This window comes from Staurois parvus, unplaced genomic scaffold, assembly GCF_062004578.1.
Source record: "Staurois parvus isolate SC_StPar_1 unplaced genomic scaffold, SC_StPar_1.0 ptg002092l, whole genome shotgun sequence".
Classification (NCBI taxonomy): domain Eukaryota; kingdom Metazoa; phylum Chordata; class Amphibia; order Anura; family Ranidae; genus Staurois; species Staurois parvus.
Window position 1 is genome coordinate 1 of NW_028319888.1, and position 67,500 is coordinate 67,500.

General features: G+C 49.0%; 1 protein-coding gene across 1 annotated transcript; it reads left to right on the forward strand.

The window, feature by feature from the left end:
• The first annotated feature begins 3,109 nt into the window (after window positions 1–3,109).
• Window positions 3,110–50,601, forward strand: RHPN1 (rhophilin Rho GTPase binding protein 1). The gene is made up of 10 exons (XM_089664897.1): window positions 3,110–3,263; window positions 6,579–6,745; window positions 11,333–11,520; window positions 12,629–12,785; window positions 22,738–22,857; window positions 35,983–36,177; window positions 39,017–39,093; window positions 43,913–44,059; window positions 45,838–45,996; window positions 50,038–50,601. The coding sequence occupies exons 1-10, from the start codon at window positions 3,142–3,144 to the stop codon at window positions 50,242–50,244; spliced, it is 1,539 nt and encodes a 512-aa protein (XP_089521023.1). The 5' UTR covers window positions 3,110–3,141; the 3' UTR covers window positions 50,245–50,601.
• Window positions 50,602–67,500: the final 16,899 nt, after the last annotated feature.

The window sequence follows — 67,500 nt, forward strand, 5'->3', positions numbered from 1 at the left end:
GAGATCCTGGGAGACCAGTTGGCGCTCCCACGGTTGGCCAGATAGCTGAACGTAATCCGGGATGGGCTTCGATCGGCTCTTGTATTGGAAACCAGAAGTGATACCCTTGCATCACTTTTGGTTTACTCTGATACCTTCGCCGCCATTTTTAAAAATTGGGAAAGCATTCAAATCCACTGATCTCGGTGTTTTTTATTGCTTTCAAGTGCAGAAGAGGGATTTAGGGTTTCATAAACCCCCCAGATCCCTCCATAAGCCTCACGCACACGGGGTGTTTTTATAGCGGCTGTTTTTGGCTGTTGATGTGTTTTTTTGTTTTTTTTTTCTACAGCCAGTAAACCCCCCAGCATGTTATTCTATGTGTCATGCACACATAGACTGGAATCAACGTTTTTGGCAGGGACATTTTTTGGCTGGGAAAAAAACCCGGGACTAGTGGGCTTCTAGAGGAGCTTTTTAGCTGTAAAAATGCACTAACGCTATAAAAGACAAAGTGCGTCAAATTGGCGTTTTCGAACTTTTTCTTTACTTAAAAAAATGCAAAGCGCAAAATCCGCTAAACACTAATACAAAACTGCTGAAAAACTCACTGACTTTACACAACTAACGTTACTGGTGTTATTGAAATGCCCTCTGTGGTGTGGAGTCTAATACTGGTCATGAGTCTATTGCTGTCACAGGGATGTTTACATTCCTTGTGACTGCATTAAATGTGGTTAAAAAACAAAAAACAAAAATTACAGTGCAAAAATAAAAAAATAATAATTAATAAAAAAAAATAAAAAATGAACTTACCTAAAACACCTCGACAACAACTGACACTGATACTAATTTAAAAAAAAAAATCCTACCCCAAAAAAATACTCACCCTGACCTTGACACAAAACTAACCCTGGCACTGACCTAGATCAAACCTTTATCTAGCTATTTTTTTTATTCTTATTTTGTGTTATTAATAATTTATATATATAATTTAAAAAAAAAAACAAAAAACCTTTTTTTAAGGACAGTGTGGGGGAAAAAAATAAATAATAAAAAAAAGTTTTAAAGCCCCCATTCCCCCTTTAGGTGAACGCATAGGTAGGTCACGCCCACGTATGTAAATGGTGTTTTGCAGCACACATGTGAGGTGCCACGAATATCAGAGCAAGAGCAATAATTCTAGAACTAGATCTCCTCTGTAACTCCAAACTGGTTAACCAGTAAACGTTTTTAAAGAGTGGTCCATGGACACAGGTGTATACAATCATCCCCTAGGCATGCAGACGGCTTCTACAGACATTGGTGAAAGAATGGGTCGCTCTCAGGAGCTCAGTGACTCCAAGCGTGTCCTGTGATTAGTGGCCACCTGGGCAATAAGTCCATCCGTGACATTTCCTGGCTACTTAAATATTCCACGCTCAACTGTTAGTGGGATTATAACAAAGTGGGAGCAACTGGGAACAACAGCCACTCAGCCACCAAGTGGGTAGGCCACGTCACATGACAGGGCGGGGTCAGCGCATGCTGAAGCGCACAGTGCGCAGAAGTCACCAACTGTCTGCAGAGTCAATAGCTAAAGACCTCCAAACTTGGTGTGGCCTTCAGATGAGCCCAACAACAGTGCGTAGAGAGCTTCATGAATGGGTTTCCATGGCCGAGCAGCTGCATCCAAGCCTTCCATCACCAAGTGCAATGCAAAGCGTCGAATGCCGTGGTGTAAAGCAGGCCGCCACTGGACTCTAGAGCAGAGGAGATGTGTTCTCTGCAGTGACCAATCACGCTTCCCTGTCTGGCAATCTGATGGACGTGTCTGGGTTTGGCGGTGGCCAGAGAACGGTACTTGCCTGACTGCATTGTGCCAAGTGTAAAGTTTTGGTGGAGGGGGCATTATGGTGGGGGGGTTGTTTTTCAGGGGTGGGCTTAGCCCCCTAGTTCCAGTGACGGGAACTCTTAAGGTGACATTTTGGACAATTTCATGCTCCCAACTTTGTGGGAGTTTGGGGATGGCTCCTTCCTGTTCCAACATGACTGCCCACCAGTGCACAAAGCAAGGTCCATAAAGACATGAAGGAGCCAGTTTGGGGTGGAGGAACTTGACTTGACCTGCACGAGTCCTGACCTCAACCCCATAGAACACCTTGGGGATGAATTAGAGCGGAGACTGCGAGCCAGGCCTCCTCCCCCGACATCAGTGCCTGACCTGACAAATGTGCTTCTGGAAGAATGGTCCAACCTTCCCATAGACACCCTCCTAAACCTTGTGGACGGCCTTCCCAGAAGAGTTGAAGCTGTTATAGCGGCAAAGGGCGGGGGCAATCTCAATATTGAACCCTACGGACTAAGACTGGGGGGCCATTAAAGGTCATGTGTGTGTAAGGGCGGGGCCAACTCAATATTGAACCCTACGGACTAAGACTGGGGGGCCATTAAAGGTCACGTGGTGGAAAAGCCGGCCGACCAATACGTTTGGCAATAGAGTATGTGTGTGTTATGTTTGGGGGTTCTAAGTAATTTTCTAGCAAAAAAAAAATGCAGATTTTTACTTGTAAACAAAGTATCAGGATAGCCTGGTTCAGGGACTCTGTCCTGGGAGATTATGGAGCCTTCCATTGCTTAACTGGTTTGGAGAATACTAGTTCCCTGGCTGTCATGCTGATGCTTGGCATCAATGCCAGCTGAACATGTGTAGATGAGGAATTCTGACACTCTTACAGCATGCTTATACCAGGTCTGTGGCTCAAAAATTCCTGAGTCAGACACAGCCAGGTAGCAGTGAAATATCTGGTCTCCTCCTCAGCTAGATTGGGCTTTGCTCAAAATGTTAGGACTGGATGAACAAAAATACAGATCCTTTGGCAGGTAACACAGTCCCCATATGTGTATCTTATCTGTGTATTTAGCTGTTTGCCTGGAGCTCACATTTAAATATAATTTTTAAAATTAAACTTTTTTTAATTTTCACTATATGTACTGTCTGTATTTATTTAATCATATGACAAAGGATTCCCAGAGCACTATGGATTACCTAAAGAGGCAGCAGTAGATACATGCCTGTAGACTGGCTCTATTGACCTGAAACCTCAGATGGAAACCCTATGAAATGTTAAAAATGATTGTGCTCCTTAATCAGTTATTGGTGGACTCTTCCCTGTTCAGGCCATGAGGACCCCCAGTCGCAGCGAGGCCGGCATTGAGCTCCTAATGGAGTATTACAACCAGCTGTATTTCCTGGACAACCGCTTCCTGCCACCAAACCGGACGTTGGGTGTCTTCTTCCATTGGTTAGCAAGTCCTTTTACATCATCTGTGTCATTCAATTTGAGGTCCTTTTCCCAACGTGGTCCTGTATTGATTTCTATAAAGTTCATTTATTGATGGTGCCCAGTAACTCGCCATGTGCCTAGAGAGTTGACTTGCTTTGGGTCTTTGTCAGTGACATCAGGTTGACATTAACTCTCTCCTGTACGCTGCCCTATTACCTTCCTCCTGCTCCCCCAGTGCTCTACCCTGTCTCCTCCCCATATAGTTCCCTCCTGCTCCCCCAGTGCTCTACCCTGTCTCCTCCCCATATAGTTCCCCCCTGCTCCCCCAGTGCTCTACCCTGTCTCCTCCCCATATAGTTCCCTCCTGCTCCCCCAGTGCTCTACCCTGTCTCCTCCCCATACAGTTCCCTCCTGCTCCCCCAGTGCTCTACCCTGTCTCCTCCCCATATAGTTCCCTCCTGCTCCCCCAGTGCTCTACCCTGTCTCCTCCCCATACAGTTCCCTCCTGCTCCCCCAGTGCTCTACCCTGTCTCCTCCCCATACAGTTCCCTCCTGCTCCCCCAGTGCTCTACCCTGTCTCCGACCCATATAGTTCCCTCCTGCTCCCCCAGTGCTCTACCCTGTCTCCTACCCATATAGTTCCCTCCTGCACCCCCAGTGCTCTACCCTGTCTCCTCCCCATATAGTTCCCCCCTGCACCCCCAGTGCTCTACCCTGTCTCTGACTCATATAGCTCCCTCCTGCTTCCCTGAGCTTTTCCCTGTGCTCTGTATAGCTCCCTCCTGCTTCCCTGATGTTGTTGTTCCTGGAGTTCTGCTTCATTCTCTTCCTACTACTCCTCCGATATGTTCCCCTGTACTCTGTCTTCTCACCACCATACTATTCCCCCAGTGCTTTCCCCTGTGCTCTGTCTCATCCCTTCTCTACCATCCCCCCTGTGCTTTTCCCCTGTGCTCTGCCTCCCTCTTCATTTCCCTGCTACTCCCCCGGTGCTTTCCCCTGTGCTCTGCCTCCCTCGTTGCCTTCCTCATCTTCCTGCTACCCCCCCCCCCCCCCAGTGCTTTCCCCTGTGCTTCCCCTCATCCCCTCCCTACTACTCCCCCGGTGCTTTCCCTTGTGCTCTGCCTCCCTCATCACCTCCCTACTACTCCCCCTCATCACCTCCCTACTACTCCCCTGGTGCTTTCCCCTGTGCTCTGCCTCATCCCTTCTCTACCATTCCCCCTGTGCTTTCCCCTGTGCTCTGCCTCCCTCATCATTTCTCTGCTACTCCCCCAGTGCTTTCCCCTGTGCTCCATCTCATCACCTCCCTACTATTCCCCCGGTGCTCTACCTCATCCCCTCTCTACCACTCCCCCGGTGCTTTCCCCTATGCTCTGCCTTCTCACCTCCGTATTACTCTGCCTCCCTCATCCCCTCTCTACTACTCCCCCAGTGCTTTCCCCTGAGTTCTGCCTCATCCCTTCTCTACTACTCCGCCTCATCACCCTCCTACTCCCCCCCTCCCCCCGGTGCTTTCCCCTGTGCTCTGCCTCCCTCATAGTCTCCCTGCTACTCCCCCGGTGCTTTCCCCTGTGCTCTGCCTCCCTCGTTATCCTCCTACTACTCCCCCGGTGCTTTCCCCTGTGCTCTGCCTCCCTCGTTATCCTCCTACTACTCCCCCGGTGCTTTTCCCTGTGCTCTGCCTCCTCACCTCCCTACTACTCCGCCTCATCACCCTCCTACTACTCCGCCTCATCACCCTCCTACTACTCCGCCTCATCACCTTCCTACTACTCCGCCTCATCACCCTCCTACTACTCCGCCTCATCACCCTCCTACTACTCCGCCTCATCACCCTCCTACTACTCCGCCTCATCACCCCCCTACTACTCCGCCTCATCACCCTCCTACTACTCCGCCTCATCACCCTCCTACTACTCCGCCTCATCACCCTCCTACTACTCCGCCTCATCACCCTCCTACTACTCCGCCTCATCACCCTCCTACTACTCCGCCTCATCACCTTCCTACTACTCCGCCTCATCACCTTCCTACTACTCCGCCTCATCACCCTCCTACTACTCCGCCTCATCACCCTCCTACTACTCCGCCTCATCACCTTCCTACTACTCCGCCTCATCACCTTCCTACTACTCCGCCTCATCACCTTCCTACTACTCCGCCTCATCACCTTCCTACTACTCCGCCTCATCACCTTCCTACTACTCTGCCTCATCACCTTCCTACTACTCTGCCTCATCACCTTCCTACTACTCCGCCTCATCACCTTCCTACTACTCCGCCTCATCACCTTCCTACTACTCCGCCTCATCACCCTCCTACTACTCCGCCTCATCACCCTCCTACTACTCCGCCTCATCACCTTCCTACTACTCCGCCTCATCACCTTCCTACTACTCCGCCTCATCACCTTCCTACTACTCCGCCTCATCACCTTCCCACTACTCCCCCAGTGCTTTCCCCTGTGCTCTGCCTCCCTCATAGTCTCCCTGCTACTCCCCCCGTGCTTTTCCCTGTGCTCTGCCTCCTCACCTCCCTACTACTCCGCCTCATCACCCTCCTACTACTCTGCCTCATCACCCTCCTACTAATCCGCCTCATCGCCCTCCTACTAATCCGCCTCATCGCCCTCCTACTAATCCGCCTCATCGCCCTCCTACTACTCCGCCTCATCACCCTCCTACTACTCCGCCTCATCACCTTCCTACTACTCCGCCTCATCACCCTCCTACTACTCCGCCTCATCACCCTCCTACTACTCCGCCTCATCACCCTCCTACTACTCCGCCTCATCACCCTCCTACTACTCCGCCTCATCACCCTCCTACTACTCCGCCCCATCACCTTCCTACTACTCCGCCTCATCGCCCTCCCACTAATCCGCCTCATCGCCCTCCCACTAATCCGCCTCATCGCCCTCCCACTAATCCGCCTCATCGCCTTCCCACTAATCCGCCTCATCGCCTTCCCACTAATCCGCCTCATCGCCCTCCCACTAATCCGCCTCATCGCCCTCCCACTAATCCGCCTCATCACCCTCCTACTACTCCGCCTCATCACCCTCCTACTACTCCGCCTCATCACCCTCCTACTACTCCGCCTCATCACCCTCCTACTACTCCGCCTCATCACCCTCCCACTACTCCGCCTCATCACCCTCCCACTACTCCCCCAGTGCTTTCTCAAGTGCCCTCTGTCTTCTCCCTCCTTTGGTTTGCAGAGGATATTAGGAATTTGTTTAAAGACATATTTTGGGTAATTACAATAGCTCTATTTAGGAAAATAGATATGTATGTTTGCCGCCGTAATAATGGCGATATATCTGCACAGGTACGACTCCCTCACCGGCGTTCCTTCCTGCCAGCGGGCCCTGGCATTTGAGAAAGGAAGCGTACTGTTCAATATGGGAGCTCTGTACACCCAGATCGCAGCCAGACAAGATCGCCTCTCGGTAGATGGAGTGGACACGGCTATTGATGCTTTTCAGAAAGCTGCTGGTGAGTGTTTAATCTGCACCTTATCTGCTGTCTGAGGCTTCCCCTCCCACTGCCCCTCCCCCTGTATATCACTTCCCAACAAGCAGATATGATCTGTGCAATCAGGTACTCCAATGTGGGAATAGTGGGTGAGCTCTGGGAACTTCCTCTCCACGTCTACAAAATTAGAGGAACATAGACTTACAGATGTCTCACAAAAATGATTTTTAGGTAAGGTTGAAGGTTCTAGATTCAGATTTATGACCTTTGGTGCATTTTAGGTCTTGGAGAAGGGCAGTGACTGTGGTTTGGCAGCTCCTACTCACAAAGGGGCCTCTTGGAGGAGTCTTCAGTGTAGACCAAGGACCAAGTGATATTTAGGAGACAGAGTGACATCAAAAGAATCCAAAAAGAGTCCAAAATAGAACAATTTTTTCACATGAAATGGAAGAGATAAGGGAGTGTGTAGATCTAGGGTGTCAAACTGGTGACCCTCCAGCTGTTGCCAGACTACAAGTTCCATGAGGCATTGCAAGATTGACAGTTACAAGCATGACTCCCAAAGGCAGAGGCATGATGGGACTTGTAGTTTTGCAACAGCTGGAGGGCCGCCAGTTTGACACCCGTGGTGTAGAGGATATGGAGAAGAGACCAGGCAATGCATAGGGGATATGAAGTGCCACACAAAATAAAATGATCTCTTTCTTGTACTTGAAGAGACAAGACAAAGCATTTTGAATTCCAAGGGTCCCCCTTCAAAATGTTCTCATTTTATGCAAGGGTTCTGGACTCGAGGTAGGAGTAGACAAAACTCTTCCAATGAAAGGGGGAACCATGCAACCCTCCAAAAAATGGTGGACTATTTACTTCCTCTTGGGTCCAGCACCTTTACCAGATTATTAGGGCCTTTTGGGACCCCGGAACCTTTCCACACAGCATAGGACTCCGGGACAATCCCTGTTGCAACAAATGTGGAGCAACTTAGGGAGACCTAGTACATCTTCTATGGAGATGTCCAAAGTTGGTGCAATATTGGCACCTACTACATTGGCAATGATGAGATTACTCTTTGCAGCTCATAGTATGGTGGTTCTAAAATGGTTCTGGTTGGAGCCCCCATGCATACGGGACTTTCTCTTGGAAGTCAATAAGCTGGAGGAGTCTTGGGTGTAGACCAAGGACAAAGTGATATTTAGGAGACAGAGTGACATCAAAAGAATCCAAAGAGTCCGAAATACAACTATTTATTCGCATGAACTGGAAGAGATAAGGGAGTGCATAGAGGATATGGAGAAGAGACCAGGCAACGCATAGGGGATATGAAGTGCCACACGAAATAAAATGTATTTCTTGTACTTAAAGAGACAAGACAACACATTTTGGGTCCCAAGGGTCCCCCTTCAAAATGTTCTCATTTTATGCAAGGGTTCTGGACTCGAAGTAGAAGTAGACAAGATTCTTCCAATGAAAGGGGGAACCATGCAACCCTCTGAAAAATGGTGGAATATTTACTTCCACTTGGGTCCAGCACCTTTACTCTACTCAAAAGAAGCACCTTGAGCCCAGATTATTAGGGCCTTTTGGGACCCTGGAATCTTTCCACACAGCATAGGACTCCGGGACAATCCCTGTTGCAACAAATATGGAGCAATTTAGGGAGACCTAGTACATCTTCTATGGAGATGTCCAAAGTTGGTGCAATATTGGCACCTACTACATTGGCAATGATGATTACTCTTTGCAGCTCATAGTATGGTGGTTCTAAAATGGTTCTGGTTGGCGCCCCCACGCATACGGGACTTGCTCTTGGAAGTCAATAAGCTGGAGGAGTCTTGGGTGTAGACCAAGTGATATTTAGGAGACAAAGAGTGACATCAAAAGAATCCAAAGAGTCCGAAATACAACTATTTATTCGCATGAAATGGAAGAGATAAGGGAGTGCATAGAGGATATGGAGAAGAGACCAGGCAATGCATAGGGGATATGAAGTGCCACACAAAATAAAATGTCTTTCTTGTACTTGAAGAGACAAGATAACACATTTTGGGTCCCAAGGGTCTCCCTTCAAAATGTTCCCATTTTATACAAGGGTTCTGGACTCGAGGTAGAAGTAGACAAGATTCTTCCAATGAAGGGGGGAACCATGTATGAAAAGTAAGGGGTGCTACATAATATTTCAACAATTGGGAAAGTTGGCAGGTTGGAACTCCTTGGGGTGCGCACTAAGAAGCAGGGTTTTTTAACCAAGGTTCCATGGGACCCTAGAGTTCCTCCAGAGGTTGCTAGGGGATCCTTGAGAAATGAAGAATCTCTCCCTCTGACACCAATGATCATTTTTTTTTAACTATCTAGAAGGGGTAATTCTTCCCACTGACCCTCACACTAATATATCATGCGTTATAGATATAGTCCTTTTTAGCAGGGGGTTCCCTGAGATGGGAAAGCTATTTCAAAGGTTCCTCTGTGTTTAAAAAGATTGAGAGCGGCTGCTTTAAAGGGATTACATTGGAGTTCCGAATACCTATATTGATATCCGTTCGGGTTTGGGGAAATGAGGTCAAGTCTTAATAACGTGTATGCGATAATATTTAATAGAGTACTTCTAATATATTGTTGGATCCTGGGTTGTCTGTTAAACTCTTATTTCTGAAATAAAAAATGTGTTGTGCTATAATGTGACCTAAGCTACTAATGCCACATAAACGATCGTAGCAAAAAAACCCATCAGTTATCCAGTGATTTTAAACATATTTTCAAATTGGTATATCCAGAAGTCCTAGGTGCAGAAAGTCCCATCCTAAAGTACTTTTTTCAAAAACCATCAAAACAAATACTCAAAAGAATAAATGATAAATACAAAAAAAAACTCATACAAAACTTATAGTATATATAATATTAATTGGATAGTCCCACTCTAAAAAAAAATATATTTCTGGGATGAATATAGTGAGTAGAGTGAAATTAAAAGTCCTTATTCCAAGACCCTTCACCAGTGTTAGAATAAGGACTTTCAATTTCACTCTACTCACTATATTCATCTCAGAAATATATATTTTTTGGAGTGGGACTATCCAATTAATATTATATATATATTATAAGTTTTTTGTATGATTTTTTTTTGTTTTTTTATTAGTGTAAAACACTAATAAAAAAAAAAATCAAAACAGCACAAATAAATACTCATAAGAATAAATAATAATAAAAAAACAAAAAAATCATACAAAAAACTTATATATTTTTTGGAGTGGGACTATCCAATTAATATTATATATATTATATTTCTGAGATGAATATAGTGAGTAGAGTGAAATTGAAAGTCCTTATTCTAACACTGGTGAAGGGTCTTGGAATAAGGACTTTTAATTTCACTCTACTCACTATATTCATCCCAGAAATATATATTTTTTGGAGTGGGACTATCCAATTAATATTCTATATATTATAAGTTTTTTGTATGATTTTTTTTTTGTTTTTTTATTATTTATTCTTATGAGTATTTATTTGTGCTGTTTTGATGTTTTTTTTATTCGTGTTTTACACTAATAAAAAAACAAAAAAATTATACAAAAAACTTATAATATATATAATATTTATTGGATAGTCCCACTCGAAAAAAAATATATTTCTGAGATGAATATAGTGAGTAGAGTGAAATTGAAAGTCCTTATTCTAACACTGGTGAAGGGCCTTGAAATAAGGACTTTCAATTTCACTCTACTCACTATATTCATCCCAGAAATATATTTTTTTGGAGTGGGACTATCCAAATAATATTCTATATATTAAAAGTTTTTTGTATGATTTTTGTTTTTTTTATTATTATTTATTCTTATGAGTATTTATTTGCGCTGTTTTTTTTTTTTTTTTTATTAGTGTTTTACACTAATAAAAAAAACTTATAATATATAGAATATTAATTGGATAGTCCCACTCCAAAAAAAACATATTTCTGAGATGAATATAGTGAGTAGAGTGAAATTGAAAGTCCTTATTCCAAGACACTTCACCATTGTTAGAAAAAGGACTTTCAATTTCACTCTACTCACTATATTCATCCCAGAAATATATTTTTTTGGAGTGGGACTATCCAATTAATATTATATATATATATATATATATATATATATATATATATATATATATATATTATAAGTTTTTTTTGTATGATTTTTGTTTTTTTTCATTATTATTTATTCTTATGAGTATTTATTTGCGCTGTTTTGATGGGTTTTTTTTATTAGTGTTTTACACTAAGGAGCAGCGGCATTTATTTGGGAATTGTATACAAAAAAAAATCACCAAAAATTGTGAAATAAGTACTTTCTTAAATTTGTTTTCATCACTGGAAATATGCCACTGGTGAAAATTTGGTCAAAAATGTTTTCAAGGAGCTACAGAGAAACTCTATTTCTTGAAATGTGAATTCCCTCTACAAATGTGAGCCCTCTATTAGTACCTTCAATGTTTGTTAGTTGAATATCTCTATCTCGTTAGTGATACCTATTGGTCTATTTATTCAATGGAAAAAATGTATTTTGTAAAATAAAATCTGATTTAAAAAAAATAAATACATTTATCTTTCAACCTCTGTTGTCACCTCCGTTGCAGGATGCTTCAATTACTTGAAAGAAAACTTCTCGAACGCCCCAAGCCTAGACATGAGCGCGGCATCTTTGAACATGCTGGTGCGGCTCATGGTGGCCCAGGTCCAGGAGTGCATCTTCGAGAAGTCCAGCCTAGGCAGTAATCCAAACTCTTTCCTCTCGCAGGTCCAGATGGCCCAGGAAACGGCCAGGGTGAGGGCTCCCTCTCCGTTCATCAAATTATTTATGCTCTGCTTCTCTGCAATGTTACGGAGATCCGTCCTGAAGGACCTGGGTTTTCCTTGGAAGTAACAGATTAGCAGTTGTAGTCCCTCAGCCGCCTATGTCTTCTACAATAACATCTATGAAATCCCCACTCGTTGCCCAGAAGGTGGGGCAGTTATTACACAGGATTTATATAGCGACAACAGTTTGCACCTTACAATATAAAGACGGTACAGATACTAAACCATTCAACAACTGTGTGGGGGTAAATTGATGGGAGTGGGGGGGGGGGGGTAGTATTTGATGAGATTTCAGGGATCGCCTAAAGGCAGACAGAATCTGAGATAGGTTAGGGTAGGGAGTTCCATAGGATGGAATAAGCTCTAGAGACGTTCTGGAGGTGAACATGGGGACAATAGAGCAGGAGGATCTTGGAAGGAGCGGAGAGAATGGTTTGGTTGGTATGTTAAGACGAGGTTGGTGATAGCTGCGGGCAGAGTTGAGGATGACTATGTATGATGTTGTAGTATATTTTTTATTATGTTAATTGTTTGGTGTGTAGAAACCAGTAGAAGGATTGGTAGATAGGGGAGCCAGACATTAAGCGGATGGTAAGGTGGAGGAGTCTGGTAGTAGCATTCATGAATGAAGGAGCTATAGCCTGTATAGAGGTAGACCATCAAGAAGGAAGCTAAATTCTGCAGATCCGGTGGCATCTGAGAGAGTTGTCCTCATGCTACTTCCAGGAGCATGATTTCACTGGTAGTGAAGCATACACATCCACAGCCCAGGAACAAGCATGAGACCAAGGGTCCCAGAAGTCAGCTTCATTTACATAAAGGGGTTCTGGGTTTGGTACCCATTGGAAGGGTCTCCTTAAAGTCTCATCTCTAAGGAGCAGGGGGGGTTTACTCCAAAAGTGAAGACAGGAGGTACACAAAGGTAATGGCGGACACCTTGCAGGATGTTTCCTTTACTACTTCAACAAGTCTGCCAAGTAGAGAGAGGTTGCCTTGTGTCACTAAGGATGATAAAGGTGCCTATTGAATGAGGTCATACATGTCAGATGGGAATCTTGTATCTTCTTCATCTGCAGGTTGAAGACGTTTACACACTGGTATACAGGACCATGATGCACCCGCCTGTTAAGGACTACGTTCCTTTCTCATGGACCACCATGGTGCGTGTTAAAGCCGAACATTTCAAAGCACTTTCCCACTACCACGCGGCAAACGTCCTCTGCGACTTCACCAGTGAGTAGCCCTGATCCTTTTGCTCTTTAGTGGCCACCAGGCCTAGTTAGTTTTCCAGAAGTCTCTGTGATATGAAACCCCCTAGAGCATACCAGACCTACAATATGAAATCCTGGCCCTTTGAGGCTACCAGATCTCTGATATATAACCTTGCTCCTTTTATAGGCCACCAGATTTGTGATATGAACCCTGCACCATTTATAGGCCACTAGACCTTTGATATGAACCCTGTTCCTTACAGGCTACCAGACCTGTGATATGAGCCCTGCTCCTTATAGGCCACCAGACCTGTGATATGAGCCCTGCTTCTTATAGGCTACCAAATCTGTGATATGAACCCTGCTCCTTTTATAGGCCACCAGACCTGTGATATGAACCCTGCTCCTCATAGCTTACCAGACCTGTGATGTTAAACCCTGCTCCTTCAAGGCCACCACACCTGTGATGTTAAACCCTGCTCCCTCGAGGCCACCACACCTGTGATGTGAAACCCTGCTCCTTCGAGGCCACCACTCTTGTGATATGAAACTCTGCTCCTTCGAGGCCACCACACCTGTTACATGAACCCTGCTCCTTAGAGGCCAACACACCTGTGATATGTACCCTGCTCCTTGGAGGCCAGAAGACCTGTGATATGAAACCCTGCTCCTTGGAGGCCAGAAGACCTGTGATATGAAACCCTGCTCCTTGGAGGCCAGAAGACCTGTGATATGAAACCCTGCTCCTTGGAGGCCAGAAGACCTGTGATATGAAACCCTGCTCCTTGGAGGCCAGAAGACCTGTGATATGAAACCCTGCTCCTTGGAGGCCAGAAGACCTGTGATATGAAACCCTGCTCCTTGGAGGCCAGAAGACCTGTGATATGAAACCCTGCTCCTTGGAGGCCAGAAGACCTGTGATATGAAACCCTGCTCCTTGGAGGCCAGAAGACCTGTGATATGAAACCCTGCTCCTTGGAGGCCAGAAGACCTGTGATATGAAACCCTGCTCCTTGGAGGCCAGAAGACCTGTGATATGAAACCCTGCTCCTTGGAGGCCAGAAGACCTGTGATATGAAACCCTGCTCCTTGGAGGCCAGAAGACCTGTGATATGAAACCCTGCTCCTTGGAGGCCAGAAGACCTGTGATATGAAACCCTGCTCCTTGGAGGCCAGAAGACCTGTGATATGAAACCCTGCTCCTTGGAGGCCAGAAGACCTGTGATATGAAACCCTGCTCCTTGGAGGCCAGAAGACCTGTGATATGAAACCCTGCTCCTTGGAGGCCAGAAGACCTGTGATATGAAACCCTGCTCCTTGGAGGCCAGAAGACCTGTGATATGAAACCCTGCTCCTTGGAGGCCAGAAGACCTGTGATATGAAACCCTGCTCCTTGGAGGCCAGAAGACCTGTGATATGAAACCCTGCTCCTTGGAGGCCAGAAGACCTGTGATATGAAACCCTGCTCCTTGGAGGCCAGAAGACCTGTGATATGAAACCCTGCTCCTTGGAGGCCAGAAGACCTGTGATATGAAACCCTGCTCCTTGGAGGCCAGAAGACCTGTGATATGAAACCCTGCTCCTTGGAGGCCAGAAGACCTGTGATATGAAACCCTGCTCCTTGGAGGCCAGAAGACCTGTGATATGAAACCCTGCTCCTTGGAGGCCAGAAGACCTGTGATATGAAACCCTGCTCCTTGGAGGCCAGAAGACCTGTGATATGAAACCCTGCTCCTTAGAGGCTAACACACTTGTGATATGAAACCATGCTCCTTAGAGGTCCCAAGGCATGGATAGTTTCCCCAAAGCCTCTGTGGTCCAAATGAACCAGGAAAGACAAGTGTTCTCCACAGCAGGATAACCTGTCCATAGTGACCAATTTAATTATTTTGTTTCTTTTACGATTTATGATTTCATTATGGGCAAGTTCTCTTTTTTGTTTATAGAGAGCATTCTTCTCCAGTTCTTATATATAGACACCAATAATTTTGCAATTATTTTACTGGAACAGGGAAAGGCTTTAGTCTGTTCCTCAGCATTTCTGCAGGCTGAATATTGTTACAGTTGCAAGAAAAAGTATGTGAACCCCTTGGGATTACGTGGAGTTTTGCATGAATTGGGCATAAAATGTGCTCTGAACGTCATCTAAGTCACAACAATAGAAGAACACAGTCTGCTGAACATAATACTACACAAACATTAGATGTTGCCATGGTTTAATTGCACATAACATGTAAACATTCACAGTGCAGGGAGGAAAAAGTATGTGAACCTTTGGACTTAATAACTGGTTGACCCTCCTTTTGGCAGCAATAACCTCAACCAAACGTTTCCTGTAGTTGCAGATCAGACCTGCACAACGATCTGGAGTAATTTTGGACCACTCCTCTTCACAAAACTGTTTCAGTGTAGCAATATTCTTGGGATGTCTGGTGTGACTCGCTCTCTTAAGGTCATGCCACAGCATTTCAATGGGGTTGAGGTCAGGACTCTGACTGGGCCACTCCAGAAGGCGTATTCTGTGCTGTTGCAGCCATTGTTTTGTTGAATTACTTGTATGCTTTGGGTCATTGTCCTGTTGCATCACCCATCCTCTGCGGAGCTTCAGTTGGCGGACAGATGGTCGTACGTTTTCCTGCAAAATGTCTTGATAAACTCTGGAATTAATTTTCCCATCAATGACAACAATCCGTCCAGGCCCTGAGGCAGCAAAGCCGCCCCAAACCATGATACTCCCTCCGCCATGTTTCACAGTGGGGATGAGGTTTTGATGTTGGTGTGCTGCGCCTTTTTTTCTCCACACATAGTGTTGTGTGTTCTTCCCAAACAACTCAATCTTGGTTTCATCTGTCCACAGTATATTTTGCCAGTAGTGCTGTGGAACATCCAGGTGCTCTTTTGCAAACTTCAAACGTGCTGCAATATTCTTTTTGGACAGCAATGGCTTCCTCCGTGGTGTCCTCCCATGTACTCCATTCTTGTTTAATGTTTCCCTTATTGTAGATGTGTCAACAAAAATGTTAGCATGTGCCAGAGATTTCTGTAGGTCTTTAGCTGACACTCTGGGATTCTTCTTTACCTCATGCAGCATTCTGCGCTGTGCTCTTGCAGTCATTTTTACAGGACGACCACGCCTAGGGAGAGTAGCAACAGTGCTAAACTTTCTCCATTTGTAGACAGTCTGTCTTACCGTGGACACATGAACATCAAGGCTTTTGGAGATACTTTTGTAACCCTTTCCAGCTTCATGCAAGTCAACAATTCTTGATCGTAGGTCTTCTGAGAGCTCTTTTCTGCGAGGCATGGTTCACATCAGACAGTGCTTCTTGAAACCAGTAAACCCAAAACAGGTGTGTTTTTTAAGGGCAAGACAGCTGTCAGCAACACATCCAATATCATCACACTGATTGGAGTCAAGGTTGGCTCACTCCTGGCTCCAATTAGCTCTGGGAGAAGTCATTAAGCTAAGGCCTCACATACTTTTTCCTCCCTGCACTGTGAATGTTTGCATGTTATGTGCAATTAAACCATGGCAACATCTAATGTTTGTGTAGTATTATGTTCAGCAGACTGTGTACTTCTATTGTTGTGACTTAGATGACGTTCAGAGCACATTTTATGCCCAATTCATGCAAAACTCCACATAATCCCAAGGGGTTCACATACTTTTTCTTGCAACTGTAGCTTACCAGACCTGTGATGTTAAACCCCTTCGAGGCCACCACACTTGTGATATGAACCTTGCTACTTGGAGGCCAGAAGACCTGTGATATGTACCCTGCTCCTTGGAGGCCAGAAGACCTGTGATATGAAACCCTGCTCCTTGGAGGCCTTGAAGACCTGTGATATGAAACCCTGCTCCTTGGAGGCCAGAAGACCTGTGATATGAAACCCTGTTCCTTGGAGGCCAGAAGACCTGTGATATGAAACCCTGTTCCTTGGAGGCCAGAAGACCTGTGATATGAAACCCTGTTCCTTGGAGGCCAGAAGACCTGTGATATGAAACCCTGCTCCTTGGAGGCCAGAAGACCTGTGATATGAAACCCTGCTCCTTAGAGGCTAACACACTTGTGATATGAAACCATGCTCCTTAGAGGTCCCAAGGCAAGGATAGTTTCCCCAAAGCCTCTGTGGTCCAAATGAACCAGGAAAGATAAGTGTTCTCCACAGCAGGATAACCTGTCCATAGCGACCAATTTAATTATTTTGTTTCTTTTACGGTTTGTGATTTCATTATGGGCAAGTTCTCTTTCGTTTATAGAGAGCATTCTTCTGCAGTTCTTATATATAGACACCAATGATTTTGCAATTTTTTACTGGAACAGGGAACGGCTTTAGTCTGTTCCTCAGCATTTCTGCAGGCTGAATATTGTTATTGCCATTTCCAAACTGAGATGACCTTTGTCTGTCACTGTGGTGTACACGGTTACTGGGTACAGTGTACTTAGCCATGTTGTGGGCCAGAAGCAATGCACGGGTATACACTATATGACCAAAGGTATATGGATTGCCCTCCAAATCACAGAGTTTGGGTGTCTCCATTGAAGTTTATTGTTAATACTACATCATACAAAGATATTGTAGACAATGGTGCTCTTCCAACCTTGTGGTAACAGTTTGGTGAAGACCCTTGTCTGTTCCACCATGACTATACACCTGTGTACAAAGCCAGCTCCATAAAGTCGTGGACTAAAGGAAAGGAACTTTATTGATCCATCAACATGACCTCACTCTGTATAGAACCTAATAGTAGGATCTATAAAGACATAGTTTGACCAGTTTGGTGTGAAGGAACTTGAGTGTCCTGCACAGAGCCCTGACCGCAACTCTACTGAACACCTTTGGGATGAATTTGAATTCCGATTGTGATCTAGGTTTCAACATCAACACCTAGCCTCACAAAGTGCACATATTTCCACAAACACTCTCCAATATCTTCAAAAAAGCCTTCTCAGAACAGGCAACAAAGGGGGCCAACTCTATTGTAATGGCCATGGTTGTGGAATGGGATGTCCAACCAGCTCACATAGGTGTGGTAGTCAGATGTCCACAACCTTTTGACCATATAAGGTACCTGTGGCATCAACTGGAAACAATCACTGAAAGTAGCAGACCAGTGTGGCAGTTTAGAGGACACGGTGACAAGTCTGGGTTTAAAGTGTCATCAGTACAAGGACTAGTCCACCCATAATTTTAGTGATGGAACCTAGTGAGCCGAGTTAGCCTTCTTTTTTGTCATGGAAGCCCCAACAGTAAGATCTTCCTGCCAGAATTCTTAGCTCTGTTAGGGCTCATTTACACTTGCTTCAACTTTCATACATTAACGTGCATATCACTTCAACATGCTTTTTTGATGCTTCTGTGATGTTTTGATGATGCTTTTTGGAAACTTTAAAGAAGCTTGGCAAATGCCCTGTATGTGTATTGATTTTCTATTTGTTTTGTTTTAAAGGGGCCCAGTAGAACCCTGGCTCAATAGTACCCCCACTCAGCAGATCCCCAGCTCATTGATACCCTGTTAAGTAGATCGCTAGCTCCTTAGTACCCTTGTTTAACAGATCCCCAGCTCAGCAGGAACCCCCAGCTCCTGCTGATCCCCAGCTCAGCAGGAACCCCCAGCTCCTGCTGATCCCCAGCTCAGCAGGAACCCCCAGCTCCTGCTGATCCCCAGCTCAGCAGGAACCCCCAGTTCCTGCTGATCCCCAGCTCAGCAGGGACCCCCAGCTCCTGCTGATCCCCAGCTCAGCAGGAACCCCCAGCTCCTGCTGATCCCCAGCTCAGCAGGAACCCCCAGCTCCTGCTGATCCCCAGCTCAGCAGGAACCCCCAGCTCCTGCTGATCCCCAGCTCAGCAGGGACCCCCAGCTCCTGCTGATCCCCAGCTCAGCAGGGACCCCCAGCTCCTGCTGATCCCCAGCTCAGCAGGAACCCCCAGCTCCTGCTGATCCCCAGCTCCGTAGGAACCCCCAGCTCTGCTGATCCCCAGCTCCGTAGGAACCCCCAGCTCTGCTGATCCCCAGCTCATTTGGAACCCCCAGCTCTGCTGATCCCCAGCTCATTTGGAACCCCCAGCTCTGCTGATCCCCAGCTCATTTGGAACCCCCAGCTCTGTAGGAACCCCTAGCTCTACTGATCCCCAGCTCTGTAGGAACCCCTAGCTCTACTGATCCCCAGCTCTGTAGGAACCCCCAGCTCTACTGATCCCCAGCTCTGTAGGAACCCCCAGCTCTGCTGATCCCCAGCTCTGTAGGAACCCCCAGCTCTGCTGATCCTTTGATTTGCTGGTCCTCCTCTCTCCGATCCCCGCTCATCTCCCACTATATTGCTCCCATCCTGCGAACCGTGTGTGGCATTGCTAGTTTCTCCTGCTTTGGTCCTTCAGCTCTTCTGATCCTCTGATGCTCAGTCCTGTCCCTGGTCCCCACTCATGTTTCACTATAGCGTTCCCATGTTGCACATCACATGTGCTGTCTACTAGATGCCCTGCTCCAGTCCGGACCCTGCTCACCTCCTGCTGCACACCAGATGTGACATCTGCACCAGACACTCCCAGATTATATACACATAAACCGGAAGTAACTGCTGATGACATCTTTCCGGTTTGCTCGTTGGTTTCCCAGTGCATACTAGGATAACTCATACCTGCAATACCTCCAAAACAAAGAAAAGCTAACTCTGAATAAAAGCCCCTCAAATGCTGCAGCTGATGTTAGCGAGCTTTGTCATAGACTTCTATGGAGGCTTTGAAGATGCTTTGAAGCACCAAGAAAGTGACACGGGGGATCATTTTTTAACTACGCAAACACAAGTGTAAAAAGCACTGTAAGGTAGCCATTTTATTTAGTGACAGGGGCTTTGACTGGCATTCAGAGCACTTTAAAAAAGCGTGCCCAATGCCACATTTTTTTTGTTTTTTTTTAAGCAAGTGTAAATGAGGCCTTTCTGCCCAATTTTAGGTGTTCTTGTTCACCTTTGAATGCTCAGACTCCTTTATAATTTCCATAATATAAAATACAGTGATGGAAATAAATATTTGCTCCCCTGCTGATTTTGAATTTTCGCCCACTTGCAAAGAAATGATCGGTCTAAAAATCGAATGTTTGGTGTATTGTTACACTGAGAGACAGAATACAACAACAAATTCAGCAGAAATGCGTCTAACAAATGATGACTGATCTGCATGTTCAGGAGGGAAATAAGTATTCCATCCCCTATTATTCAGCAGGATTTCTGGCTCCCAGGTGTCTCTCATACAGGTAACAAGCTGAGATTAGAAGCAGTCTCTTAAAGGGAGTGCTGCTAATCTCATTGTGTTACCTGTATAAAAGACACCTGTCCACAGGAGCAATCAAACCATCAGATTCCAAACTCTCCACCACGGCAAAGACCAAAGAGCTGTCCAGGGATGTCAGGAACAGGATTGTAGACCTACACAGGGCTGGACTGGGCTACCAAACTATGGCCAAGCAGCTTGGTGAGAAGGTGACAACAGTCGGTGCAATCATTCACAAATGGAAGAAACACAAAGCAACTGTCAGTCTCCCTAGGACCGGTGCCCCGTGCAAGATCTCCCCTCGTGGAGTGTCAATGATCATGACAACAGTGAGGCATCATCCCAGAACTACGAGTGAGGATCTTGTCAATGATCTCCGGCCAGCTGGGACCGCAGTCACCAAGAGAACAATGGGTACCACACTACGCCGACGAGGATTGAAATCCCGCAGTGCCCGCAAGGTCCCTCTGCTCAAGAGAGCACATGTCCAGGCCCGTCTGAAGTCTGCCACTGAACATCTGAATGAGGCAGAGCAGGACTGGTGGGAAGTGTTGTGGTCAGATGAGAGTGCTATCTCCGCACCCTGAGATCTGGCACTGATCCATCGCCAAGATTTGGCAGAGAAAGGGTTCTATAGTCGGGTGTCTCCACTGTGCCTCCAGGCACCCAGCAGTGGAAGGGTTATACAGGTTCCCGGCTGATCGGGGTCATTGCTCACACAGCGAGAATGTTCTTGAAAGGGGTAAAGCCCGATCGATAATCCTCGTTCGATAATCCCCCATTCCTCCACGTTCTGATCCGCGCTCCATCCATCCTGAACCACCGTACAAATCCCAGATTATCCACCAAAATCTCTTTATCTACATTCCAGCCTCAGATTTTTCTTATGTAATTGTCCAGGTCTCACCGAGGATCTAAGGGGCCCATCTTGCTGTGTGAAGCTCTGAGGGGCCCATCCTGCTGTGTGAGGTTCTGAGGACCCCGTTCAGTTTTGTGAGGCTCTGATGGTGTCGTTCGCTGTGTGTCTCAATGAATGGCACTGCAGTGCACCACATTTATCTCCTAGAGGATCTATGGGGCCCATCCTGCTATGACGCTTAGAGGGGAGTCCGTCCAGCTGTGTGAGGTTCCCAGGGGCCTGTCCATCTGGATGAGAATATCGACCTCTTGTGTGAGGTTCTGAGGGGCCCATCCAGATGTGCGAGGCCTTGTTTACTCTGTGTTGCAACGAAGGACACTGAAACATATCACATTGATTTCACTGAAGATGTAAGGGGCCCATCCTGCCATGTGAGGCTCTGACGGGCCCCTTCAGCAGTGTGAGGCTCTGAAGAGACCCGTGCAATTACTGTATGTAAGGTTCCGAGGAGCCCATCCAGCAGTGTGAGGTTCGTAAGGGGCCCCTCCAGCAGTGCGAGGCTCGTAAGGGGCCCCTCCAGCAGTGCGAGGCTCGTAAGGGGCCCCTCCAGCAGTGCAAGGCTCGTAAGGGGCCCCTCCAGCAGTGCGAGGCTCGTAAGGGGCCCCTCCAGCAGTGTGAGGCTCTGAAGAGACCCGTGCAATTACTGTATGTAAGGTTCCGAGGAGCCCATCCAGCAGTGTGAGGTTCCAAGGGGCCCCTCCAGCAGTGTGAGGTTCGTAAGGGGCCCCTCCAGCAGTGCAAGGCTCGTAAGGGGCCCCTCCAGCAGTGTGAGGCTCGTAAGGGGCCCCTCCAGCAGTGTGAGGCTCGTAAGGGGCCCCTTCAGCAGTGTGAGGCTCGTAAGGGGCCCCTTCAGCAGTGTGAGGCTCGTAAGGGGCCCCTTCAGCAGTGTGAGGCTCGTAAGGGGCCCCTCCAGCAGTGTGAGGCTCGTAAGGGGCCCCTTCAGCAGTGTGAGGCTATGAGGGGCCCCTACAGCAATGTAAGGCTCCAAAGGGCCCCTACAGCAATGTAAGACTCCTAAGGGTCCCCTACAGCAATGTGAGGTTCTAAGGGGCCCCTTCAGCAGTGTGAGGCTCTGCGGTGTGCAATTCAATTGCGGCGGAGGGCACAACCGTAGTGCAAAACCACTCCGTATTGAATGGCTGCACACAGGTATATGTGTAAATGCGCGCGGGTGTAAATCCCTGGATTTAAAAAAATATATTTTTAAAAAAATTTCATATATATTCTGTAATATATAAAAACCGCATTTCAACATTAATTTATTAATATACTTTTTAACATTTTGTTTAAATATATTCTTCAGATTTTTTTTTAACATAAAAGTCATTTTAACATATTTTTACTTATATTTGTAAATGTATTCCAATATAACAAACTTAGAAAAAAAACTTTTTTTTTTTTTTTTCAAAATTTTCAATTGTTTTTGGTTTGTTTATCAAAAAATCAAAAACCCCCCAAGGTGATTAAATACCACCAAAAGAAAGCTCTATCTGTCTCAAAAAAATGATAAAAATTTCATACGGGTACAGTGTTGCATGACCGCGCAATTGTCATTCAAAGTGTGAGAGCTGAAGATTGGGCTGGACAGGAAAGGGTGGGAAGTGCGCGGCAGGCGAGGGGTTAATATAGGCACGTGTGGATGCACAAAGCTATGAAGAATCTTTCACAAATAGCCAATCACTGTAGACTTACAATAAATCTGCATTATTCTTACTTTTTTTGTTCCGTCGGCAGAAATTTTTTATTTTTTTTTTAATTTTCTTTTTTTTTCTTTTAATTGCAGCCTCGGCCGGACTGGAATTGGTGGAACACGAGAAAGTTCTCCTGCAGTTCCACACCTCTCCGCCAGAGGGCCCCTCCATCAGCTCGCTGCTGCAAGACCAAGAGGAGCGCAGAAAGCTAGGTGACAAGCCCTCCCCCGCCCTGATCCCCACCCCCCCTCCTCCTTCCATCAGGACTGAGCCTGGCTGTGATTTGCACAGATACCGCACCGCATTCCTCTGCCAATCACATGTGATTTGTGTGCGGTGCGATCGGAGATGTACATTTTGTATGGTTGTAATCGCACCGCACCAAAAATGTGCTGAACCCTTTTTTTGGTCTGCATTAGAATCGGATTGCACGGGAATTCACACCTATGCAATCCAATTCTGCACATTGCACTGCGTTTTGCGGACCGCTTTCGGGGTGTTGTTAACATACACACCCGCATCGGTTCGCATGAATGGGGTGCAATTCTGATGCGGTGTGCAATTCTGCGCCGCATCAGTGTTAATCCGGGCTGAGGGGTCTTGAGAGGAGTACTAAGGCAGGGTGCTGTGAGGAGTTCAGGAATCTATGTACAGCCCCCTGCTGGCCCACCCACCAGCAACGATCTGCCTGCATTGCATAGAGAAGCACAGAGACCCAATTATATCACTAGGTCTAATCTTAGATCTGTAATAAAAACAGAAGGGTTTATTTAACCACTTCCTGTCCTGCCGTTGTATATATTATTATTATACAGTATTTATATAGCGCCTAAGGGTATGCTCAGCGCTGTACAATAGCGGGGGGGGGGGGGGACAGAACATGAGACAAGACAGTAACAATACACGAGGGGTTCGAGGGCCCTGCTCTTTCGAGCTTACAATCTAGGAGGGAGGGGAAGGTGGTACAGGAGGAGATGGCTGTAGGGGATGGAGCGGTGGGAGGAGTGGAAGAGGTCAGTTGTTAGGTGAGGGTGGGGTTGGCTTCCCTGAAGAGGAGGGTTTTCAGGGTGCGCCTAAAGGTGAGGAGGGTGGATGACAGTCTGATGGATTGGGGTAGAGCGTTCCAGAGGATGGGGGAAGTCCTGGAGAATTCCTGCAGTCGGGCGTGGGAGGAGGAGACCAGGGAGCTACAGAGTAGGAGGTCCTGTGAGGAGCGGAGGGCACGGGTAGGGTAGTATTTGGGTATCAGGTCGGTTAGGTAGTTTGGGGCGGCATTGTGAATGGCTTTGTAGGTCAGACTTAGCAGTTTGAATTTGATGCGTTGGGCAATCGGGAGCCAGTGAAGGGATTGGCAGAGGGGGGAGGCGGATGTGGAGCGGTTGGTGAGGTGGATGAGTCTAGCCGCTGAGTTCAGGATAGACTGGAGTGGGGATAGCGTTCGTTTGGGTAGGCCGGTGAGAAGGGAGTTGCAGTAGTCCAGGCGTGAGATGATGAGGGAGGGTACAAGTTGTTTGGTGGTGTCTGGGGTGAGGAATGTGCTTATCTTGGAGATGTTGCGGAGGTGGAGCCTGCAAGATCTAGATAGCAGTTGGATGTGGGAGAGGTGGGAGTCCAGGGTGACACCCAGGACTTTGGCGTGTGGGGTGGGAGAGATGGTGGCGTTGTTAGTAGTGATGGAGAGGATGGGGGGGGGGGGAAGACCAGGAGCTCGGTTTTGGATAGGTTAAGTTTGAGGAAATGGAGCGACATCCAGTCTGATATGTCGTTCAGTAGGTGTGTGATGCGGGCGGAGAGTGAGGGGGTGAGGTGGGGGGTGGAGAGGTAAATTTGTGTGTCGTTGGCATAGAGGTGATAATTGAAGCCATGGGAGTGAATGAGTTTGCCAAGGGAGGAGGTGTAGATGGAGAAGAGGGGACCGGAGGACAGAGCCTTGGGGGACTCCAACAGAGAGGGGGAGGGAGGGGGAGGTGGCAGTGTTGTAGGTGACGCTGAAGGAGAGTTGGGATAGGTAGGAGGAGAACCAGGAGAGAGCAGCGTCCTTGATGCCAAGGGAGAGTAGTTTGGTAAGGAGGAGGGGGTGGTCAACAGTGTCGAAGGCCGCGGAGAGGTCGAGGAGCAGGAGGACAGAGTAATGGCCATTAGCTTTGGCGGTTAGCAGGTCGTTGGTGATTTTAAGTAGGGCGGTTTCGGTGGAGTGTAGGCGACGGAAGCCAGACTGTAGAGGATCAAGGAGGTTGTTATCAGTGAGGTGGGCGCTTAGGCGATTGTAGGCCAGGCGCTCAAGGAGCTTGGAAGTGAAGGGCAGCAGGGAGATGGGTCTAAGGTTGTTCAGGTTAGTGGGGTCAAGGGAGGGTTTTTTGAGTATGGGGGTGATGTGTGTGTGTGTGTGCTTTAGAGGGGAGGGGAAGGTGCCAGTGGAGAGGGAGAGATTGAAGATGTGGGTGAGGGAGCGATTGATGGAGGGGGGGTGACTGGAGGAGCTGTGAGGGGATGGGGTCCAGGGGGCAGGTGGTGAAGAGGGCTTCAGTGAAGACCTTAGAGACCTCCTCGGGGGTAGTTGGGCTGAAGGAGCAGAGTGTTGGGAGGTGATGGTGTGCGGGGCGTTGTGTATAGTGGGGGGTAGTGCGGCTATGAGGTTGGAGGAGGGGAGGGTTGAGGGGTTGGAGGAGGGCGGGAGGCTGGGTGGAGAGGTGGATTGTGAGTTGACAATGTCCTTACGGATTGCGTCAATCTTGTTTCGGAAGTGAGTGGCAATCTCGTGGGTGGTGAGTGAGGTGCTGGGTGGAGGTGGGGGGGGGGGGGAGAGAGCAGGGATTTGAAAGTGGAGAAGAGCTGGCGAGGACAGGTGGAGAGGGTGTTGATGAGGGTTACGAAATAGGCTTGCTTGGCGGCGTGGAGGGAGGAGGTGTAGGTGAGGAAGGCGGCTTTGTAGAGGGAGAACGCCGGACGGTGGCAGTGCAGGGGCGGGTGGCTGTTTATAAACGGCCTCCCCGCCCCCCTTCATCACCCCCCACAAGTAGTACAGTGTCACTGTGGTGACACTGTACTGCTAGGGTGAAAGTATGTAAAAAAACAAAAAACAAAAACGCCCATAAAGAATATAAAAATGTAAAAAAGTTTAAAAATGATAATTTTTTTGTGTTAAACTAATTTTGGGTTACTTATATTTTTAGTAAAAAAAAAAAAAAAACGTAATAAATTTTGGCCAAGATTGATGATGAAATATTATTTATTTGCAAAATTTCATAAGAAAAACATTTTTTTTCCCCCCCCCCCCCCAAATTTTTGGACATTTTCATTTACATAGCAAAAAATAAAAATCCCAGCGGTGAATAAATACCACCAAAATAAAGCTTTATCTGTCTCAAAAAGAAGCAAAAAAATTCATATAGGTACAGTGTTGCATGACCGCGCAATTGTCATTCAAAGTATGATAGCGCTGAAAGCTGAAAATTGGCCTGGACTGGAAGGGGGGGGGAAAGTGTCCGGACAGGAAGGGGGGGAAAGTGTCCGGACAGGAAGGGGGGGAAAGTGTCCGGACAGGAAGGGGGGGAAAGTGTCCGGACAGGAAGGGGGGGAAAGTGTCCGGACAGGAAGGGGGGGAAAGTGTCCGGACTGGAAGAGGGTAAAAGTGTCCGGACTGGAAGAGGGTAAAAGTGTCCGGACTGGAAGGGGGGGAAAGTGTCCGGACTGGAAGGGGGGGAAAGTGTCCGGACTGGAAGGGGGGGAAAGTGTCCGGACTGGAAGGGGGGAAAGTGTCCGGACAGGAAGGGGGGGAAAGTGTCCGGACAGGAAGGGGGGGAAAGTGTCCGGACAGGAAGGGGGGGGGGGGGGGGAAGTGTCCGGACCGGAAGGGGGGGGGGGGGGAAGTGTCCGGACCGGAAGGGGGGGGGGGGAAGTGTCCGGACCGGAAGGGGGGGGGGGGGGGAAGTGTCCGGACCGGAAGGGGGGGGGTGGGGGGAAGTGTCCGGACCGGAAGGGGGGGGGGGGGGGGAAGTGTCCGGACTGGAAGTGGTTAAAAATTTTGCTAGCGTCCTGACAAAGGGAGGATCTGAGGGAAGTCCAAATATAAGCAGAGTCGCCCCTGAATGCTGCACCTCCTGACCCTTGAAGGGGTTTTGGATGCCGGGAGGCGGGGCCGGGTTGTAGATCACATGGCGGTCACATGATCGGAAAGCTCCCCATCACAAGTAGCGATCGGGAGCTTTCTGTCGGGTGCCGGTACATTTGGGTACTCAGATGTGCAGCCTCTCGGCGGGGGGGCTGTGGGTGCAAACAGGTTCAACTTCAGCAAAGAAACCTGCAAAGCTTGATTTTGCAAATTCTGACTTCTGCTCATACAGTCTGACATATGAAGATCGCAGCGCTTGTTGGATTACATGGAGAGTCAGAACAGCAGAAGATGGTGACCGCATTGTATGGAAACATCAAGGGGAGCACAGTGGCTGAGTGGTCAGCACCCCCCCCTCCCCCTCCCCCCAGGCTGTACTCGGGTCGTTGGTTTGATTCCCAGCCACGGCACCACCTGCCTGTAGTTTGCACGTTCTCCCTGTGCCTGCGTGGGTTTCCTCTGGGTTAGGGAAGGACCTTAGATTGTACACCCCTTGAGGGTTAGGGACTGATGTGAATGTAATATATGTGTGTGTGCACAGTACCTAATAATAATAAATAAATCAAGGAGGTTATTTACTAAAACTAGAGGGTGCAAAATCTGGTGCAGCTCTGCAGAGAAACCGATCAGCTTCCAGGTTTTATTGTCAAAGCTTAAAGTCCGGGGAGAGCGGATATAGTGAATGCGGGGTCCGGGGAGAGCGGATATAGTGAATGCGGGGTCCGGGGAGAGCGGATATAGTGAATGCGGGGTCCGGGGAGAGCGGATATAGTGAATGCGGGGTCCGGGGAGAGCGGATATAGTGAATGCGGGGTCCGGGGAGAGCGGATATAGGGAATGCGGGGTCCGGGGAGAGCGGATATAGGGAATGCGGGGTCCGGGGAGAGCGGATATGGCGAATGCGGGGTCCGGGGAGAGCGGATATGGCGAATGCGGGGTCCGGGGAGAGCGCATATGGCGAATGCGGGGTCCGGGGAGAGCGCATATGGTGAATGCGGGTCCTCAGCTGAACAAGCTGAGGTGAGAAGCTGATTGGCTCCCATGCACAGCTGCATCAGATTCTGAGTGCTCCGGTGTTCGTAAATCCCCCCCCCCCCCCGGGATGAGACTCCGGTCGTACTTTTCGGTTCCAATGATGCAATTCTGGAACTTCAGATGGTGTGCTTTGTACTGCCGCTCACACGCTGCCATCTACTGGCTTTTCTGCGCATTACAGTTTTTAAAATCATTCCATTTTTAAAGTCGTTCCAAGTAGACTTTTTTCGATAACATGGCAAGTCAAAGACAATATGGTGTGACTCTTGCAATACTACAGCACAGCAGCGCCCCTAAATCATAGTATAAATAAATGCCCTTCAGTGACTTCATACACATGGAACTGTACTACAATGCACCTCCCTCAGTAGCATCCTTAACTGTATCAGTAAAGTGTATAAATTAATGACGCATAATATTTCAACTATAACAATCTCTGTGCAATATGGTGCCTAAATATGGGGCAATATTGGGGTCGTTGCTTTAAATCCCAGCCACAGCACTACCCGCATGGAGTTTGCATGTTCTCCCTGTGCCTGTTTGGGTTTCCTCTGGGTTCTCCATTTTCCTCCCACACTCCAAAGACATGCTGGGAGGTTAATTGGTTTCTATCTAAAATTGGCCATAGTATGTGTATGTATGAGTGTGAGTTGGGGACCTTAGATTGTACGCCCCTTGAGGGTGGAACACTGATCGCTGTACAGAACCTCTCTGTGAGATCCCGATTCATGTGATCACTGATTGGCCAATCAGTGATCACATGGACAGTAGTACACACAATGTCTCTTCCTGACATTTCTTACTACTTGTGAAATCTGTGAATGATCACATGGTACAGGGCTATTCACAACAGCCTTGTACCATGTGACAAGCTGTGACCAATCACAGCTCTCACAGTATTTCTCAATGGCTGCAGGAATGCAGCCAGAGAGGAGAAATTATTGCTTTTACACCCATAAAGGCTGCAAAAGCAATCAGTGTAACAAAAGAGAAAAAAAATATTCATCACCCCCCACAAGTAGTACTGCTAGGGTGACCGTATGTTAAAAAAAAAAAATATCAAATGTACAAAAAAAAAAAATTAAAAAAAAAAGGTTAAAAAAAAAAACCCCAAATTAGTTTATAACCAAAAATAATTTTTTAAACTAAAAAGATGGCTGAATACATTTTGGCCAAGATTTATGAAGAAAGATTATTTATTTGAAAAAAAAAAAAGTGTTCTTATAAAATTTTGCAAACTGTTTGGATGTTTTCATTTATATAGCAAAAAAATAAAAATCCCAGCGGTGAATAAATACCACCAAAATAAAGTTTTATCTATCTCAAAAAAATGCTAAAAAATGTATATGGGTACAGTGTTGCATGACCGCGCAATTGTCATTCAAAGTGTGATAGCGCTGAAAGCTGAAAATTGGCCTGGACAGGAAGGGGGGGGGGGAAGTGTCTGGACTGGAAGGGGGGGAAAGTGTCTGGACTGGAAGGGGGGGAAAGTGTCTGGACTGGAAGGGGGGAAAGTGTCTGGACTGGAAGGGGGGGAAAGTGTCTGGACTGGAAGGGGGGGAAAGTGTCTGGACTGGAAGGGGGGGAAAGTGTCTGGACTGGAAGGGGGGGAAAGTGTCTGGACTGGAAGGGGGGGAAAGTGTCTGGACTGGAAGGGGGGGAAAGTGTCTGGACTGGAAGGGGGGGAAAGTGTCTGGACTGGAAGGGGGGGAAAGTGTCTGGACTGGAAGGGGGGGAAAGTGTCTGGACTGGAAGGGGGGGAAGGCGTCCGGACTGGAAGGGGATGAAAGCGTCCGGACTGGAAGGGGGAAAAGCGTCCGGACCGGAAGGGGGTGAAAGCGTCCGGACTGGAAGTGGTTAAAGGATAAGTTCACCTTTTTACAAAAAATAATAAATGCACATTTTTTTTTTTGCAGGTAAGAAATGTGCATTTATTATTTTTTGTTTCTGGAGCCTGGAAAGCATTGAACCGGTGATGAGCAGATTATGGGTGCCACGCAGGTCTCCTGCAGAACTGTCAGTATATCTGCTTGTCTGTACGGGATGTATGAGCAAGCAGATCTAGTCACAGGAACCCACCAGGAGACCCGAGCGACCAGCCATCGGACGCACCGGAACTGGCTTTGTTCGGCTTTTCTTTTATTGTAAACCGGAAGCGATGACCTGACGTCACTTCCGGTTTACTCAGAAACATTCGGCTCCATTTTTAAAAATCTGAAATCATTCAAAAACACAGGAGCCAGTTAACCTACCAGCATGTCTTTGGCGCATGGGAGGAAACCGGAGTACCCGGAGGAATCCCACACAGGCACGGGGAGAACATGCAAACTCCAGGCAGGTGGTGCCATGGTTGGGATTCGAACCAGCGACCCTAATACTGTCTGGCAGAAGTGCTAACCATTTAGCCACTGTGCTGCCCTTAGGTTCCACAGTGAGTATAACAAGTATGCTTTACTGCATCTACAGACTGATTGTACTGTTGGGGGTTTAGTAACACTTTGTATGTTAGGGAGAGATTACACTGTATTATTTTACTAGGGGATGTGCTGGTTTTTATTGCTTTACAGAGAGATAAAAACCAGCACGTCCCTGCTGACAGGAGAGAGGTCTGTGTTGTTTACACTCACCGATCTCTCAGCATGTCAGCTGCCCTGCCGATCAGAGTCCCAGCTATGAGTTGCTGGCCGGAACCCAGTGATTGACACCTTGGTGAGCGAATGACAGCTCGGGTAGGGTGGTCCGCGCGCCCCCTACCCAGAAATGCAGAATCTCATATATAGATATATCTATGAGAGAGAGAGATAATATGTATGTTTGTGATTTTGCGCAGTAAAACTGCTACAGGGCGGTCGGCAAGCGGTTAAATGTGTTGGGAGGGTGATCCCATTAAACGAATACTCCCACTACCCCAATGAGATGTTTATGGTGCCCTCATGCTATATTAAAGGAGAACTCCACTGAGTGCAGTAATTTATATCCCTTAATCTAAAGGGGTACTCAGAATCACAAATTACTGATAAAACTGCAACTAAAAGCACTAAAACTAGTAATTGGTTATGAAACCATTTTAGATCTATGTTAACATTTGGACCCCCAGGGGTCAATGTCTCCAGTTCGTAGATTCATCTTGTTTCATTCCGTGATATTTCTGGTTTCATGTTAGTTCCCCTCCAATGGCTTTTAATCCCATCAATGCCATAAAAGGTCATACCCCTGGGATCTTTACCATGGTAGCCTCTAAAATGCCTGGATAGGCTATATATTTTAAAGAAAACCTTTCTTTATATTATTGATATCCTCACCTGTTCTGGTAGCCAGGGATCTAGTTGTCCTCCCCACGTATTGAAGTCCACACAGAAACTCCATAACATAGGTTACATGTGTGCTGCCACAAGTTTGGTTGTATACTTTTTCTTGGTAACATTAAACATAGTAAAGAAAGGAAAAAGATTCCGGTTTATGACTAATTTTACATGGCATGCATCCCGTGCATTTAAAAAATCCTTTTTGATCCAGAAAGATCACCTTATTTAGGGGCTGGGCTATGACATTATAAACTAATTTATTCCTGAGATTCGGACATTTCCTATATATACCGTATTTTTCGCTCCATAAGACGCACTTTTTTTCCCCCCAAAAAAGGGGGGGAAAGGTCAGTGCGTCTTATGGAGCGGCCGGTCCGGTATTTCCACCGCGGCCGTGTCAGAATACCGGGCCGGCCGCTCAGCTCTGCAGCGGGACCTTATGGAGATGACTGCTGACCTTTGGGGAGGTGGGGAGCGGGTACCTGAATTTGACAGATACCCGCTCTTACTTCCGCAGAGTTTTTGTTTGATCTTACCTGTTCCTCTATCCAGCAGCGCGCTGTCTTCCCGGCTTCTGTAGTGTGGGCACTGGGCATGACAGCCGGGTGCCAAGTGCGCATGCGCAAGAAGCGGTGCTTTTTGTGAATGGTAAGGCGGTACCTGGGACACATGACAGATCCCAGAAGCCGCCGGACCAATCACAAAGCGCAAGTGCTTCTCGCTCATGCGCACTGGGCACCCGGCTGTCATGCCGAGCGCCATTAGAAGCCGGGAAGACAGCGCGCGGCTGGATAGAGGAACAGGTAAGATGAAAGAACAACTCCGCGGAAGTAAGAGCGGGTACCTGTCAAATTCAGGTACCCGCTCCCCACCTCCCCAAAGGTCAGCAGTCATCTGTACTGTCCGCAGTCTCTGCTCATCCCCGTGCTGTCCGCAGTCTCTGCTCATCCCCGTGCTGTCCGCAGTCTCTGCTCATCCCCGTGCTGTCCGCAGTCTCTGCTCATCCCCGTGCTGTCCGCAGTCTCTGGTCTTCCCCGTGCTGTCCGCAGTCTCTGGTCATCCCCGTGCTGTCCGCAGTCTCTGGTCATCCCCGTGCTGTCCGCAGTCTCTGGTCATCCCCGTGCTGTCCGCAGTCTCTGGTCATCCCCGTGCTGTCCGCAGTCTCTGGTCATCCCCGTGCTGTCCGCAGTCTCTGGTCATCCCCGTGCTGTCCGCAGTCTCTGGTCATCCCCGTGCTGTCCGCAGTCTCTGGTCATCCCCGTGCTGTCCGCAGTCTCTGGTCATCCCCGTGCTGTCCGCAGTCTCTGGTCATCTCCTGTACTATGTCCGCAGTCTCTGGTCATCTCCTGTACTATGTCCGCAGTCTCTGGTCATCTCCTGTACTGTGTCCGCAGTCTCTGGTCATCTCCTGTACTGTGTCCGCAGTCTCTGGTCATCTCCTGTACTGTGTCCGCAGTCTCTGGTCATCTCCTGTACTGTGTCCGCAGTCTCTGGTCATCTCCTGTACTGTGTCCGCAGTCTCTGGTCATCCCCGTGCTGTCCGCAGTCTCTGGTCATCCCCGTGCTGTCCGCAGTCTCTGGTCATCCCCGTGCTGTCCGCAGTCTCTGGTCATCTCCTGTACTATGTCCGCAGTCTCTGGTCATCTCCTGTACTATGTCCGCAGTCTCTGGTCATCTCCTGTACTGTGTCCGCAGTCTCTGGTCATCTCCTGTACTGTGTCCGCAGTCTCTGGTCATCTCCTGTACTGTGTCCGCAGTCTCTGGTCATCTCCTGTACTGTGTCCGCAGTCTCTGGTCATCTCCTGTACTGTGTCCGCAGTCTCTGGTCATCTCCTGTACTGTGTCCGCAGTCTCTGGTCATCCCTGTGCTGTCTGCAGTCTCTGGTCATCTCCTGTACTGTGTCTGCAGTCCATTTGTTCAGAATTTTTTTTTCCTGTTTTCTGCCTCTAAAACCTAGGTGTGTCTTATGGAGCGAAAAATACGGTACATTTAGGTGTATTAGGCAGTAGGTTGGATAAGATCGTGTCCCTCTAGTATGGGCGAGTGTCTTCTGACAATGTATCCGATATCTGTATATTGCCCGATTAAATTCTGTGCAGAAAGCTGCATCAAACTTGGTAGTTTTCTGATTTACTCCATCAATTGATCCCTGTTCATTAAACCCACTTTCCTCTTTACCTCCCTCAGCATGGGTATGTTACCTATCCATTTTGGATGGTGACAGCTTGATGTGGGTATATACCCGTTTCTGTCAGTCTTTTTGAAAATGGTCCCAGTACATACCCTGTCCCCTTCTTTAAAAAAAATAAAAAATTCCAGGTCAAGGAAATGGATACTATTATTGCTCCATTGTCCCGAAAAGGAGATATTATTCCGGTTGATATAGTATAAATTATACTCTGGAAAAAGACGATGTGGTTGTTTCAAGGAGCACAATGCGATGATACCTGAACAAAAGTGAGCTGCATGGCTGAGTTGCCAGAAAGAAGCCTTTACTGCGCCCATGCCACAAAAAAGCCCGGTGAGGTGTGTCAAGGTGTTGTCGGGCAGATTGTAACTGGGCTTCTTTGTAGCATTGGTGCACTAAAGGCTTCTTTCTGGCAATATGTCGCAGATTACATTTTGGCATAAATTTATGAGGAAATTTAGATTTTTTTTTTTTTTTTTTTTTTATTGGACTTGTTTAACTAATTGCCAACCGCAGATAGTCGAATAACAGCTGGACTGCGGCCGGCCAGTTCTGGGTGGACATCATATGACGTCCTACCAGAATGCGCTCTCCTGTGCGCCCCCGGCGATCTCCGTGATGTGGTAAAGGCCAATCACAGCGGCCTTTTACCCCGTGATCAGCCGTGTCCAATGACACGCTGATCACAGGGTAATGCAGTTGCCGGTTCTCGGCTGCACTTTCCTCACGCAATGCTGAGAACCTGCAGTTGTCAGAGCAGGGATCGGCACTGATGATCAGTGCCCTTATGAGTGCCGCCCACCAGTGCCGCCCACCAGTGCTGCCAGTCAGTGCTGCCAGTCAGTGCTGCCAGTCAGTGCTGCCTATTAGTACCCATCATCAGTGCCGCTTATCAGTGCTGCCTCATCAATGCACATCAGTGAAGGAGAAAAATTTACCTGTCTGCAAAATTTTATAATAGAAACAAAGAAACTTTTTTTTTTAAAAATTTTTTGCAATTTTTTTGCTTCCAGCACAAAAAGTAAAGTGCCCAGCGGCGAGTAAATACCACCAAAAGAAATCTCTATTTATGAGAAAAAAATTATAAAAATTTCATATGGGTACAATCTTGCATGACTGCGCAATTGTCATTCAAAGTGCGACAGCGCTGAAAGCTGAAAATTGGCCTGGGCAGGAAGGGGGTATAAGTGCCCGGTAGGTGAGGGGTTAATAGCAAAAAGATCAAAATCATGTTTTTTTTTTTTTTTTTTCTCAAATTTATTTATTTATTTATTTTTTATAGCGCAAAAAATAAAAGTTGCAGAGGGGGTCAAATGCCACAGAAAGAAAGCTCACATCGTGGGGAAAAATTGACTTAAATTTCATTTGGGTGCAGCGTTGCATGACGGCACAATTGTCCGTTAAAGTAACGCAGCGCCGTATTGCAAAAAATTGCCTGGTCAGGATGGGGGGTAAATTCTCTGGAGGGCGAGGGGTTAAAAAGCCACAGATTTGGCTTTAATTGTCATTGTACCCCATGTGTGTCCCCTTGTGTGTCTGTACCAAGGCCAAACATTCCGGGGGGAGGAGACTTCTGATCCAGGGGGCGAAGACTTCTGATCCGGGCCATTTGGGGGATTTCTGTTATTAGGATTTTAAAACGAGACAATCTCTGATAATAAATGGCTTCCTATCATCACTATCCTTCAATAAAAGACGTTTTTTTTGTCATGATCCGTCACATTTTCAATATCAATGCTAAAATTTCACCATTTCAACCGGGGGAGGGAAACTTTTTGGCTGAGAATATTAGTAAATTGGGTGGATTTTCCATCCTCAGCACAACAGCCGTATTTGTTGGATCAAATTGACAATTTGCTGATAAGTGTCGCTGCCTCAAGGAAGTCGTGTAATTGAGGGTTCTGCCTTCTGATAATATTTATACTTCGACCTTTACAAACCCAATTCTAACTATTACTGAATGTCACGTCTGTGCTTTCCAGCCAAGTCTTTGTATCATTGCACAGAGATTTACCCCTGACGTCCCGCCTCCCCTTCAGTCTTGCACAGGTGTTCCGTCTCCTCCCCTTCAGTCTTGCACAGGTGTTCCGTCTCCTCCCCTTCAGTCTTGCACAGGTGTTCCGGCCCCTCCCCTTCAGTCTTGCACAGGTGTACCGGCTCCTCCCCTCCAGTCTTGCGCAGGTGTACCGGCTCCTCCCCTCCAGTCTTGCGCAGGTGTACCGGCTCCTCCCCTCCAGTCTTGCGCAGGTGTACCGGCTCCTCCCCTCCAGTCTTGCGCAGGTGTACCGGCTCCTCCCCTCCAGTCTTGCGCAGGTGTACCGGCTCCTCCCCTCCAGTCTTGCGCAGGTGTACCGGCTCCTCCCCTCCAGTCTTGCGCAGGTGTACCGGCTCCTCCCCTCCACTCTTGCACAGGTGTACTGGCTCCTCCCCTGGACTGGAATGGCTTCCTGTGATGTCACCGCACACTGGGAGATTCTCACAGTGTGCATTAGAAGCTGCAGCCATTCAGAGAGAGCTCCGCCTCATTTCCTGGCTGGAGGACGTCCAGCATCCACCATGGTGCCGTCCTCCAGTTTCTTGATGCACTACATGTACAATGTATTCCAGTGTGGAGGGTGATGGGAATATCTGTATGTCTCTATAGACTGTCTTGTTGTGGGGAGATCTCTCATGTCGGCTCCTCTGATCTGCCCGCAGGTAAGGCGCACCTGAAGAAGGCGCTCATGAAACACGAAGAGGCGATGAGAATCCACGGCCTGTGTAAGATCCTTCGTAAGATGGACATCCTGCAGGAAGTGCTGGCCCTGGCACACAAACGTTCGCTCAGTAAATACTCCGACATCGACCACGAGGAGGATTTCTTCGAGACGGGAGAGGCTCCTGACATCCAGCGTAAGAGCGGCTTTTCTGAAAAGCATTTCATGTGTTAGATGAGGATAACCTCTTCTCTGGTTGTGTCACTGGGAACCGAGCACTGGGGGGCCCCGCGGGAACCGAGCACTGGGGGGCCCCGCGGGAACCGAGCACTGGGGGTGCCACTGGGAACCGAGCACTGGGGGGGCCACTGGGAACCGAGCACTGGGGGGGCCCGCTGGGAACCGAGCACGGGGGGGGGGGCCCGCTGGGAACCGAGCACTGGGGGGGGGGGCCCGCTGGGGACGGAGCACTGGGGGGGGGGCCCGCTGGGGACGGAGCACTGGGGGGGGGGCCCGCTGGGGACGGAGCACTGGGGGGGCCCGCTGGGAAACGAGCACTGGGGGGGGGGCCCGCTGGGAACCGAGCACTGGAGGGGGGGCGCTGGGAACCGAGCTGTGGGGGGGGGGGGCCGCTGGGAACCGAGCACCGGGGGGGGCACTGGGGGTAAGCCAAGGACACTTTTAATCTTGCAGTACTGGGATTAGTCCTCACCCACCAAGATTCAGTCTGCATGGAGTTTGTATGTTCTTCCCTTGTATGTGTGGGTGTCCCGCTACATTGCAGTATAAACTGGGAGGCTATTTGGCATCTGGCCTAATGTGCCCCTAATGAAGACATTGTACAAGTGCAAGCTCCTGGGCCAAGTAATATGTCAGAGCTATATAAATGTATAATAATGTGTGACTGTGGGGGAGGGGACATTAGAGTGTAAGCTCCTCAGTGCACAGGACTGCAGAATACGTTGGAGTCCTCTAGGGCTTTATGAAGGGCAGTGTCCCGGTCTTTGTCCCATACTAGTTGAACAGTGAATGGTCTGGGTGGGCACCTAGAAGGACTGACAGGAACAACACTCTGGGGAGTCCTCTCCAGTACCAAATATTTTTTCATGTACTGTCACCAGTCAGTGTCCCTGATTACCGCTACACCAGCTATATTGTGACGCTGTGCTGCACTGGTGACAGTAAAAAATTGAGAAAACTTTTATTTTATTTTCCAAAGTTTTTTGTCATAAATTACAACTTTGAAAAACTCTCCATGCCTCTTATGAAATACCTCCGACTGTCTACTTTGCAAAAAGGGGGTCATTTGTGGGATATCTGTACTGTTCTGACATTTGGGGGATATCTGTACTGTCCTGACATTTGGGGGATATCTGTACTGTCCTGACATTTGGGGGATATCTGTACTGTCCTGACATTTGGGGGATATCTGTACTGTCCTGACATTTGGGGGATATCTGTACTGTCCTGACATTTGAGGGATATCTGTACTGTCCTGACATTTGGGGGATATCTGTACTGTCCTGACATTTGGGGGATATCTGTACTGTCCTGACATTTGGGGGATATCTGTACTGTTCTGACATTTGGGGGATATCTGTACGTTCTGACATTTGGGGATATCTGTACCGTCCTGACATTTGGGGGGATATCTGTACCGTCCTGACATTGGGGGATATCTGTACTATTCTGACATTTGGGGGATATCTGTACTGTCCTGACATTTGGGGGATATCTGTACTATTCTGACATTTGGGGGATATCTGTACTGTCCTGACATTTGGGGGATATCTGTACCGTCCTGACAGTTGGGGGGGGGATATCTGTACCGTCCTGACAGTTGGGGGAGGGGGGGGATATCTGTACCGTCCTGACAGTTGGGGGGGGATATCTGTACCGTCCTGACAGTTGGGGGAGGGGGGGGGATATCTGTACCGTCCTGACAGTTGGGGGGGGATATCTGTACCGTCCTGACAGTTGGGGGGGATATCTGTACCGTCCTGACAGTTGGGGGGGATATCTGTACCGTCCTGACAGTTGGGGGGGATATCTGTACCGTCCTGACATTTGGGGGATATCTGTACCGTCCTGACATTTGGGGGATATCTGTACCGTCCTGACATTTGGGGGATATCTGTACCGTCCTGACATTTGGGGGATATCTGTACTGTCCTGACATTTGGGGATATCTGTACTGTCCTGACATTCTTGGACCTCAAGAAATTAGATTGGCTGTCAGTACTTCAGGATTGATCAATATTCAGATCTATACCATAGTTTGTGAACTCTATAACTTTCCTACAAACTAAATAACACATCCTAATTTGGGTTATTTTCACCACAAAAATGTAGCAGAATACATCTCGGCCTAATTTATGAAGAACAATTATTTATTTGCAAAATTTTACAACAGAAATTAATGTGGTTTTTTTTTTTTGGTTTTGTTTTGTTTTTTCAAAATGTTCAGTCTTTCTTTCGTTAATTAGCAAAAAATAAAAAAAAACGGTGGCGATTAAACAAAAAAAAAGGTCAAGTATCTGCCTGCTCGTCCTTAAATAAATACATATGCCAAAAGACCCCCCCCCCCCCCCAGTGGGACTTTATTGCAGCAATGAAGGGTCATACATATATCCAAAGAGACATGATAGTAAAAAAGAGACATTTCTCTGACAGTGTTCTTACAAAGGAACTCTTAATTCAAAGAAAGAACCACACAAAGGAGAAAAAACCTGACGCGTTTCAATCATTCCACATTTTAGATCTAAAATTTTAAATACCACCAAAAGAAAGCTCTAGTTGTGTGAACAAAATGATAAAATGTTAGTTTGGGTACAGCGTTGCATGACCGCGCAATTGCCATTCAAAGTATGAGAAAGCTGAAAATTGGCCTGGGCAGGAAGGGGGTGACAGTGCCGGGTATTGACGTGGTTAATACAAGAAGTGTGTGTGGGGGGAAAATATAAAAAAAAAAAAATATATATATTTATATAGAACCTCATTTTCCTATAATAACCGCCTCTCCTCTGTTTTTGTAGCAAAAACCCAACAGAAGCCAGAGATAAAGAATCCCATCTTCTCCAAGGTGAAGGTGACAGACATCTTCCATCGGTTGGTAAGTGACACCAGACCAGAAAGGATTTCCACAGCAGAACTGTGGTCCGCACTCCCCCCTGGCAGTACTCGGGTTCAAATCCCAACCACGGCACCACCTACCTGGAGTTTGCATGTTCTCCCTGTGCCTTTCCTTGACACTTCCCTTTTCGGAAAGGGTCAAGAACTTTTTTCCCTTCGAGTCTGGTATGGCTTTTGAGGGAAACCCCCACAACAAAATTTAGCACAGTGGCTAAATGGTTAGCACTTCCACTTGGCAGTACTCGGGTCGTTGGTTCAAATCCCAACCACGGCACCACCTTCTTAAAGGTTGCATGTTCTCCCTGTGCCTGTGTGGTTTCCTCCGGGTGTTACTCCGGTTTTCTCCCACACTCCAAAGACATCCTGGGAGGGCTCCTGTCTAAATTGTCCCTATTATGTGTATGTATGAATGTGAGTTAGGGACCTTAGATTGTAGGCTCCTCGGGGGCGGGGACTGATGTGAATGTACAATATATATGTAAAGTGCTGTGTACATTGAAGGCGATATATAAGTACCTGAAATAAATAAATAAGGAGTTAATCCTCCGCATTGTGTAAAAAGGCTGTTTGATCCAGTCTTCTCTGATCCTCCCTTTCTTCCAGTGTCCCCCTCTTATCTCCTGACATATTGTGTGGAGTCGCTCTGCACATGCTCAGTTTAGTGTGTATTGCTAGATAGGGTTTTTTTTTTTTTTTTTTAAATAACTGCAATAAAACCCTATCTTATATGGGGCCTGCGAAGGGAACAGGATAAATCCCGTCCTTCATTGTGACCTGCTTAGTACTGCTTGTGGTGGCGCTCGAAGGAGAGGAGCCTCTTCCCTTCACCCTTCACCTTCCCCCTTTCAGATGGGATATCAGGGTGTCCATATACCAATGTAGAAAGGGTACACCATGTGTAAATGAAAGGGCCGACGCCCTCCCAACCAGCCCCAACAGCCAAAAAGTAAGGATGTCTCCACCTCCACTGATGCATTCCGCCCCACCCACCCACCGGGTCTTAGTCATTCCGCCCCACCCACCCACCGGGTTCTTAGTCATTCCGCCCCACCCACCCACCGGGTTCTTAGTCATTCCGCCCCACCCACCCCACCCACTGGGTCTTAGTCATTCCACCCCACCCACCCACCTGGTTCTAGTCATTCCGCCCCACCCACCCACCTGGTTCTTAGTCATTCCGCCCCACCCACCCACCGGGTCCTTAGTCATTCCGCCCCACCCACCGGGTCTTAGTCATTCCGCCCCACCCACCCCACCCACCGGTTCTTAGTCATTCCGCCCCACCCACCCACCGGGTTCTTAGTCAGTCCGCCCCACCCACCCACCTGGTTCTTAGTCATTCCGCCCCACCCACCCACCTGGTTCTTAGTCATTCCGCCCCACCCACCCACCGGGTCTTAGTCATTCCGCCCCACCCACCGGGTCTTAGTCATTCCGCCCCACCCACCCCACCCACCGGTTCTTAGTCATTCCGCCCCACCCACCCACCCACCGGGTCTTAGTCATTCCGCCCCACCCACCCACCGGGTCTTAGTCATTCCGCCCCACCCACCGGGTCTTAGTCATTCCGGGTCCACCCACCCACCCACCGGGTCTTAGTCATTCCGCCCCACCCACCCACCCACCGGGTCTTAGTCATTCCGCCCCACCCACCCACCGGGTCTTAGTCATTTCGCCCCACCCACCGGGTCTTAGTCATTCCGCCCCACCCACCCACCGGGTCTTAGTCATTTCGCCCCACCCAACGGGTCTTTTTGCGCTATAAAAAAAAAAAAAAAAAAAAAGACCAGCAATATTTTTTACTTTTTGCTATTAACCACTTATCCCCCTAAGGGTTCCCCCCCATAACCCCCCCCCCCCCCCCAACTGACCAGATCATTTTTTGCGATACGGCGCTGCCTTATTTTAACTGACAATTGCACAGTCATGCAATGCTGCACCTCAATGAAATTTACGTCCCCCCAAGAATTGAGCTTTCTTTCAGTGGTATTTGATCACCTCTTCGGTTTTTATTATTTGCGCTATAAAAATTTAAAAAAAAAAAAGCCAGCAATTTTCAGAAAAAACAAACTTTTTTTTTTTTTTACTTTTTGCTATTATCCACTTACCCTCCTGAGGATTTCCCCGCCTTCCTGACCAGGCCATTCTTTGTGACACAGCACTGCGTTACTTTAACTGACATTTGAGCTTTCTTTCGGTGGTATTTGATCAGCTCTGCTGGGTTGTTGTTTTTTTTTTTTTTTTTTTTTTTTTTAATAGTGCAAAAAATAAAGACCAGCAATTTTGAGGAAAAAAAAACAATGTTTTTTCAACTTTTTGCTATTAATCACTTACCCTCCTGAGGATTCCCCCCCCCCCCCTTCCTGACCAGGCCCTTTTTTGCGATACAGTGCTGCATGACCGCACAATTGTCAGTTAAAACAATTCAACGCTGCACCCACATTAACTTTATCACCAAAATAAAGCTCTATTGTGGGGAAAAAGGGACGTAAATTTAATTTACATGCAGCGTTGCATGACCGCACAATTGTCAGTTAAAACAATGCAGCGCTGTATCACAAAAAATGGCCTGGTCAGGAAGGGGGGGGGGGGGGGAATCCTCAGGAGGGTAAGTGGTTAATGGCAAAAAGTAAAAAATTTATTTATTTTTTTCTCACAATTGCCAGAGTCCTCCTCCTCCCCCTCCTCCTCCCTCCTCCCTCCTCCCTCCTCCTCCTCCCTCCTCCTCCTCCCTCCTCATTAAAATCCATTGAAAGAAAGCTCTATTTGTAGGGAAAAAGGACGTATTTGATCACCTCTGCGGTTATTTTTTGTGATACGGCACTGCGTTATTTTAACTGATAATTGCGCGGTCATGCAACGCTGCACCCAAATTATATTTACTTCCTTTTTTTTCCCCACAAATTGAGCTTTCTTTTGGTGGTATTTTTTTTCATAAATTTCGGCCAAAATGTATTCTGCTCCGTGTCTTTGCTGAAAAAAATCCCAATACGTGTAAATTAATTGGTTTACGTGAAAGTTATAGCGTCTACAAATGGCGGTATAGATACTTGGATTTTTTTTCTTCTACTAGTAATGGCGGCGATCAGCGACTTATAGCGGGACTGCGGCGGACATTCTGACACTGGGGGGGAACTAACTTGGTGTCACTGACATCCCCAGTGACACCAATACAGTGATCAGTGCTAAAAAAAAAATCACACTGTACTAATGGCACTGGGCAGGAAGGGGTTAACATCTGGGGCGATCAAAGGGTTAACTTATATGTAGGGAGTGTTTTACTAGAGGGCGGGGTCTGTGTGCTTCACTGTAATCACACTACTGTGGGTGGCTGTGCTGTGCAGTGTGCTGAGCTGACAGGGAGGAAGATTGTTTGTAAACAAAACAGTTCTCCTCCCTGTTGGTGATGGTCGGTAATCACCGGGTTCCGGCGGGTAATTTCCAGCTGGGACTCGGTGATTGACAGCCGCGGGTGCGAATGGCGGCGAGGGTAGGGCGCGCGCATGGTTCCCCCTTACCTGAAAATGTGAAATTGCGCGTGTGTGTATGTGTGTGTGTGATTTTGTGCACCCTTGCTGCCCCGTGACAGTATTTCTGCTACAATTAACAAATTCAACGTGCCAGTTTTCAGTACAGAAAACTGCCGCAGATCCCCGCCAGGTTGAACCTGGCTTATGGGATGTGAACTGTCAGCAGGAAACCAGAGCATGCAGCTCCAGCTACACTGGTCTCTGTGCTGAGTCTGCCACAGACCCTGCATAGAACAGACTATCCATATCCCCATCATGCATGTTCCAGCTACACTCGTCTCTGTCCTATGCAGGGTCTGTGGCAGACACAGCACAGAGACCAGTGTAGCTGGAACATGCATGATGGGGATATGGATAGTCTGTCCTATGCAGGGTCTGTGGCAGACAGCGCACACTATCCATATCCCCATCATGCATGTTCCAGTTACACTGGTCTCTGTGCTGTGTCTGCCACAGACCCTGCATAGGACAGACGAGTGTAGCTGGAACATGCATGATGGGGATATGGATAGTGTGTCCCATGCAGGGTCTGTGGCAGACACAGCACAGAGACCAGTGTAGCTGGAACATGCATGATGGATAGTGTGCGCTGTCTGCCACAGACCCTGCATAGGACAGACTATCCATATCCCCGTCATGCATGTTCCAGTTACACTGGTCTCTGCTGTGTCTGCCAGAGACCCTGCATGGGACAGACGAGTGTAGCTGGAACATGCATGATGGGGATATGGATAGTCTGTTCTATGCAGGGTCTGTGGCAGACTCAGCACAGAGACCAGTGTAGCTGGAACATGCATGATGGGGATATGGATAGTCTGTCCTATGCAGGGTCTGTGGCAGACAGCGCACACTATCCATATCCCCATCATGCATGTTCCAGCTACACTCGTCTGTCCTATGCAGGGTCTGTGGCAGACACAGCACAGAGACCAGTGTAACTGGAACATGTGTATATATATATTTGTGTATGTGTGTATATGTACCTTTGTAATGAAATATATATATGCATGGGCCCCTCACCAGCACCTGAAGGGCCACTAGCCCGGCCCAAACACTTGTCAGGCCAGGGTATTGGGAAGGTCATGAGTCCTCTGCAGGATCTTCCACATGGTCCTCTAATCAGGGCTGTGATCAGTGAAGGAAGTAGTGGGGGGGGGGGGATTGTGGGAAAGTGACTGGTTGGGCTATCAAGAGAACCTGTCACTGAATGAGGAAAGTGGTAGATTCGCCGTATGGTAACCCCTATTTCCCCATTACTTCTGCCTGCAGGGTCCGCTGTCCGTCTTTTCAGCAAAGCACAAGTGGCGGCCGGCGCAGAAGGTTCGCCTTGAGCGGGATGACGGTGGATTCGGTTTCACCCTGAGAGGAGATTCTCCAGTGCTGATTGCCGGAGTTGTTCCTGGCGGCTGTGCGGATGTACGTATCCTAGAACACTGGAAATCCTTGGCTGCTGAATTCTTCTCAATCCATAGATACAGAATATAACTGGATATAACATTTATAGGGAACGTTGATCCAGGGAATATCCGATTGCCTCTCGGGGGATCAGGAAGGGATTTTTTTCCCTGCAGGAGCAGATTGGATCGTGTTTTGCTGGGGTTTTTTGCCTTCCTCTGGATCCACTGTGGGTGTAGGATTATAACTTTTTCTATGGTTGAACTGGATGGACTTTTGTCTTTTTTTTTTTTTCAGCCAGACTAACTATGTAACCCAGATATGACTTTCAAAATGAATCAAAATGGTTGTAGGGCCACATCATTTATTTTTATAAGTAGGGTTGTGACTGCGGAGTCTTTTTGCAGTGTGTGTAATCTGATCTCCACGCCGCTCTATTACGCTCTATGCAGCTTGAAAAAGCATATATATATATCTTAGTGACCCCATATCTCTCCATAAAGAGGACCTGTCACTAATTATGTCTCATTGTCCCCCCATATCTCTCCATAAAGAGGACCTGTCACTAATTATGTCTCATTGTCCCCCCATATCTCTCATAAAGAGGACCTGTCACTAATTATGTCTCACTGACCCCATAATCTCTCCATAAAGAGGACCTGTCACTAATTATGTCTCATTGTCCCCCCATATCTCTCCATAAAGAGGACCTGTCACTAATTATGTCTCATTGTCCCCCCATATCTCTCCATAAAGAGGACCTGTCACTAATTATATCTTACTGATCCCATATCTCTCCATAAAGAGGACCTGTCACTAATTATGTCTTATTGACCCCATATCTCTCCATAATTAGTGACCGGTTCTCTTTATGGAGAGATATTGGGGTTATTAAGATATGTGGTTATTAAGACCCCCCACATCTCTCCTCTGCAATGTAAAGCATTGGATCAAAAAGAAATGATCTAGTGCTTTACAAAAATAAAAATGGCCAGAACCGGAAGTAACCGATCTGGTCCTCCAAGGGCATAGAGATGAATGGAGGCCATCTTTCCTTCACTCATCTCTATGCCCAGCGCCGGGATCGTTTGGTGGTTTCTCAGGTACGGTGGGGGGGCGGTGGCATTTTTTCGTCACCTGTATAGGTGCTTTTTTCCGTTTTCGACCAACAAAATTTTGGTGCAGCCCTACTTTTTATCCTATATAAAGTTCTTTTTGTTTGTTTGGTGCAGTTTTATTTAAAAAAAAAAACCCAAATAAAAGCTTTATACGCCCCAAAAATGTACATTTTATACAAATTTATTTTAGATACGCAGATTAGTCACACAATTCTTTTCACGATATCAGACGCTGGTGAGGTCTGAACATCCAATCATCTATGAGCTTTGGCATGAGAGGTTTAACGGAATCTTTGCTTCATTTGCATTTGACTCTAATAAATCTCCACGAAGTCGTCTATTACAGGGCTGGACCTCCTGATTTCATACAATTTGAATCACGGGGGTTCAGTGTAATATTGATAGGAATTCTTGTAGCGACAATATTTATCTGAGATGAAGATGATGGAAACCTGAATCTGTGAAGGATCTAAAGAGCTGCAGTCCTTGTGAGCCGTAGCAGAGTCCGGGGTGTCAGGGAACGCTGAGCCTCACACTGGACTGGACCAGACAGACGACTTCACATTTCATGAACTTCTAGCGGATATCTGGACCTGTAGAGGGTCTTCTAGTTCACCTGAAGTTCCATATCTTGATGTTCCGGGTTTGCATAGATATAAATGTTCCTCTTGTGTGTCACAGAAGGCTGGAGTGAAGGAGGGCGCCTACATCGTCTCTGTGAATGACGAGGACTGCAGGTGGGCCAAACATTCCGAAGTGGTGACCTTGTTGAAGAATACCGGGAGTGAGGGGGTGGGCATCGAGGTCGTCACCTTCCAGAGCGCGGACCCTCACAATACGGTATGAACGGCAGACACTGTCCCTTCTCCAGGTCACGGTCTGTGATCTCTCTCTCTCTGCGCTCTTCCCCCCTCTCTCTCTCTGCGCTCTTCCCCTCTCTCTCTCTGCGCTCTTCCCCCTCTCTCTCTGCGCTCTTCCCCCTCTCTCTCTGCGCTCTTCCCCCTCTCTCTCTGCGCTCTTCCCCCCCTCTCTCTCTGCGCTCTTCCCCCCCTCTCTCTCTGCGCTCTTCCCCCCCTCTCTCTCTGCGCTCTTCCCCCCCTCTCTCTCTGCGCTCTTCCCCCCCTCTCTCTCTGCGCTCTTCCCCCCCTCTCTCTCCGCGCTCTTCCCCCCCTCTCTCTCCGCGCTCTTCCCCCCCCCTCTCTCTCCGCGCTCTTCCCCCCCCCTCTCTCTCCGCGCTCTTCCCCCCCCCCTCTCTCCGCGCTCTCCCCCCCCTCTCTCTCCGCGCTCTCCCCCTCTCTCTCTCTCCGCGCTCTTCCTCTCTCTCTCTCTCTCCGCGCTCTTCCTCTCTCTCTCTCTCCGCGCTCTTCCTCTCTCTCTCTCTCCGCGCTCTTCCTCTCTCTCTCTCTCCGCGCTCTTCCTCTCTCTCTCTCTCTCCGCGCTCTTCCTCTCTCTCTCTCTCCCGCGCTCTTCCTCTCTCTCTCTCTCTCTCCGCGCTCTTCCCCTCTCTCTCTCCGCGCTCTTCCCCTCTCTCTCTACGCGCTCTTCCCCTCTCTCTCTCCGCGCTCTTCCCCCTCTCTCTCTCCGCGCTCTTCCCCCTCTCTCTCTCCGCGCTCTTCCCCCTCTCTCTCTCCGCGCTCTTCCCCCTCTCTCTCTCCGCGCTCTTCCCCCTCTCTCTCTCTCTGCGCTCTTCCCCCCTCTCTCTCTCTGCGCTCTTCCCCCCCTCTCTCTCTCTGCGCTCTTCCCCCCCTCTCTCTCTCTGCGCTCTTCCCCCCTCTCTCTCTCTGCGCTCTTCCCCCCCTCTCTCTCTCTGCGCTCTTCCCCCCCTCTCTCTCTCTGCGCTCTTCCCCCCTCTCTCTCTGCGCGCTCTTCCCCTCTCTCTCTCTGCGCTCTTCCCCTCTCTCTCTCTGCGCTCTTCCCCCCTCTCTCTCTGCACTCTTCCCCTCTCTCTCTCTCTCTCTCTCTCTCTGCGCTCTTCCCCTCTCTCTCTCTCTCTCTGCGCTCTTCCCCTCTCTCTCTCTCTCTGCGCTCTTCCCCCCCTCTCTCTCCGCGCTCTTCCCCCCCCTCTCTCTCCGCGCTCTTCCCCCCCCCCCTCTCTCCGTGCTCTTCCCCCCTCTCTCTCCGCGCTCTTCCCCCCCTCTCTCTCCGCGCTCTTCCCCCTCTCTCTCTCCGCGCTCTTCCTCTCTCTCTCTCTCCGCGCTCTTCCTCTCTCTCTCTCTCCGCGCTCTTCCTCTCTCTCTCTCTCCGCGCTCTTCCTCTCTCTCTCTCTCTCTCTCCGCGCTCTTCCCCTCTCTCTCTCCGCGCTCTTCCCCTCTCTCTCTCCGCGCTCTTCCCCTCTCTCTCTCCGCGCTCTTCCCCTCTCTCTCTACGCGCTCTTCCCCTCTCTCTCTCCGCGCTCTTCCCCCTCTCTCTCTCCGCGCTCTTCCCCCTCTCTCTCTCCGCGCTCTTCCCCCCTCTCTCTCTCTGCGCTCTTCCCCCTCTCTCTCTCTGCGCTCTTCCCCCCCTCTCTCTCTGCGCGCTCTTCCCTCTCTCTCTGCGCGCTCTTCCCCTCTCTCTCTCTGCGCTCTTCCCCTCTCTCTCTCTGCGCTCTTCCCCCCTCTCTCTCTGCACTCTTCCCCTCTCTCTCTCTCTGCGCTCTTCCCCTCTCTCTCTCTCTCTCTCTCTGCGCTCTTCCCCTCTCTCTCTCTCTCTCTGCGCTCTTCCCCTCTCTCTCTCTCTCTCCGCGCTCTTCCCCTCTCTCTCTCCGCGCTCTTCCCCTCTCTCTCTCCGCGCTCTTCCCCCTCTCTCTCTCCGCGCTCTTCCCCCTCTCTCTCTCCGCGCTCTTCCCCCTCTCTCTCTCCGCGCTCTTCCCCCCTCTCTCTCTCCGCGCTCTTCCCCCCCTCTCTCTCTCCGCGCTCTTCCCCCCTCTCTCTCTCCCGCGCTCTTCCCCCCTCTCTCTCTCCGCGCTCTTCCCCCCCTCTCTCTCTCCGCGCTCTTCCCCCCCTCTCTCTCTCCGCGCTCTTCCCCCCCTCTCTCTCTCCGCGCTCTTCCCCCCCTCTCTCTCTCCGCGCTCTTCCCCCCCTCTCTCTCTCCGCGCTCTTCCCCCCCTCTCTCTCTGCGCTCTTCCCCCCCTCTCTCTCTGCGCTCTTCCCCCCTCTCTCTCTGCGCGCTCTTCCCCCCCTCTCTCTCTGCGCGCTCTTCCCCCCCTCTCTCTCTGCGCGCTCTTCCCCTCTCTCTCTCTGCGCTCTTCCCCTCTCTCTCTCTGCGCTCTTCCCCTCTCTCTCTCTCTCTGCGCTCTTCCCTCTCTCTCTCTCTCTGCGCTCTTCCCCTCTCTCTCTCTCTGCGCTCTTCCCCTCTCTCTCTCTCTGCGCTCTTCCCCTCTCTCTCTCTCTCCGCGCTCTTCCTCCTCTCTCTCCGCGCTCTTCCCCCTCTCTCTCTCTCTCCGCGCTCTTCCCCCTCTCTCTCTCCGCGCTCTTCCCCCCCCCTCTCTCTCCGCGCTCTTCTCCTCTCTCTCCGCGCTCTTCCCCCTCTCTCTCTCCGCGCTCTCTCTTTTCATTTCATTCTTGTTCCTGGTCAATGGCTCTCTAGGAAATGAAGCCAGCAATGGCAGTTCCTATTCCATGACACCGTTTACCCACAGAATTCTGGGTATTCTGATAAGGCAGCCCAGGAATCGCTGCTCTCTTGGCCCGAGTCAGGGGGGAGGGGAGGCTTTTCACTTCTACGGGCCCTTTTAGCGGTTTGTAGCCAATAGAGCATGGAGTCAATTGAAGTAATAGAACAGCAAGAATCTAGGCCAGGGGTGGGCAACTGTGGCCCTCCAGCTGTTGGTGAACTACAAGTCCCATCATGCCTTCGGGAGTCATGCTTGTAACTGTCAGTTTTGCAATGCCTCATGGGACTTAGTTCTACAACAGCTGGAGGACCACAGTTGCCCACCCCTGATCTAGGCCAAACCCTGGCCCTCCCAACTACTGGCTGCATCCATCAAGTAGAAGATGCCCATTATGGAATACTTCCAGTCAGCCTGAAAAGTATCACTGACAGTAATCCGTAATTGTTCCTGAATATAAAAAAAATGAAGACATGAATCCTTTTTATAAGGAGCGCATATTCAAGCCTCCAAACCTCCTGAGGTCCTTTCACAGCATTCTTGGCTCCATCTCTTCTCTAAAGTGCCCCCATAGCAAGCCACTTCTTATGGACAGGGCCGTGGAAAAGGGGGTACCATCAGTCCTCCTGTATGGGGCCCAGGCAGCTGGGGGAACCAGATGTGGGCAGGGAGGGTGATCGGCCAGGTGTGGGGGCAAACAGTTGGCTCTCCCTCTTGTTCTCTCTCTCTGAGCTCTCCCTCCGTTTGTGCTCTTTGCGCTCTCTCTCTTTTCGCTCCCCCCCTCTCTCTCTGCGCTCTCCCCCCCCCTCACTCTCTCTCTGCCTCTGCGCTCTTCCTCTCTCTCTCACTCGCTGCACGCTCTCCCTCTTGCGCTCTCCCTGCGCGTGCTTTCTCTGTGCTCTCTCTTTTTGCGCTCTCACCCCCTCTCTCCTCTCTCTCTCTGCACACGCTCTCTCGCCTCCTTTTTATATCTGAGTTCATCTCACGGTCTGTGATCTCTCTCTGCGCTCTTCCTCTCTCTCTCACTGCACGCTCTCCCTCTTGCTCTCTCTCTGAGATCTCCCTCCCTTTTGTGCTCTCTTTGCGTTCGCTCTCTGCGCTCTCTCTCTCTCTCTGCGCTCTTCCCCTCTCTCTCACTCGCTGCGCGCTCTCCCTCTTGTTCTTTCTCTGTGCTCTCTCTCTTTTTGCGCTCTCACCCCCTCTCTGCGCTCTCTCTCTGCACACGTGCTCTCGCCTCCTTTTTATATTTGAGTTCATCTCTGATTTTGTCATTCTAACTAACTTTTTTCCAGGCTTTGGAGAAGAAATCCTCCATGCTGACATCCAGTGAGATCCTGAAAGGAAATAAAGAGAACAGCAGGAAGACTCCGGGGGTCAGTAAGCGCTCCGGCACTTTGCTTCTGTGGAATCGGAAGAGTAACCCCAGCAAGCGGAGCCCAAACCTCAGCGCCCTCCAGCTGCCATTTAGTGCTGTGCAGAACAGCGAGTCCATGTACTGACAGGAGGAACAACAGCGCCCCCACTGCCAGGGGCAACCAGAGACCCCCAGATCCCCCCCCTCATAGGTTTAACCGGTAGCACTGACAAGCTGTAGTTGGGCCCCAAACAGACTGGTGACTGTACGACAATGGGCCCCCTGGAGCGGCTGCAATGGGTCCCCTGGAGCGGCTGCAATGGGCCCCCTGGAGCGGCTGTTTTCTGATTTATTGGGCCCGTCTAGGAAGATGAACTGTTTGCGTCCGTTCTATCTGTATATAAATGTAAAAGATAATTTATAAATTTTCTGTAACTAAAGAGGACCTGTGAGAATCTGCAAATATTCTGTGTCTAGAGAACAAATAAAACAAAAAAAGTCACCCGTCTGCTTCCTGCACTGAGTTGGGCTGATAGAGATGGCGGGGGAGGGGAGACCGCACTGTCCAGTCCTCCATATTAATACTCTGTACAGACGCCTCATCAACCAACCAATCATCCGATCCATCTGTAATCTTACAGGTCCTTCTCCGGAGATCAACCACAGCAAACAATTCTCAGATCTAACATTGGATCCTCACCTGTGATTGGCTGCGTCAAGTGACAACTGTCTTGTGTCTAAAAGCGAAGCTGAAGTTTAACCATTTAAAGTGTTACTGAACCCCCAACAGTACAGTCAGTCTGTAGACGCAGCAAAGGATGCTGGTTATACTCACTGTGGGACCTCTGGGGTTAATCCTCCGCATTGTGTAAAAAGGCTGCTTGATCCTGTCTTCTTTGCTCCTCCTCTTGTTCAAATGTCCAACATCTTAGCTCCTGATAAGACAGACTGAACCATAGCCATTTTGTACATGTTCAGTTTGGTGTGTATTGCTAGAGAGGTTTTTTTTCTTTTCTTGGGAGAGTGCATGTGATCGCCACAGGGCCAATCAGTACTGTCCAGACAGAGGCCAGGGGTCCTGCATCCTCCTAGAGCAGAATGAAAACTCCTCCTACAAGCTTTAACCAGCGCTCTGCTGGACACTGATAGAGGGATCCGGGGAGAGCAGATATAGTGAATGCGGGGTCCGGGGAGACCAGATATAGTAAATGCGGGGTCCGGGGGAGACCGGATATAGTGAATGCGGGGTCCGGGGAGAGCAGATATAGTGAATGCGGGGTCCGGGGAGACCAGATATAGTAAATGCGGGATCCGGGGAGAGCAGATATAGTGAATGCGGGGTCCGGGGAGAGCAGATATAGTGAATGCGGGGTCCGGGAAGAGCGGATATAGTGAATGCAGGGTCTGGGGAGAGCGGATATAGTGAATGCGGGGTCCGGGGAGAGCGGATATAGTGAATGCAGGGTCTGGGGAGAGCGGATATAGTGAATGCGGGGTCCGGGGAGAGCGGATATAGTGAATGCGGGGTCCGGGGAGAGCGGATATAGTGAATGCGGGGTCCGGGGAGAGCGGATATAGTGAATGCGGGGTCCGGGGAGAGCGGATATAGTGAATGCGGGGTCCGGGGAGAGCAGATATAGTGAATGCGGGGTCCGGGAAGAGCGGATATAGTGAATGCGGGGTCCGGGGAGAGCGGATATAGTGAATGCGGGGTCCGGGGAGAGCGGATATAGTGAATGCGGGGTCCGGGGAGAGCGGATATAGTGAATGCGGGGTCCGGGGAGAGCGGATATAGTGAATGCGGGGTCCGGGGAGAGCGGATATAGTGAATGCGGGGTCCGGGGAGAGCGGATATAGTGAATGCGGGGTCCGGGGAGAGCGGATATAGTGAATGCGGGGTCCGTGGAAGGCGGATATAGTGAATGCGGGGTCCGGGGACGGCGCATATAGTGAATGCGGGGTCCGGGGAGGGCGCATATAGTGAATGCGGGGTCCGGGGAGAGCTGATCTGTGATTGCATAAAGTGGGAGCCTATCAACAAGTCCTGGGCAATGATTGACAGCCGGGACCCGCTGATTGGCTGTGTACAGTCTCAGCTTAGAGCTCTGTGTTCACAAGCAATAATCTGCTTTGCTGGGATGAGAAGCTTGGAGATCTAGTAGTAAATAGCAACGCATATTACACACAGTCAGGCACACATTTAACCCTTTGATCGCCCCTAGATGTTAACCCCTTCCTGCCCAGTCATTAGTACAGTGACAGTGTATAATATCACTGATCGCTGTATTAATGTCTTTGGTGATGTCAGTGGCACTTAGTTCTCCCCAGCGTCAGTCAGTGTTAGATTGCCCGCCGCACTATGGCAGTTCCGTTATAAGTTGAACTTTTTTTATCAAAGACATAGAGTACATTTTGGCCCAAATTTATGAAGCAAGCAAAATTTATATATATTTTGAAAATGTTCAGTCTTTTTCTGTTTTATATCACAAAAAATGAAAAAAACCCCAGTCGTGATCAAATACCCCCAAAATAAAGCTCTGTGTGTGTGAAGTGAAACCCATTACATCAATTTTGTTTGGGTACAGCATTGCATGACTGCGCAATTGTCAGTTGAAGTAGCACAGTGCTGAACAGAAAAAAAAATAGCCTGGTCATGAAGGGGGTAAAACCTTCCTGAGGTCAAGTAGTTAATTTGTTTATATTTTGCCTCCATGGCTCCTCCCTTCCCCTCAGCATGTTAATGAAACTTGTATATAAAACGCCATTCTGTTTTCATTACATACCTTATTTTAGACCCAGCAACCTCATCACTGGGTCTCTGTGTTTTTTTCTCTGTGCAATGCAGGCAGATCATGGCTGGTGGGAGGAGCTTTCTGAAAATATCACAGCACCCTTCCTGAGTACTCCTCTCAAGAGCCTTCAGTCTTGATGCAAGCAGTGGGCTGTCTCTTGTTAGGAGTGATGCAAAAATGCCGTATTGGGTGGATGTCCTCCTACACCTGCTCCTCCTACATTCCCTGCCCCCTACACCTCCTGCTCCTCCTACATCCCCTGCACCCCCTTCCCCCTACACCTGCTCCTCCTACTTTCCCTGCACCCCCTTCCTCCTACACCTCCTGCTCCTCCTACATCCCCTGCACCCCCTTCCTCCTACACCTCCTGCTCCTCCTACATCCATTGCACCCCATTCCTCCTACACCTCCTGCTCCTCCTACATCCTCTGCACCCCCTTCCCTCCTACGCCTACACCTCCTGCTCCTCCTACATCCCCTGCACCCCCTTCCTCCCTCCTGCTTCTCCTACATCCATTGCACCCCATTCCTCCTACACCTCCTGCTCCTCCTACATCCCCTGCACCCCCTTCCATCCTTCTCCTACACCTCCTGCTCCTCCTACATCCCCTGCACCCCCTTCCCTCCTACTTCTACATCCCCTGCACCCCCTTCCATCCTTCTCCTACACCTCCTGCTCCTCCTACATCCCCTGCACCCCCTTCCCTCCTACTCCTGCTTCTCCTACATCCCCTGCACCCCCTTCCATCCTTCTCCTACACCTCCTGCTTCTCCTACATTCCCTGCACCCCCTTCCCCCTACACCTCCTGCTCCTCCTACATTCCCTGCACCCCCTTCCAACTACACCTCCTGCTCCTCCTACATTCCCTGCACACCCTTCCCCCTACACCACCTGCTTCTACATTCCCTGCACACCCTTCCCCCCTACACCTCCTGCTCCTCCTACATTCCCTGCACACCCTTCCCCCCCCCTACACCTCCTGCTCCTCCTACATTCCCTGCACACCCTTCCCGCTACACCTCCTGCTCCTCCTACATTCCCTGCACACCCTTCCCCCTACACCTCCTGCTCCTCCTACATTCCCTGCACACCCTTCCCCCCTACACCTCCTGCTCCTCCTACATCCCCTGCACCCCCTTCCTCCTACACCTCCTGCTCCTCCTACATCCTCTGCACCCCCTTCCCTCCTACTCCTACACCTCCTGCTCCTCCTACATCCTCTGCACCCCCTTCCCTCCTACGCCTACACCTCCTGCTCCTCCTACATCCCCTGCACCCCCTTCCTCCTACACCTCCTGCTTCTCCTACATCCATTGCACCCCATTCCTCCTACACCTCCTGCTCCTCCTACAACCCCTGCACCCCCTTCCATCCTTCTCCTACACCCCCTGCTCCTCCTACATCCCCTGCACCCCCTTCCCTCCTACTCCTACTTCTCCTACATCCCCTGCACCCCCTTCCATCCTTCTCCTACACCTCCTGCTTCTCCTACTTTCCCTGCACCCCCTTCCCCCTACACCTCCTGCTCCTCCTACATCCCCTGCACACCCTTCCCCCTACACCTCCTGCTCCTCCTACATTCCCTGCACCCCCTTCCAACTACACCTCCTGCTCCTCCTACATTCCCTGCACCCCCTTCCCCCTACACCTCCTGCTCCTCCTACATCCCCTGCACCCCCTTCCTCCACCTCCTGCTCCTCCTACATTCCCTGCACACCCTTCCCCCTACCTCTCCTGCTCCTCCTACATTCCCTGCACATCCTTCCCCCTACACCTCCTGCTTCTCCTACATTCCCTGCACACCCTTCCCGCTACACCTCCTGCTCCTCCTACATTCCCTGCACACCCTTCCCCCTACACCTCTTGCTCCTCATACATTCCCTGCACACCCTTCCCCCCTACACCTCCTGCTCCTCCTACATCCCCTGCACCCCCTTCCTCCTACATCCCCTGCACCACCTTCCTCCTACTCCTACACCTCCTGCTCCTCCTACATCCCCTGCACCCCCTTTCTCATACACCTCCTGCTTCTCCTACATGCATTGCACCCCATTCCTCCTACACCTCCTGCTCCTCCTACATCCTCTGCACCCCCTTCCCTCCTACGCCTACACCTCCTGCTCCTCCTACATCCCCTGCACCCCCTTCGTCCTACACCTCCTGCTTCTCCTACATCCATTGCACCCCATTCCTCCTACACCTCCTGCTCCTCCTACAACCCCTGCACCCCCTTCCATCCTTCTCCTACACCCCCTGCTCCTCCTACATCCCCTGCACCCCCTTCCCTCCTACTCCTACTTCTCCTACATCCCCTGCACCCCCTTCCATCCTTCTCCTACACCTCCTGCTTCTCCTACTTTCCCTGCACCCCCTTCCCCCTACACCTCCTGCTCCTCCTACATCCCCTGCACACCCTTCCCCCTACACCTCCTGCTCCTCCTACATTCCCTGCACCCCCTTCCAACTACACCTCCTGCTCCTCCTACATTCCCTGCACCCCCTTCCAACTACACCCCCTGCTCCTCCTACATTCCCTGCACCCCCTTCCCCCTACACCTCCTGCTCCTCCTACATCCCCTGCACCCCCTTCCTCCACCTCCTGCTCCTCCTACATTCCCTGCACATCCTTCCCGCTACACCTCCTGCTCCTCCTACATTCCCTGCACACCCTTCCCCCTACACCTCTTGCTCCTCATACATTCCCTGCACACCCTTCCCCCCTACACCTCCTGCTCCTCCTACATCCCCTGCACCCCCTTCCTCCTACATCCCCTGCACCACCTTCCTCCTACTCCTACACCTCCTGCTCCTCCTACATCCCCTGCACCCCCTTTCTCATACACCTCCTGCTTCTCCTACATCCATTGCACCCCATTCCTCCTACACCTCCTGCTCCTCCTACATCCTCTGCACCCCCTTCCCTCCTACTCCTACACCTCCTGCTCCTCCTACATCCTCTGCACCTCCTACGCCTACACCTCCTGCTCCTCCTACATCCCCTGCACCCCCTTCCTCCTACACCTCCTGCTTCTCCTACATCCATTGCACCCCATTCCTCCTGCTCCTCCTACATCCTCTGCACCCCCTTCCCTCCTACTCCTACACCTCCTACTCCTACACCTCCTGCTCCTCCTACATCCTCTGCACCCCCTTCCTCCTGCTCCTCCTACATCCTCTGCACCCCCTTCCCTCCTACTCCTACACCTCCTGCTCCTCCTACATCCTCTGCACCCCCTTCCTCTTGCTCCTCCTACATCCTCTGCACCCCCTTCCTCCTGCTCCTCCTACATCCTCTGCACCCCCTTCCTCCTGCTCCTCCTACATCCTCTGCACCCACTTCCTCCTGCTCCTCCTACATCCCCTGCACCCCCTTCCCTCCTACTCCTACACCTCCTGCTCCTCCTACATCCTCTGCACCCCCTTCCTCCTGCTCCTCCTACATCCCCTGCACCCCCTTCCCTCCTACTCCTACACCTCCTGCTCCTCCTACATCCTCTGCACCCCCTTCCTCCTGCTCCTCCTACATCCTCTGCACCCCCTTCCCTCCTACTCCTACACCTCCTGCTCCTCCTACATCCTCTGCACCCCCTTCCTCCTGCTCCTCCTACATCCTCTGCACCCCCTTCCTCCTGCTCCTCCTACATCCCCTGCACCCCCTTCCCTCCTCCTACACCTCCTGCTCCTCCTATGACTAATTTTCCTATCTTGATTAGAGTTCATTAATTTTATAGGCGTTTCCACCTATCCCGGGGTACGCTAGTTATGGTATAGCAGTTATAGGTGTTGGGTGGAAGCAGCTATAACTAGTACACCCTTATAGATATCTCTGGTATTCCATAACTAGTACACCCTGGGATAGGGGAAACGCCTATATCTAGTATAACCTAACACCCATCACTGCTGTACTGTAACTAATATACCCCGATATAGGGCCCATCCATCTCTGGGTATACTAGTTATAGGAGGTCTCCCCTATCCCAGGGTGTACTAGTTATGGAATACCAGAGATATCTATAAGGGTGTACTAGTTTTAGCTGCTTCCACCTAACACCCATAATTGCTATACCATAACTAGCATACCCTGAGATAGGCGGAAATGCCTATAAATTCATTTACCCTAAGACATATCTCTGCTATACCATACCTAGTATACCCAGTGATAGGATACTAGTTTTAGCTGCTTCCACCCAACACCTATCTCTACTATACCATAACTAGTATACCTGGGAAAGGGGAAACTCCTATAACTAGTATACTCTAACATCTATAACTGCTGTACTGTAACTAGTATAACCTGATATAGGGTCCATCCATCTCTGGGTATACTAGTTACAGTATACTAGTTATAGGAGGTTGCCCCTATCCCAGGGTATGCTAGTTATGGAATACCAGAGATATTTACAAGGGTGTACTAGTTATAGCTGCTTCCACCTAACACCTATAACTGCTATTCCATAACTAGCATACCCTGGGATAGGGAAACTCCTATAACTAGTATACTCAGAGATGGATGGACCCTATATCAGGGTATATTAGTTACAGTACAGCAGTGATGGGTGATAGGTTATACTAGTTATAGGCGGTTTCCCCTATCACCCATCACTGCTGTACTGTAACTAATATACCCTGATATAGGGTCCATCCATCTCTGAGTATACTAGTTATAGGAGTTTCCCTATCCCAGGGTATGCTAGTTATGGAATAGCAGTTATAGGTGTTAGGTGGAAGCAGCTATAACTAGTACACCCTTGTAAATATCTCTGGTATTCCATAACTAGCATACCCTGGGATAGGGGAAACCTCCTATAAACTAGTATACTGTAACTAGTATACCCAGAGATGGATGGACCCTATATCAGGTTATACTAGTTACAGTACAGCAATTATAAATGTTAGAGTATACTAGTTATAGGAGTTTCCCCTTTCCCAGGTATACTAGTTATGGTATAGTAGAGATAGGTGTTGGGTGGAAGCAGCTAAAACTAGTATCCTATCACTGGGTATACTAGTTATGGTATAGCAGAGATATGTGTTAGGGTATACTAGTTTCCACCTATCCCAAGCTCTACTTGTTAGGCTAGTTTGTGCAAAAATGTCATGTGAGCAGAGTGTGATGGGTGGGGTGTGCCCAGTCCTGAGCTGCCATGGGTGGAGTGTGCCCAGTCCTGAGCTGCCATGGGTGGGGTGTGCCCAGTCCTGGGATGCCATGGGTGGGGTGTGCCCAGTCCTGGGATGCCATGGGTGGGGTGTGCCCAGTCCTGGGATGCCATGGGTGGGGTGTGCCCAGTCCTGGGATGCCATGGGTGGGGTGTGCCCAGTCCTGAGCTGCCATGGGTGGGGTGTGCCCAGTCCTGGGATGCCATGGGTGGGGTGTGCCCAGTCCTGGGATGCCATGGGTGGGGTGTGCCCAGTCCTGAGCTGCCATGGGTGGGGTGTGCCCAGTCCTGGGATGCCATGGAGTTGTCAGGAAATCAGTTGGACTCTCTTTAGTTCACTGCGTACAGCTTGGTCAGCATGCGTTGTGCTGAGATAGCCACTGGAGGGCAGTATTGCTACACAGCAGTGCATTGTGCCACCCTTCGACCTATCAGATGCAGAATAAAGATCCATGGGAGACATTTTCCTATTATTATCCTCAAATCCATCCTGATAAAGTTTTCAGATCCACCAATGTACCTTCATCTGCTGTACATAGACACCCGCTATGATTCTTAATCCTGCCCTCTAACAATCTGGCCAACAATGTCATTTCCATCAAGTCCCTGTAAAGGATTTCTTTTTTTTTGTTTGTTTTCTTTGACCTTTTTTGCCTTCCTTTGTTACATTTCAGTGCTGCTGATCTCCTGCAGCTTCTTTACAACCACTTCCTGCATATATGCACTCCGGTGAAGGCCTTTCTCGGGGTGGGTTCCCCGGGGGGGTGACAACAGTGGGCCATGTCTGGGTAATGTGTGCTTAAACTGCCATTAGCAGTCTCCATCCATGTGGTAGGGTGAGAACGGAGAAGCAGAACTGAGAGGCAGGGTCAGAGTGTTGTCACCCTGTAACAGGAAGTGCCTGAACAAGGACCTCCATGGCAGGATCAGCGGGGATTATTTCCCCTGAACACCCTTTCCTGTACACCCACTGCTTCCCCTGAACACCCCCTGCTTCTCCTACATCCCCTGCACCCCCTTTCCTGTACACCCCCTGCTTCTACATCCCCTGCACCCCCTTTTCTGTACACCCCCTGCTTCTACATCCCCTGCACCCCCTTTCCTGTACACCCCCTGCTTCCCCTGCACACCCCCTGCTTCTCATACATCCCCTGCACCCCTTTTCCTGTACACCCCCTGCTTGTCCTACATCCCCTGCACCCCCTTTCCTGTACACCCCCTACATCTACATCCCCTGCACGCCCTTTCCTGTACACCCCCTGCTTCTACATCCCCTGCACCCCCTTTCCTGTACACCCCCTGCTTCTCCTACATCCCCTGCACCCCCTTTCCTGTACATCCCCTGCTTCTCCTACATCCCCTGCACCCCCTTTTCTGTACACCCCCTGCTTCTACATCCCCTGCACCCCCTTTCCTGTACACCCCCTGCTTCTCCTACATCCCCTGCACCCCCTTTTCTGTACACCCCCTGCTTCTGCATCCCCTGCACCCCCTTTCCTGTACACCCCCTGCTTCTCCTACATCCCCTGCACCCCCTTTCCTGTACACCCCCTGCTTCTCCTACATCCCCTGCACCCCCTTTCCTGTACACCCCCTGCTTCTCCTACACCCCCTGCACCCCCTTTCCTGTACACCCCCTGCTTCTCCTACACCCCCTGCACCCCCTTTCCTGTACACCCCCTGCTTCTCCTACACTGATCCTGGGATGGCCTGGTGAGCGCACACTGAGATATCAGCCGGCATTGATCGGTGAGGGAGAAGAAAGAACAATCACATTGGGGACGTCTCCTTCCCGGCTTTCCTCCACCAGAACTAATGGCTTCCATCAGATTCCCGGGTGGAGGACATTATCGGTGTAATGTTTAGGGGTGCTGATGAAAAGTCCTGAATCCTAGAATAATATCCGATTGCCTCTCGGGGGATCAGGAAGGAATTTTTTTCCCCCCGCAGGAGCAAATTGGATCATGCTTTGCTGGGTTTTTTGCCAACTGTGGGTGTACCTGCCTAGAGTTTGCATGTTTTCCCTGTGCCTGTGTGGGTTTCCTCCGGGGACTCCGGTTTCCTCCTACACTCCAAAGACATGCTGGTAGGTTATTGGCTCCTGTCTAAATTGACCCTAGTATGTGTATGTATGAATGTGAGTTAGGGACCTTATATTGTATGCTCCTCGGGGGCGGGGACTGATGTGAATGTACAATATATATGTAAAGCGCTGCGTAAACTGATGGCGCTATATAAGTAATAAATAAATAGGATTATAACTTTTTTTTTTAATGGTTGAACTGGATGGACTTTTGTCTTTTTTTCAGCCAGACTAACTATATAAATTGCTATATACTGTACATCTTCAAATTTTACCGGATTATGCCTCACTATTGGCTCCTGCTGCTGTCAATCACAGCTAGTGAGGAGGGGGCCGGGTAGAGCCGCACTCTGTGTCAATAGCAGGCACAAGTGCCCCCATAACAAGTGGCTTGCAATGGGGGCACTCAGCAGGGAGGATGAGCCAGGAGCGCTGGCAGGAGATCCAAAAGAGGAGGATTGGGCCGCTCTGTGCACAACCATTACACAGAGCAGGTAAGTATGATGTGTTTGCTTTAAAAAAAAAAAAAAAAACCCTTTAGTATCACTTTAACCTGTGTATCTGTACAATATATAAACTCTACTGCAGCAACAATGACATTCAAAGAGAAAAAAAAATGCTTTTCTACTATGTCAGCGGTACTCCGTCCACCAGACATCCCACTTCTTCCCTCCCCTTCAAGAAATCAGCACAGAGCTTGAAGTCAGATAGTAGGCATTCCCTGCATGTCGCCGGGTTTACTGCACACAAACGTCTGCAATTTCTTGTGATCCTTTTAAGCAGGCCAAAGACGGGTCGAAAACCGGCCGTTTAAAAAAAAAAAAAAAAAAAATCGGTCGTTCGATCGGCCGACGTTACCACCATTGGCCGATTTTCGTCCCGTCTACAGCCGGCATTTAACTCCATAATTACTTCTGTCCCTGCAGAGAGCTCCGCTATTATATTTTACATGAAAAAGTCTTGCGGTTGCAACAATGTATCCATTTGTATCCATTTCGGATACAGATGTTTTTATTCGGATGCAAATGGATACATTGTTGCAAACGCAAGACTTTTTCATGTCAAATATAATAGCGGACTGGAATTCTTCTTCTACTTTTTCTTCTTTTTTTTTCTTCCTCTTCTTCCTCTTCCTCTTCTTTTTCTTCGTTAATTTCTTCTTTTTTTTTCTTCTTTTTTTTTTCTTCCTCTTCCTCTTCTTCCTCCTCTTCCTCTTCTTCCCCCTCTTCCTCTTCTTCCTCCTCTTCCTCCTCTTCCTCTTCTTCCTCTTCTTCTTTTTCTTCGTTAATTTCTTCTTTTTTTTTCTTCTTTTTCTTCTTTTTCTTCTTCTTCTTCTTCCAGGTCATGGCTCATGCGCAGATTTTTTATCAGTAAAACGATCGGCCGATTTGCCCATCATTGCCGAGAAAATTGTCCGATCGTCAAAATCGGCCACAAATTTTCCAACATGCCCGATAAAACAAATGTGCAAAAAGCCAGAAATACGGCCGACCAATTAACCCACTAACAGTGCAAAAATCGGCCGATTTTTTTTCCGGCTGAAAAATTGTCTCATTTCCGTCTATGGCCGGCATTAGTCTGTGGGAGAGCTGCTGCTCATTGGCAACACTGAAACGGATCATGTGACTACAGGTGACAGATGCATCACATATAAGCTTCAACATGTTACTGCAACTTCAAAAGGAGGTTTCAATATTTATAAATCTGCTGCTTTTATTAAAATAAATCCTGGTGACCCCGCCATGGAGGTCCTTGTGTAGGCACTTCCTGTTATAAGGTGACAACGCTCTCTTCCTATCTCCCAGTTGTGCTCCTTCGTTGTCACCCTGCTCTCAGTTCATGTGTGGCTGTATACAGTACTGTGCAAAAGTTATAGGCAGGTGTGAAGAAACGCTGTAAAGTAAGAAAGCTTTCAAAAATCTAGATTTTAATTGTTTATTGTTATCAACTTACAAAATGCAAAGTGAGTGGAAAGAAGAAAAATCTAAATTAGGTCATTATTTGGTGTGGCTATCCTTTGGCTTCAAACCAGCAGCAAGTCAATTCATCAAGCTCTTTTGAAGAAGCACAAAGAAATGTGCAATGCTGAGGAGCGTAGACACAGTGGTTGGGTAACATTGAGCGTAGAAACATTGGTCGAGTAACATTGAGGAACAGAGACACAGTGGTTGGGCAACGTTGAAGAGCGTAGAAGCAATGGTTGGGTATCACTGAGGAGCGTAGATGCAGTAGTTGAGTAACATTGAGGCCCATAGATGCATTGGTTGAGTAACGTTGAGCGTAGATGCAGTGGTTGGGTAGCATTGAGGAGCATAGACGCAGTGGTTGGGTAGCATTGAAGAGCATTGACGCAGTGGTTGGGTAGCATTGAGGAGCATAGACGCAGTGGTTGGGTAGCATTGAAGAGCATTGACGCAGTGGTTGGGTAGCATTGAGGAGCATAGACGCAGTGGTTGGGTAGCATTGAGGAGCGTAGATGCAGTGGTTGGGTAACATTGAGGAGTAAAGACGCAGTGGTTGGGTAGCATTGAGGAACGTAGACACAGTGGTTGGGTAACATTGAGGAACGTAGACACAGTGGTTGGGTAACATTGAGGAATGTAGACACAGTGGTTGGGTAGCATTGAGGAGCGTAGACGCAGTGGTCAGATAACATTGAGGAGCGTAGACGCAGTGGTTGGGTAACATTGAGGAGTGTAGACACAGTGGCTGCGTAATACCGAGGAGCGTAGACGCAGTGGCTGGGCAATGCTGAGGACTGTAGACACAGTGGTTGGGTAACGATGAGGACTGTAGACACAGTGGTTGGGTAACGATGAGGACTGTAGACACAGTGGTTGGGTAACGCTGAGGACTGTAGATGCAGTGGTCAGATAACGTCGAGAAGCATAGATACAGTGGTTAGGTAATGTTGAGGAGTGTAGACACAGCATTTGGATAATGTTGAGGAGCATAGACACAGTGGTTGGGTAACGTTGAGAAGCATAGACGCAGTGGTCGGGTAACAAAGAAGAGCGTAGACACAGTGGTCAGGTAACATTGGGGACCTTAGATGCAGTGGTCAGGTAACATTGAGGAGCGTAGATGCAGTGGTCAGGTAACATTGAGGAGCGTAGATGCAGTGGTCAGGTAACATTGGGGAGCGTAGATGCAGTGGTCGGGTAACATTGAGGAGTGTAGATGCAGTGGTCAGGTAACATTGGGGAGCGTAGACGCAGTTGTCAGGTAACGGGGAGTGTAGACGCAGTGGTCCGGTAACGTTGAGGAGCGTAGACGCAGTGGTCCGGTAACGTTGAGGAGCGTAGACGCAGTGGTCAGGTAACGTTGAAGAGCGTAGACGCAGTGGTCCGGTAACGTTGAGGAGCGTAGACGCAGTGGTCCGGTAACGTTGAGGAGCGTAGACGCAGTGGTCCGGTAACGTTGAGGAGCGTAGACGCAGTGGTCAGGTAACGTTGAAGAGCGTAGACGCAGTGGTCCGGTAACGTTGAGGAGCGTAGACGCAGTGGTCAGGTAACATTGAAGAGCGTAGACGCAGTGGTCAGGTAACATTGAAGAGCGTAGACGCAGTGGTCCGGTAACGTTGAGGAGCGTAGACGCAGTGGTCAGGTAACATTGAAGAGCGTAGACGCAGTGGTCAGGTAACGTTGAGGAGCGTAGACGCAGTGGTCAGGTAACATTGAAGAGCGTAGATGCAGTGGTCAGGTAACATTGAAGAGCGTAGACGCAGTGGTCAGGTAACGTTGAGGAGCGTAGACGCAGTGATCGGGTAACATTGAGGAGCGTAGACACAGTGATCAGTCAAGGGAACCTAATTCAGCAGATGAAATACACATCATGTTACTTCCCTTCCACATCAGAGGATGTCCAGCAGTGCCATCAGCACAGAACTGGCAGAAACTAGTGGGACCCGGGTACACCCATCTGTCCAGAAGTGGGCTTAATGGAAGAATTGCACCCAAAAAGCCAAACCTCCGACACAGAAACAAGGGTAAGCAACTCACCTATGCAGGAAAACACAGGAACTGGGGTGCAGAAAAATGGCAGCAGATGCTCTGGACTGAAGAGTCAGAATGTGAAATATTTGGCTGTAGCAGGAGGCAGTTTGTTGGCGAAGGGCTGGAGAGCGGTACAATAATGAGTGTCTGCTGGCAACTGTGAAGCATGATGGAGGCTCCTTGCAAGTTTGGGGTTGCATTTCTGCAAATGGTCAGGATCAATGCTGAGAAATACAGGCAGATACAGCTGTGTTCAAAATAATAGCAGTGTGTTGAAAAAAGTGAATAAAGCTGAAAATCCTTCTAATCCTTTTATTTCCATCCACACAAATGCATTGGGAACACGACACATTCTATTCCAAATCACAACATGAAGAAAATACATCAAATTTGTGTTGTTCCTCTAAAAAAATGGAAGAAAAGTGAATATTAGACGGTTCAAAAAAATCTCAGTGTTTGTATTCTTCTTTCCAAACTCCAACATTCACTATATAAACTGAGAAATGTTTGAAGATTTTGCTTTCCTTTGAATGACTTCATGAATATTTGGTTGTAGTCGCACTGTTTCTGAGAACTGCTGTACATCTGTGTTGCATGGAGTCCCCCAACTTCTGGCCCCTGTGATCAGGTATTCCAGCCCAGGATGATTGGACCACATTCCACAGTTCTTCTCTATTTCTTGGTTTGGCCTCAGAAACGGCATTTTTGATGTCATTCCACAAGTTTTCTATTGGATGAAGATCCGGGGATTGGGCTGGCCACTCCATAACGTCCATCTTGTTGGTCTGGAACCAAGATGTTGCACATTTACTGGTGTGTTTGGGGTCGTTGTCTTGTTGGAACACCCATTTCAAGGGCATTTCCTCTTCAGCATAAGGCAGCATGACCTCTTCAAGTATTCTGATGGATTCAAACTGATCCATGATCCCTGGTATGCGATAAATAGGCCCAACACCGTAGTATGAGAAACATCCCCATATCATGATGCTTGCACCACCATGCTTCACGGTCTTCACAGTGTACTGTGGCTTGAATTCAGTGTTTGGGGGTCGTCTGACAAACTGTCTCCGCCCACTAGACCCAAAAAGAACAATCTTACTTTCACCAGTCCACAAAATGTTGCGCCATTTCTCTTTAGGCCGGTCAATGTGCTCTTTGGCAGATTGTAACCTCTTCAGCACACGTCTTTTTCCCAACAGTGGGACTTTGCGGGGACTTCTTGCAGATAGCTTGGCTTCACATCGGCGTCTTCTAATTGTAACAGTCCTCACAGGGAACGTCACACCTTCTTTCATCTTCCTGGAGCTGCTTGTTGGCTGAGTCCTCACAGGGAACGTCACACCTTCTTTCATCTTCCTGGAGCTGATTGTTGGCTGAGTCCGCCCCATTTTGGCTATTCTTCTATCCATTCCAATGGTAGTTTTTCGCTTTCTTCCACGTCTTTCAGGTTTTGGTGCCATTTTAAAGCATTTGCCATCATTTTAGCTGAGCAGCCGATCATTTTCTGCACTTCTTTATATGTTTTCCCCTCTCCAATCAACTTTTTAATCAAGGTACGCTGTTCTTCTGAACAATGTCTGGAACGACCCATTTTACTCCAAATTTCAGAGAGAAATGCACTGTAACCAGCATGTCCAACATTTGCTGCCTTCCTTCCTTAAATAAGGGCAATAATTTGTTTTTCAAAGAATGAATGACCTCACTAATATAACTCCACACGGCTATTATTGTGAACACGCCCCTTTCAATGAGTGATTCAATGACACAGAATCAGCAGCATGCATGTCATGACTGTTGGGTCTGTTGGATTTCTATGACTCTACTACACCTGCTAGGAAATTATTTGCCATGTAGAAATATCATTTCTACCAAAAACAGTGATTGATCCGGTTAGTGATGTCTGACTGCTATTATTTTGAACACAACTGTACTTCTCCATCATGTCGTACCATCGCAGAGGCATGTGATTGGCCCCAATTTTATTCTGCAGAAGAACAACCACCCCCAACATCCAGCCAATGTCATTAAGAAATATCTTCATGTGTAAAGAAGAACAAGGAGTCCTGGAAGTGATGGTTTGGCCCCCTCAGAGCCCTGATCTCCCCATCATGGAGTCTGTCTGGGATTCCATGAAGAGACAGAAGGATTGGAGGCAGCCAACACTCACAGATCTGGGCTTCGTTCTCCGAGATGTACATAGAACAACCGACCTGCCGAGTTCCTTCACTGTGTGTGAGTCTACCTAGAGGGGGGCAAAGGGCGGCCAAACCGAATATTGATGGATTTCTCTTCTCTTCTTCTCTGCAAGCCTTCATCACCACCTCCAACCTCCAGCATGGAATGCAGTTGCAGGACAGTTGCTTGACCAGTTCACTTGAATGAGTCATGTACAGTGGTGGTACTGCCTGCCAGATGTGATGGGGGGTATCATTTTTGCTCCAGCATCTGTACCACCCCGTAACAGGGGCAGTTGGGGGGAGCAGCAAAATCGCAGATCAGCTCTATTTTTACCTCCGTTACAAATTTCATTCAGTTACATCTACTTTATAGCAGACACTCCTGCTTAGCAATCTGCCTGATGAAGGACATCTCAGAATCCCAGAATCTCCGGAACAGAAGCAGGTAAGAGTGTGCAGTTTTCTAAAATCCTTGCTGAATATATAACCGAAAAAATGCTTTTAGTTCCTCAATCAACGTCAACATTTCAGTAATGAATATTGGTCACTATGAAGCCCTCTGGGCCTGGATATGAAGAGGCCTGCACAGGGGTGGACTGACAACTCATGGGGACCCCCGGGCAATAGGGGCCCCTGTGTCCTCGCCCACACTCAAACCACACCCAAAAAAGCCTATGATAGGGGCCCCTGTATCCTCGCCCACACTCAAACCACACCCAAAAAAGCCTATGAAAGGTACCAGGGGTATCTCATGGGGCCCCCTACTGACCCCGGGCCCTCGGGCAGTTCCCAAATGGTCAGTCCGCCCCTGGCCCTGCAGTATATTCATTTCCTATATCATTGACTGCTTCTAGCCGATGAAGATTTAAATCCCTATCATGAATGGGTTAATCATAGCCAACCCAGCTGCAGTTTCACAGATGAACAGTAGATGGCAGTGTTGGTGTGCTGGTAGCGCTTGCAGTGATGGGTCTCAAGGCTCCCTCCCGCTGGGTGTAGTTTATAGCTGAAGTAACATTGTTTCACTGCCAACATATGCTTGGTCATCAATTTTACAGGAGCCTCTGGGAAGCCAAAGTCTCAGCGCTGAGAGACCTGAGCTCAGGCTCTCCGTGTAATCCACCGCCGCGCAGACCGATGTGCCCGCTGCCATCCGGGGCCAATGGCTGTACGCCACATCCCTGGCTGGGTACACA

Bases quoted from the DNA above. Each gene is read 5' to 3' on its own strand.
- RHPN1 (XM_089664897.1), top strand. From the start codon at position 3,142: ATGAGGACCCCCAGTCGCAGCGAGGCCGGCATTGAGCTCCTAATGGAG. The intron at 12,786-22,737 runs GTGAGTAGCCCT...TTTTAATTGCAG, and splicing joins CGTCCTCTGCGACTTCACCA to CCTCGGCCGGACTGGAATTG. The intron at 39,094-43,912 runs GTAAGTGACACC...TTCTGCCTGCAG, and splicing joins CAGACATCTTCCATCGGTTG to GGTCCGCTGTCCGTCTTTTC.